The following is a 70,969-nucleotide window of genomic DNA, read 5'->3' on the forward strand; positions in this document are numbered from 1 at the left end:
TTATTATACAAAACGTAATTATAGACCTCAATTCATTATTTTTTAAAGGCAAAATTTCAATACCCTAACAATGATAGACGTCAGCATGGTCAGCACAACAACATCTGCAGCTAGCACAGCACGAAAAGGCCGGCTCGCCCGGTGCAATAACACGACTACATAGAAGACAGTCGCGAAGTGGAAGCAATTCCGCGTTTCGCCTGATGAGTGCTCTTCCCCTTCCCGCCCTTTTCTTATAAGTAGAGGATGGGAAAGAAAAGTGGATTTTACGGAGGAGAAAACGCATAAGAAGGGGAAATATACTCAAATAATCCTATCCCAATCTAATGAATGAACAATGAGCTGTGCAAATTATCGGATGTAAGTCGTGGTCTAACCTAACCTTGGGCTGACCTTGAGCATTCGGACGTTCGACAGTAACCTGGCGCGCTGGATGTTTAACCTCTCGGCCTCAGGCCAACGGCCTGTGTTACAGTTCCAGGAAGATGTGACGGTAGTCGGAAAATGTATGAACTCACAATTTCGTCTTGATTTTAACTAATATGTCTAAAAAAAAAAACTTTGTGAGATTATAGCATTGATATAAATAAACGGATGGATAGAAAGGCCTACGGCCCACCGTTGCTCTTCTTCCATACCATAGATTTAGATGCTAAGTCTATGTTCCATACAAACACGGCTTTTTTACACAATTAAACGGCCGGGCAAACATTTTCATACTAAACTATAAGGCGTTCTCATGACAGGTATGACATATTTTTGGTTAGGAATTAGGATTGAAAATAATTAATATCACATTTTAAATTATTATTTTTTTCTATTAAGAAGTTAAATTAAAAATCAGAAAAATAAAACATATATGAATCTAAAAAATGGCAATTCAAACAATTAATGTCACTGTCGTACGTTACGTTTTTTTGACAGTTTGTGGTCGTCAAAACAATTTCACAACTTGTTTATAATAATGATTATTCTATCCCTATTACATATTATAACTTACGATTGAGCATGCGAAATAGTTAAGTTGAGTGTAAACTATTTATATAGATCTAATTACAGAAGGAAAATGGTGAGTGATATAGAACGCAGTAGCCATCGCAGTACAGAGGAACATGGTGGCAGAAGTCGCGAAAGGCATCGCAGCGGCAGTCGCAGCAGACACAGCGGGCTCCGCAGTGGCAGCCGCGGCCGGCCACGTAGTCGGAGCCGTGAAAGGCGGCATAGCCGAGACAGAATAAAGCGAGACCGCAGCAGGGAGCGGCATAGGAACCGCAGCAAAGATCGTCACGCGAGCGATGACGCTGTCTCCCCGCGGCCTAATTCCAGAAACAGGGAGAAGTCAAGAGCGCCACAAAATCGCCGAAACGACTTTGATCGTGGCAAGAGTTCATTGAGAGATTGTAACAGTGGTGGGCTTGGCTCAGGTAATCCTTTCTAAGTTAACTATTGTAGATAAATATTATCATTCAAGATATATCAGTGTCCGCTGATCTAATCAACTAGACCCATTTTAGGAAATGGTCAATTCTCCTTGAAACACATCTTTTCTCAAGGTTTTCTTCCTTGTCCTCCCCTCCTAACTAGAAAATCGGCAATTGGTACCATTGAATGATATAATGATTTGTTGGTAACTACTGATACAGTCACAAGGCCATTGATCTGCAGTATGCCATATTTCTTCTCATTTCATCTACACTAATGATTTCTGATAGTATTAAATGAGAGCATATTTAGATGCTTGTTTAGAACTTATCAATAAGAGAGGAAACACAAGTCATAATAAAACAGCAATACAGTGTTTTTCAAAAGGAATTTACGAAGTTTACGTAAACCGAAAATCATCTTTGAAGTAGTCAATAGAGATGTATAAATATTTAGCTGTCATCAGCGACTCCGTCTGCACAGAATTAAAAAAAACTTAATAAGTAGCCTATGTGTTCTTTCAGGCTATGTTCTACATCTGTACCAAATTTCATCAAGGTCCGGAGATACATTCTAACAAACATTCATGTATTCTAAACATTTGCATTTATAATAGTTAGATAACTACAACCATCAAATTTTAGCAATTTTTTAAAAATAGAGCTAGAATTAAAAAAAGTAGTGTATCCTGCCAGTGTTATGAAAATAATTAATTCTTCCTTTTTTTGTGATGTGTTAATTCCTCCAGTGTGTGTATTTGTTCCCAATTAGTTTGGATAGTCAGGCTCTACTGTAATTACGATTGAATAAGTTTGAGTGTTCCAGTCCGAGTATGATTTGGGTGCAATCGAAAATAGGGTGATTAAGTATTTAATTAATTAAGCTGTCTCATACCATCTATCATTACCACTTAACATCAAGTTTAGTCAATATAAAACAGTACATTTAAAATTTGCTTTAGTACAGATATGATTGGAGTAATATGTTTTGTAATTGTAGGGCTGGGTTTGGCGGGGCCGGGGCCAGGGCCGGGAGCGCGGGGCAGGCACAAGCCACAGGAGGAAGAGTTCCTGGACGCGCGGCGCGAGGAGCGGGAGCGCATCGGACAAACCGGGGTGTCATCTGTGTGGGGCAAGTCACCGCTCAGGCCAGAGTAAGTACCTATGTTGTATAAGACGGCGACTTACCATCTTGGTGAATATTTCATCTATTGTATTGTCCCTGTCAGTTGAATTCTAGTGCAATAATCTCCACCAGTAGCAAATAATTAAATGACTACTTCTAGTGGGGAACTTACATCAACAATGGTATTGAACTATTGCTATCAAGAAATATACATATAAGGTATTGTTAGGTAATTATTGCTTTCATTACATAGTTAAACTATTTGCTATACAAACGGTAGTTATTAAGATATTGAGGGCTTCTACGAATAAGGGCCAATGTGCAAATTGCCAACTATTCAGGAGAGGCTCTTAAAGTTTCAACCATAAAGGAAAATTGCCTTTTTACTTCAGCAAAAAATAATATTTAACTCTGTAAATGTGTATTTTTTTAACTAAATTAAGAGATAGCTTTTAACACAAAAAAGTAAAAATCATCAATTTGTTACTTTGGCCTTTTATAATAATTATTAGCTCTGATGAGGAGACTTCACAGCCGAGTCATGGTGACAAAAGTAAAGAAAAGAAAAAATCTAAAAAGTCTAAAGACAAAGAGGATACAAAAACTAAACTGAAGAAATTGAAAAAGAAACTTAAGAAGGTGAAAAAGGCGCGTAAGAAAGCAAAAAAGAAAAAGTCGAAGAGTTCGAGCAGCGACTCCAGCTCAGAGTCCGGCTCCAGCGAAGACGTCTGGGTGGAGAAGGGACGTGAGTTCTCTCTATTACTTGGCTACTTTCTCATTTAACATTGTTGTATATGTTTATATTGAAGATATTCAGTACCTGTGGAAAATTGCAAATATGCAATGTATCAGGATTCCTTTAGCCGCTCGACGGTGACTTAGATAACGATGAAAATACAGTTGAACCTGGTTCCGACGTACGATTTACATCACACTACATCAAATTCGAGTTAAAAAGAACGTATAAAAATATTATATATATTTTAATAAATACAACTGTATACATTCCGCTATTCTGATATCATTATCATCAGCTCCTATAAGTCCCCACTGAGGGGCTCGGAGCCTACCTTAAGTGGGCTAAGTGCTAAGCCACAGTCAACTACGGAGGTCCAGTGGGGGTTGACTTCACACATTTTTTAATTTCTCTGCAGATATTTGCAGGTTGCATCACGATATTTTCCTTAATAACATCACATAAACGTACATATGTAAATCGTAAAACACATTGGTACATGGCGGGATTCGAATTTATTAACAGGACCTGCAGATTGCAAGTCAAGTCTGAATCCGCGACATTTTAATATTGAAATATCCCGTGTTTTCCAATTTTCACAGAGGCACAACAAATCGAGAGTGTGTCGAAATCGTCAAAAGCGAACAGGAAAGATTCGACGGAGGAGACGGTGGGCCCGGCGGCGCGCGAGGCGGGGGGCGCTGTGGGCGCGGGGGGCGCGCTGGGCCCGCGGGACTTTGGGCGCGCGCTGCTGCCGGGCGAAGGCGCCGCCATGGCCGCCTTCGTGGCGGAGGGCAAGCGCATCCCGCGCCGCGGAGAGATCGGCCTCACCTCCGACGAGATCGCCTCCTATGAGGCAGTCGGCTACGTGATGAGCGGCAGCAGGTACGTGTTGCGTGCTACGTGCTACGTGCCGCGTGTTGCGTGCTACGTGCCTTGATTGATTTTGAAGGGACGTTGACACTTCATTTATAATGTTTTATTTTCATATATTTTGTATGAAAAACAAAAGATTCTTTCCCTCAACTGTTTCACTTCATTTTTATTATATAATAGTATGTATGTTAAACAAGTTTATCATTTTTGTATGTAAAAAAAATTTGCCTCACGAAAATACAATTTTTAGATTTAATTTCTTAGACACGGGCGCAGTTTGAAAGCATATCAGTGTAATATCTGTTTAGTTATTCAAAAAGTGAAATAACTCTTCAAGATTATGATCCGTCCTTCAACAATCAACGTCAATATATAGATGTGGATTTATAACATAAATAAGTATAGTTGTAATATAACGGAGGATGTTGTCTGTGTCCAGACACCGGCGCATGGAGGCTGTGCGCATCCGCAAGGAGAACCAGATCTACTCCGCGGACGAGAAGCGCGCCCTCGCCGCCTTCAGCAAGGAGGAGCGCGCCAAGCGGGAGAACGCCATCCTCGCACAGTTCCGCGACGTGCTGCAGGCGCGCGCCCAGCGCCGCGACCACACCTAGCGCCCACGCCCACTCCCGCGCCCAGCGCCGCGACCACACCTAGCGCCCGCGCCCTGCGCCGCGACCACACCTAGCGCCCACACCCACACCGCGCCCAGCGCCGCGACCACACCTAGCGCCCGCGCCCACGCCCACTCCCGCGCCCAGCGCCGCGACCACACCTAGCGCCCACGCCGCGCCCACTCCCGCGCCCACACCTAGCGCCCGCGCCCAGCGCCGCGACCACACCTAGCGCCCACACCCACACCGCGCCCACACCTAGCGCCCACACCCACACCGCGCCCACACCTAGCGCCCACACCCACACCGCGCCCAGCGCCGCGACCACACCTAGCGCCCGCGCCCACTCCCGCGACCACACCTAGCGCCCACGCCCACGCTCGCGCCCGCGCCCACAATACACGCCGCCACACGATACCTTGCTCTTTTATTTACCTCGATAATCAAACTTTGCGGCGATCTGCCGCTCCAGAGAAGGATCATTTTTTCTTTTAAGATGAAAAATGATAAGGTGTTCTTAAGATTGTTATAAGTGCTGCGAACTCTACGCGATCTGGAGGCGACCGAAAATAAAACCATACGGCGTCGATTATGCAAATACATTTTACGAAATCCCAATCTTTTACTATGTACAAAATGAACAAAAACATATTTTGTAAGTCGACAATTGTTCCCCGAGATAACTGTGTCCGGGTTGTCTCAGCCCGGCTGCGGCTCGTACGCCGCCAGACGAGCGCGCGCCACGCGCAGCTCCCCCGCCAGCACCAGCAGCGCGCGCTGCGCCGCCGCCAGACGCGCGCTGCACGAGCACGTGCCGCCGCACGCCGCGCCCCCCGCACCCGCCGCGCCCGCCGCACCCACCGCGCCCGCCGCGCCCGCCGCGCCCCCCTCGCCCGCCGCACCCTCCGCCGACACTGCCGCCACGCCGCCCTCGAATCATACTTGTTATATTAATGTACATAATATATAGAATAAGTAACAAATAAAGTATACTACTTAGAGATTAAACAATTTTTTTATTTATTTTTAAAATCAATCCTCGAAATTCATTCATTAAAACTAATGTATAAAACATTGAACACACTATTTCTTTAAGTTTAAAATTTGATATTTAAATGTAATAAAAACCCTTATATGTAGTAAAGTGCGACATTAATTCGATACTTCATAGGCGTCAGTGGTCAAAGTAATCATACACATAAATATATATAAGCAGTGCCCGGCGGCGACTCACCTCCGCGTCGCTAGCGCCGTCGAGCGCGCTCCTGTTGGCGGTCGCGATCAGCCTCTCGAAGTTGCTCTTCTTCATGAGAATCTTGACCGGCGGGCGCTGCGCCGGCCGCCGCCCCCCACGCGCCGCCGCGCCCCCCGAGCCCACCGCGCCCCCCACGCCCGCCGGCACCAGCCGCGCGTCCGCCGGCAGCTGCACGATCTTCACTTGCTGAAAGTATCACGCGCCGCGTGAGCCGACAACATTTGTAGACCGACGAATATATAAACAAACATACAAAATAGTCGAAACGTAGGTTTAAATATAATTTGACCGACTTGTAGGTCCTTCGGGTTTATGATCCGCTTGCGCGGCGCGCCCGGCGCACCCGGCAGGCTGTTGAGCGTGAACACCTTGAGGCCGGTGCCGGCGGCCGCCTTGACGGCCTTCGCGGACAGCATCACGCCGCCTCCCGCGCCCCCCGTACCCACCGCGCCCCCCGCACCCCCCGTGCCCGTAACATTTCCGACGCCGCTCTCTTTAAGCATTAGTTTCCCAGCATCTGTAAGCAGATTGACTCGTCATATTTTTATACAAATGAGCTCAGCCACGTTTGACCTGCTCTAAGCAAACTCAAATAGCAATGGAACGTGAATCGTGTGTAATGTGTAGGACAATTGGTAGCAGACAGGGGAGGGGAGTGCAGCAACAGACAAGGGAAGATACCGGACAACACGACGGTGCGGCCGCTCTGCAGCGCGTTTAGCACGGTGCTGCCCTCGTCGGCCGGCAGCAGCGCGATGCCGTGCCGTCGAAGCAGCGCCTCAGCCGCGCCCGCGGTGCCCCCCGCGCTCGTCGTGCCCCCCGCGCTCGTAGTGCCCCCCACACCCGGCGTGCCCCCGGCGCCCCCTGCTCGCACCTAACGCATTTGCAAATTAATTCTATTGTGGGAGTTTTTTTTGTGAAAATCTGTTACGATTCGAACTTTGAAATCCATTTCCAATGTATTATTGATGTGAAACATCTATAGGATCACTTGTAAACCGAACCGTTGGCGTGGCGACGCTTGCCGTGGCGACGGGTCGCTAAGCTATACTAAGGTATATATATTTTATGTGCAGTAGAGTGTACGCTACATACATACATTATTATTATTATCATTATTATCACTATTATCACTATCATTATCATCATTATTATTATTATTTATTTAATTATAATATTTAATATTTCATGCATATTACTTGTACACACACGATGTTTCACATCTGCCAGGCGTCACATGACGGCTCACAAGTTTTTTTTATGAAAATAAACTGACCCTTTTTGTATAAAATGGCGCAATGTTGTCATTTACGTTTCCACATTTACTAAATAAAATAAATCCATAAAAAAAACCTTTTTCTTATCTTATTTTTCTTTATTAATTTGCGGCATTTTTAAACGAATTATACAATAAAATAACAAGGCACATACCTCGGATTTAGTTTCTGCTCTAACATTATTTTCTTGTATGTTCTTAAGTTTGTTCGCGTCGGCCCCGAGCAGACCTGCAGACAACACCACACGCGCAGTGAGACATTTTAAAAAGTTGGAAAGAATATTTTAAATTAAATTTTACATTTTTTATGGGGGAACGTTAAACATCAGCATTTTCCGAAAAGTAAAATACCTCTGAACGTCTTCTGACACTGTACGTTTTGTTTTACAAATATGAATGACGTCATACTCACGTGTTACAGTTTCCAAATTTTTCTGACTTGCGCTTTCCTCTGCCAAAGTATCGTCTGAAAAGAAACATAGTGTGAGCTTTGTGCAGGCCCGTGTCCAATAGGGCGTGGGGGCGTGGGGGCATGTCGGCGTGGGGGCATGGGGGCTTGGGGGCGTGCGGACCGTGTGCGATGGGGTGTGGGGGCGGGGGGGCTTGGGGGCGTGCAGACCGTGTGCGATGGGGCGCAGCGAGGCGGCGAGCTCCTGCTGCGCCAGCGCGTCGTCCAGCAGGCGGACGAGGCGCGAGGCGCGCGCACGCAGCGCCAGACAGCGCGGCGTCTTGCGGAACTTGCAGCGAGCGCGCGGGTCCGCGCCGGCCGCCAGCAGCGCGCGCGCGGCCGCCTCGTGCCCGCGCGCCGCCGCCCAGTGCAGTGGCGTCATCTGCAGCATGTCCCTGCAATGCAATGCAACGCTCGCACTCTGCAACTGCCTGCAACTGCGGCGCCAATCGAGCCGGCGGCGGCGTACCGGTGCTTTTATTTCTTAAAAAATCTAAAGGTTTTTTCAAAATGATTATGTAATTTCTTTTAGACAATTGAATTAATAAATATGGAGAAAGTGTGGCACACGCGCAACCGTACTTTGGTATCATATTTATTGTATAAATGCGAAAGTTTAGAAAGATGGATGTTTGTTACTTTGTATCTCCAGAACGGCTAAACTGATCTCGCTGGTATTCGGAATAGAAGTAGATCGTAGTCTGGAAGAACACATGATATACTAAGTTTTTTAAAGCCCCGCGGACGGAGTCGCGGGCGATAGCTGGTGGTAAATAAATAAATGTCTTGATTTTTCACTCTTGTGGCGAATTTAACACATGGAAGTATAATAATATTCGGCGAGAAAGAAAAAGACTGCACCTGCAGTCGACGTTGGCGCCGTGTCGCAGCAGCAGACGCACGACGCGCGCGTGTCCGGCGTGCGCGGCGAGGTGCAGCGGCGTGCGCTCCACCTTGGTGCGCGCGTCACGCGACACGCCGGCACGCAGCAGCACGGCGCACGTCTCCTCGTGCGCGTTGGCCGCCGCCAGGTGCAGCGGCGACGTGCCCAGCTGACGTCACGTTACATTACACCAGATATACTCTAACACCACTAGTGTAGTGTAGTGCGGGCGGACCACGTCCTCCTGATGAGGCGGTTTGGGGTGTTTCGTATTCATTGAGGACATTCAAGATGTAAGATGATCAGAGATTGTAATCACTACAATTCGTCAACTATCAATAACTAATATTTTAAGACTTAGATGTGATCTTGTTTGGCGATTCGTGATGTCGATAATAATACAAGAAATTTATATAAAAAAAATGTATTTGAAAGTAGTTTTCGCATCCGCATAGATTAAAAAATAAATATAAAATACATAATCATCACAGGTGGGCACAGTTAATCGAAAAGTTAACTTCGTTAATCGTTAATTCGTTAATTAAAAATTTAACTTCGTTAATCGTTAAAGCGTTAAATTCTGGAAAATTTAACGCAAGTTAAAGTTAATCGTTAACAGTTAACCATACCAAAATTATACATACTAATTTCATACTTATAGTGGCGACACTTGTTTAAAATATTAATTTGATTATTTTAATTATGAAAATTAATTTTCATTAATATAAAATTAATTTTTATGAATATAAAAATTTATCTTAATTCTATAAAACATTAGTATTAGAGACAAGTATGAATGCATTATAGTATATTTCATTACGAGTGCGGAAAGCCTGTCATTGCAAAGAGTTCCGACAAATGTCTACCCGAGCCGAGGCGCAGCCGAAGGTGAGGGTTGACAGTTGGAACAAGTTGTAATGGCAGTTCCGCCCATGTACTAAACAACTATTCTAAATACGGTTGCGAAAAAATGAAGCAATTTAATATTATAATAAAAACACAAACAACTCAACTAACTAAAATGTTTGGAAAATGTCGCCAACCGTAAAAGAATACAAACAGAGTTTTTTTTTTTGTTTTCTTCACCCACTCTGGGTAGGCAACGGGAACTATGCCAAACAGCGAAGTCTTCGGTAGATTATTTTTATTTATATGAAATGAAAATGAAATTTAATGAGATAAGATAAAATGAAACCAACCTAATTCATTGAATCAAATCATTAACTCTGATATTGTAACAAATTAGGAGCTTCTTTTTAGAAATATTTGCATGAATCATAAAAACTTAAATATTTTTTTTTTTGTTTTTGTTTTTTTTTTTATAGACATTATTTTGACAGTTGTGAAAGAGAACGCACGAGTTTGGAAAAGCTAAAGAAAAAGCACGATTAAAAAAGTGTTTTAATACAGTTGCTCAAAAAGTGGCGTATTGCAGGGACGAAGAGCGTTCAGAATGTGGGCTATTACAAACTCGTGCTTTTATATACTCGTAATGAAATATACTATTTCGAACCTTCTTTTGATTTTGTCCACGTCTTTCACAGACGTTCTGATGCATCACACTTGCACGTGAACCTCACATATCAATTATCAGTTCACCATTCGAGTCGCCGACAGTCTCCTAACATAGCTGAATTTACGAGCGTGGCTTGGCGCGTAATTTAAACAAAATGACAGCACGTCTCCAAGTTTCTAATTTAACGATTAACGGACTTTTATTAACGGAAGTTGAGTTTAACGGAAGTTAACAAAAGCGTTAACACTTTTTGAAGTTAACTTAAAAGTTAATCCGTTAAGCAAAATGTTAACTTCGTTAATTAACGATTAACGGATTAACGAGTTAATGCCCAGCTCTGATAATCATAATAATTTCACTTTTTACTGTATTCAGTAGAAGACGCTGCTACTGATTTTTATAATTTCAGGTTTTGTAGAATTTTTTTCTATGTCGGTGGCATTGATTTTTTTATAATCTTTTGGCCTTCAATTGGTTGAATATATGGGTCGTTCAGAAAGTCATTTCGTTTTTATTTCTATTTCATATGTTTAATAATGCCTTTATCAGCTCCAACCGATCTTCCAAGACGTGGTACATCTCCGTCGAAAATACACCAATCCTAAGTCGAGCAAAAACGAAATGACTCCGAACGACCTAATACATCTACGGCCAAATAGGAATATTCAAAAAAGTATAAATATGTACGACAATTTACTGTTGTAATACGAAGGAACGACATTGATCGGCGGACTCGATATGTAAATGCTGATGATATGGTAACATAAAATAAAAAGTAAACTGTAGGAACGCACCCAGTCTGTTGTAAAGGGCGCGCCCTTGACCATGAGGTCGAGCACGGCCGGCGTGTCGCCCACGCGCGCCGCCAGCAGCAGCCGCCGGCCCAGCTCCGCGCCCCCCGCGCCCCCCACGCCCGCCGCACCCCCTGCGCCCCCCGCGCCCCCCGCCATCTCCGCCTGCACAGTACAATTCGTATGCTGACTTTGGCAGATTAATCAATCTTAGCTGTGATACTTCCTCATTGACTCCTGTAAGTCAAAAAAGTCCACCTAAGTATTCTGATAATATAGTAACAATATTAAACACAAGCAATCTAGAGGGGACCAAAAGAGCTCTATTTTCTTACCGATATAACTTGTGGTGCAGTGATTTGCACGACCAGATCATCCGTGCACAAATTTGATGTCATCTTGGCACACCTGCAAATTTTTTTTCATTAAATTTAAATATAAGTTTCTTGCCTTGTCTGGTATAAGCATAATACAATTGTTATATTCTAAATAAGTATTATAATATTGCTCAAATGATCACACTAATCAGTCACATTGGTGGCATGTGCAATCTTGTTCTAAAAAAAAACCATAAATAAATTGAATGGTTCAGAATTAATTTGTATTCAAAGGTAGGTAATACAAATATAAGAAATGCTTTACCGCGTTTTATCTGGTAAAGGTATTAAGCAAATAAAAACCCAGAAGTTACGCTGACTTCACCCAATAGCCAACTGTAGCCTGTTCTTTAGCGGTTTACATTTCAGTTGAATACAGACTATGGAGACACAAACATACATTCAAATCTGTGACATAAACCCTACTCTCTTGTCAGTTAGGTCAAGTCAAAAGGTAGCAATATGCATTGCACAGACAAAAATTGAAGTTGGGCTTGACTTAGAAATGATAAACTCTGATAATGATTGCACCCATATTTGTTCTAGAAACAAGTAAACAAAATAATTCTTAGCAGCATCATCTTACTTATATGCAAATGTTTGGATGGATGGATGTTTGTTACAAGGTATCTCCAGAACGGCTCAACGGATATCAATTACATTTAGAACAGATGTACAACATAGTTTGGAAGAACACATGGGCTATTAATTATGTTTTTTTAATTATTCCCACGAGGACAGAGTCCCGGGCGACGGCTAGTTATTTCATAAACTATTTATGGTCATTTATTTTTGTATATTGTATACTTATTTCCACGTTCAAAGGCAATAATTTTTGTAAATAATCTTAAGCTGTACCAATATAATTAAAAAAATTAAATAATAATAATGATAAAGAAGTTCAGTAGTAATAATAATAAATTTTATTTGAGACCTCTATAGGGTTAGTGTGCACTAAGGAACTAGGGTTAGGTTTAGTACCAGAATTATAAATTATATGATAACTTAATGAATGTAGAATTTTTTTAATTGATGATGTATAACAATTGCTTAAGCTCTTGCAAACTTATTGAATATTTTATAATAAATCTATGTCTTAAAACAAAATGCCATTGTTCGCAATAAAACATTCAACTCTATAGTTATTTTCTAAATGTCATCATCGGCCCATGCAATTTGAATGTTTTAGTAAAGTTTTATTTCGCGCTTTCAAAATATTCATTACACTCGAAAGTTATAGACAGGATAAGGATGTAGAGAAACAGCACCATCTTTTTGATCACGAACCATACTTCCTTTTCCTGTCTTGACGGAAGTTGATAATAGACAGAATTAGACAACTTTGTATAGAAAAAATATCGCACGAGTAACTTACCCTTCTAAAATCTAAACGAAACGTTGGATACAGCAGCGTTTCATGTTTTAATATAAATTAATCAGCTAAAAGTGTAAACGTCAACACAATAGCAAAATTCAGTCTGATACTTTTTATTATACCGCGAAACCAACTGTCAATTGAACACAACAATGTAACACTTGATTAGCATAAGCAATTTTAAAAATATTTTTATAATTAAATTTGAGGTAAAACATTATAAATACAAAAAGATATATTGTTTTAAGTGTTAATATAAATTTATTTTACAGATTTTAGGTTATTTAACTCATTCTTTTAAATCATTTTTGTTTTAGTATTGGTAGCACGTAGCATTGAAAATATAGGATGTTGGCAATAAAACTATGAAAGGTGTCTCTGTGGTCTGTGGATATTAATTATTGCAAGTCTATGACACGGTAATAATAATACCGTGAGTGAGAGAGATACAGTTATACCCAATTCCTGTGACGTGACAAAGACAGGGATAACTATCTTCCGTCCCTTTCTGCGTACCAGGGTTTGGGCTTTGTTTGGAACAAAGGTTGTCCCCTACAAACAACCTTGGTTGTCCCTAACAAAGTTTGACATTCGTGCTATTTTTCGAAAATTGTGAGTACTTAGTGGCTGTAATTGTGCAAAAATATTTTGATATTACAGTTTTAGTAAGGTAAAGTTTATAAAACATGGTATACTGCTGTATCGTCGGTTGTAAAAGCCGTAGTGAGCGAAAAGAGAAAAACATAACCTTTCACTCGTAAGTACTGAAACTACGCACTTATTCACATGTATTCATACAAAATAAGGAAGAAAATACAAACTAGTTGTTCTTTACAGTCTTTGTAATAACTAATATGTTAAAATACGGGTAAAATCAGCTAAAATAAAATAGTATTTTTCGAACATTATGCGCCCAAACGCAGATGTCATTTGTGTCAAATAATATACTGTGGATCTGGGAAACAAGCGGCCATATTAAACTTCTTTTCAAATTGGTTGGTTATTACCCGTAAAAATAATACCACCATCTTGTTGTAAAAATTACCCTGAATTTAGGGGAAATAAATTATAGTATGTATAATGTATATAAATGAAACAATTCACATTTTTTATACTATTTTCAACAGATTTCAAAAGGAGTTTTTAATTCTGGTATATGCTGTGTTTTTAAATATTTGATACTTTCTTATCCCGTTGATTTTAAAGAGTATGCTTTTTAATTTGTCCCATGTAAATTTTGTTTCTTAGAAATTACAATCAAAATAGTTTAATATTAAGTAGTTTTACATGTAGTGTTCACTGTAATGATATACAGAGTAATTTAAAATTATATGACTATAATATTGGTATGTTTTTTGTAGCTTTTTATGAAGACTTAGGGCTTCGTGCATATCGAAGAAAAATAGGACATCGTTTGAATGCTCGTCTAATGGACCTAAGACTGAAGAGATGCCGCGCTTTGTTGAAGCAGTACGCGGGAAAAAAATATCGGGAAATTCTTTTTTTGGAGTCACTCAAGACATCCTTGATTAAGGCAGCCGCCGATATTGACATGGACCTCGTTCGTGCTGTGATAGACGACTGGCCGAGCAGATTGAAGGCCTGTATTCAAAATCACGGATGTCATTTTGAATAAACTTTAGTGTCATAAGAATCTATGTTTTGTTAAGTTCATTTTGGTATATAAATGGTCACATAATGAATAAACTTGTTTCAATTATTTTATATTAAACATGTAACAGAATTTATGACCTGACTAAGTATTACTAAAAAAATCTGTTTATGTAATCTTAGTCACATAAACAAAAATTACGCATTGTTTTTTATATTTATTACGTTTATTAATTACAATTTAATTGGGAATATATAAATTGGTCTATATTAAATTATATCGTAATTATTCATTTTCGGGACAAAACAAATAACTGGTAACCCCAATCCTTTTACATATATATAGGTATAGTCTATAGTACTCTCTATCTGTCCCTTACTGGTGAACGCGCATGCCATATCTATATAATTCTTCATCTGAGAATTATTGATATTGACAATCCTTTTTCGTAGGATCCAGTTCATTTTTCTTATAATTCGTAGATTTCAGTTTAATATAATATGGAACAATAATAGGAAAGATTTGCGGTCGCCCGCGATTTCGTTAGTACAGAATTAGTATAAAAGAAAAAACATAGCCCGCGTTCATTAGCTATCTTCCCGTCCAAGTCCCGTCAAAATCGGTCCAGCCGTTCCGGAGATTATCCGGAACAAACGTGACCTTGCGGACAGACGTACATATAGACAGGCAAAAAATAAATTGTTTTTCGTTATCAGCTACACAATCAAATCATGTGTACGAAATATGTTTTTACCATATTATTTACATACATACACTCCAAATTTATTAATATGTATAGACTCAATGTCGCCTGTGACTCCGTCCATGCAGGATTACAAAAAAACTTAATTAGTAGTCTATCTGCTATGAGATACTGGGAGAGACATATGGATGAATGGGTGGATGTTTGTTAAACGGATGATAACGGATCTCGATGAAATTTAGTCTAGACGTAGAATAGAACAATAACTTGGTTTGGAAGAACACATAGGCTACCTATGATCCCGAAATTGTATACGGATCCCGTGGGATACATTTGATTCCCACATTTGCTGATAACGTCTTTATTCCGCGCGAACGAAGTCGCGGGTAAAAGCTTTTACTATATATTCTGGTACTATAATGACAATGCCCAATTAATGTTAATTTTAAAAAGTCTATGAAGTATGTATTCATGCATACTCTTTGAGTATCATGTCAGATGTCTGTGTTCTGATCTGGAATTTGTAATCTGGTTGATCTGATGTCAGTGTCAGTGTTGACATGCTTGGTCTTAGTTATGTACAACATAGTCCGATCATTCTATTCTAAAATTAATAAATAATTAACGATGTAAGCCGGGGTTATGATCCGGGGTTAATTAGATAAGATAATATTCAATTGAAGTTAATTTTTTAAATACTTGAAGTCATGAAATTGTCGACACCACGATACACCTTTTGTTTATTAAGTCAACTTACTTTTATGTTCTGTGATCTTATATTTAATTGTATTAGTTTGTTTCCAAAGAGCCGCGATGGATTACTTGTGTTATTTATGTATGTATAGTATCTCTCAGTTTTATTAAAAAAAAAAAATCGGGGCAGGTTAGTTTCCTGCTATTTACAGTAGCAGATGCCAGCAACAACATCTGTTGCAAAAATAACCCGGCTCGAGCTGTGAAATACCACGACCATACAGAAGTGGAAGCAACTCCGCGTTTCATCTGACGAGTGTACGTACCGGAGGCTAATTTTGGTCCTCTTTCCCTTTTCACCCTTTTCTTACAAGGAAAGGATGGGAATGCATGTGTGGACTCATACAAAGGGGAAATACCCCCCCTATCCCATCGATTAAAGATAAACAATGTAATTCCGGATGTCTATGGGCAGCAGTTGCAGTAAACAATTTTTTAATTTTCCTTGATTTATTAAGGTCCATGTTATTACATTTTCTTGCAGATTTCAAGATCTATTTTTAGTTCTCTCCATCACTATAATGCTGATAACATTTTTCTCCACATATTTATTTCAAGTAAGTATTGTTTGTTAATGCTAATCTGCTTTTATTGTTAATTAAAGAAATAATTTTAAATAGGAAAAAATTAAATCAACTTTGTCGTTATTAAAAAAACAATGTACGGTTGAGGCGGGCCTAGTGGAGGTGTTGGTGCGCAAGTTCCGTGCGGCGGGCGCCGTGGTCGTGGCGTACGTGCTGGCCAGCGTCGCGCTGCACGCCGTCTGGCTGCTGGAGAAGTGGGCCGACCCCCGGGCGGTCTCCACCCCACTTCTCATTGTTTTGTTCACCTTGCAAAGATGTTGTAAGTATTGCTTCTTAGACAAATTTATAGATTAAAACTGAGTGACAATAATAAGTGGTATATTGTTGTGTCAGTGTCCCCGTGGTACTACTTCTGGTACAAGCGCGCGGCGCTGCGTGTCGCCGACCCGCGCCTCTACGAGGACGTCGACTGGATCAGTTCGCAGCCGCCGCCGCGCTAGTCGCCTCCTCAATTACATAACTTGTTCACAATCAAGTTTTTCCTTTGTATTGTTGTTGTCCATTGTCTGATGCTATGTAGATATTGTCTTATGTCAAAATTGCAAAAGTGTTACTTGTGTTCTCGACTTGCATCTCAATCTTGATCTCAATTAAAATTAAAAAACTTATTAATATGACAAATCGATTTAGAAAATGGAGCTTGTTGCACAACGTAGTGATCTGTGTCCACTTTGTCTGATGCAATAAGTAATACTTTGATCTCATTAATATTATAGTTGTTATTGTCAATATCTATTATTTACAAGTGATGTGAATTAATAAAACTGATTACTCTTACAAATTTTTATTTATTTTCAATGTTATAAACGACCCAATTCTTTCAATATTCATATTATGATTTAAAATTAGCGATTACTGTACAAATATTACAAATAAATTGAACATCTGTAGTTGTCATAAAGCGAGCAAACAGCGCGTGTGTGTGGTCGTCGGCGACTCCCGGCGACTCCCGGCGCCTAGAACTCGCTGCGGCAGAGCGGACACGTGGGCGCGCCGTGCGTCTTGAACCACTTGCGCTGCAACAGAGGGCGGGGGGCGGTGAGCGGGTGGTGGGCGCGGCGGCGGGTCGTGGGCGCGGCGGCGGGCCGGGGGCGCGGCGGGAGGCCGGGGGCGCGGCGGGAGGCAGTCGGGAGGTACTCACGAGGCAGACGCCGTGGAACTTGTTGCGGCACCGGGGGCAGAGCGCGGCGGGCAGGCGGCCGGTGGTGGGGTGCAGCCTGTAGTAGCAGACGCAGCACTGGCGCGTGCTCTCGATGCGGCCGTTCATTGCGCGCACCCACATCTTGAACGTGTTGTACAGCGACCCGTTCTGCAACACTCGCACGTTCTCTGCGCGTTCCGGCGACACGCGAAGCGAAGGTTAGAAGAAGGGGGAGAAGGTACCTGGTAGGCGAGGTAGACGGTGAGCCAGTGCGCGTCCGCGGCGGCGGGGCGCAGCAGAGCGGCGGCGGCGGCGGCGCACACGCGCGGCGGCACCAGCGGGTGCGCCTCCGAGAACTGCACGCTCAGCTCCAGCGTGCGCTCGTCCAGCTCCAGCCGGCAGCGCGCCGAGCCGTCGCTCAGCACCGCCACCTCCGCGTCCCGCAGCGTGTGTGCGCGCGCGCGCAGCTCGGCGAGGTGCGCGTCGCGCAGCAGCGGCGACACGCACAACGCGACCAGGCGGCGCACGGCGCGCGACTCCCGCGCCCCCAGCGCGCCCCACCACCCGCGCGCCTCCGCCGCCCCCGCGCCCCCCAGCGCGCACCACACCCCGCGACACGCGAGCGCGCCCACACCGCGCAAGGAGCACACCTCTGTCACATACCATTACTTTGTGTAGTTCATTTACTTATACTTACTATGGCAGACTTACAACTAGAAAGCAACAATATCATAACAAGATAGTTAACATGCAGCTAATTACAAGTCTACATTTATAGCATCGACTTCATCATCGACCTGCCCTTATCCCTATGTAGTGTCGGCACAGTATGTACTGCTCCTCCATACATCTCTATCGGCCGTCATATCTGAATATTATAGCATTGACTTAACTAATCTAATTCTTTGTGGTAGTGTTCGGATTTTCGAAGTATCCGCGTATAAAATGATTACAAGTGGGAACGGTGGTCACCTCTGAGAGTGGGGTCGGGCGTGTGGAGGAACATGTGGTTGTGGCGGGCGAGGACGGCGAGCGCGGCGGGTCCCGGCGGCGCGGCGTCGTGCGCCAGCGCGGCCAGCGGGCCCGGCACCAGCCGCAAGCTGGCCGCCATCAGCCGCTCCGCGAACTTGCCCTCCCTGTCTCGTTGCGTTAATATCCGTCAAGCCAAGATACAGAACGACGATCGCGTCACACCCTTCCATATCAATACTACACTATACATATATACGAAAACGTTTGCATTGAATAAAGCAAAAAGTGGTGTACACGTGTAGCGAGAAACAAAGAGATGTGTCGCCGACCTGAAGGCGTCGACGTAATGTACGGCGAGGTCCTGTCTCGCCAGTCGGGTGAGCTGGTGCACGGCGCTGTGCAGCAGCAGGAAGGCCACGACAACGCGACCCTCGCCCGAGTGCGGCCTCGGACCCTCGCTGCAGCACAACAAGCTGCGGGAACATACATATTGTACTCACTGACACTCGCCAAGTCACACATTCTGGTAGACCACTGAACAGGTGCGCGGCCCGCTGACTATATTGCACATTAAATCTTTAAAATTAATAATATCGGAATGTCTGTGTAATATCACACAAAAAAAAAGACATTTTACAGTGTATTAGCGTTGCTTTTGTTATAACGAACACTGCGTGATAAAAAAAACTAGATGTAGTTTAAAGTATAGGATCGTAAGAGTATTATTGTATATGTCGGAACACCTGCGTCCAGCGAGTGCGGGGACCAGCTGCTCCTCCAGCCGGCGCAGCGCCGCCTCGTACTGCGTGCCCGCCAGCGCCGGCCGCGTGCGCCCCCCCGCGCCCTCCCCCGACTCCTCCTCCCCCGCGCCCTCACCCGCACCCTCCGCCGCGCCCTCCCCCGCCGCGCTCCACTCCGCCAGCAGCGCGGCTGCAACTCACAAACATCTCGTATCATTATCATCCCAGATACACTTTTTACATGTCGATTTACCTCACACCCTGTATGTACAAAACGAATAATAATAAAAATATTCGGCACCGTCAGTTAAGACGAGCGGCTCCGCGAGCACCCGCAGCAGGTTGTAGGCGAGCAGCAGATATGCGGGGTGTGCCGCCGCCGCCAGCGCCCGCTCCGCCGCCCGCGACACCGCCGCCGCGCTCAGCGGGCCCGCGCGCGACTCCGCCCCCAGCGCCCCCCACTGCAGCGCCCCCGACACGCGCCGCAGCGCGCACAGCACGCTCGTCTGCGCCACGTCCACCTCCTCCCCCGCCTCGCCTGCACCCAAACAATGCAAGACGAACATTTTTGGAGAACAAAAAACTATTTTTTTATTTTAGAACTTAGATTATTCTATCAAAGTTTGATCACGATCTCAGTGCGATGCGACTCACGGAGGACGTGCAGTATGAGGCGGAAGAGGTGCGCGTTGAGTGCGGGCGCGAACACGTCCGCCCACTCGCCCGCCAGCGCCAGCACGTGCGCCCCCGGCCGCCGCCGCTCGCTCTCTGACCGCACGCGCGCCGCGAACTGCTGCACCGTCCTGAACAGGCGCAGCGCCGACACGCACACCAGCGCCACCTGCACAACACACCGCAACACTCGCCATACTCGCCACTGCGGCACACGGCACCGCCACACCGCACCGCCACACCGCACCGCACCTTGGTGCAGCCCCAGGCGGCGGCGCTGAGGTGCAGCGACTCCAGCAGGCCGGCCAGCGTGAGCGTCACGAAGTCCCAGTGGTGCGCGGGCAGGTGCCAGCCGCGCGCGCGCACCGCCGCCTCCAGCAGGTCCGCCGCCGCCGCGCTGCTCACCGCGCACGACCACCCCGCCGAACTTATCTCTCTGCATACATCGACATCCGGGATTACCGTTAGAAAAGAACGATTCGAGAACGTTCTTCTTTTCGATCGAGAGGCGGATACCTGTCGGTGAGCAGTATGTCGGGGTGCGTGCAGTGCAGCTCGAGCAGCGGGTCCAGCGAGCAGTCGTGCAGGGCGGCGGCGGCGCGCTCCGCGAACTGCTCGGCCGCGCCCGCCTCGCCCAGCGCCGCCAGCGCGCTGCGCACCGCCACCAGGTACAGCGCGCGCAGCCGCTCCTCCCCCACCCCCTCCACCTCATCCTCCGCCCCGTCCCAGGCGCGTCTCGAGTCCGCCTGTATCGTATTCATCAGTTTACCAACACTTGCACATTTCCCCACAAGGCGACATTTTAGGTGGTTTATGAGAATGAAATATAATTGAAAAACCTGCAAGGTGTGGAAAAATCCCCCGCCCGTGACGATTTGCGTGAAGTCGTCGAGGTCGATGTGGTGGTGGGCGGGGTTGAGCCAGCCGGGGGCGGGGGCGGGGGCGGGCGGACGCAGCGCGAGCTCGCAGCGGCGCCGCGCATACGCCCAGTAGTAGCCGCGGCGCGCCGCCCGCTCCGACAGCGCCGACATCAACTGCTGCGTCGTTTCACTCGAACTCTCCGCTAATATGTCGTCGACGACTTGCTCGAGACGTTGTTTAGTTTCCTCGATCACCTCGTGGCCGGACCACTGGAACATAATACATAGTACTCATATTTTATTACTTTAATAAAGTAGTAGAAGTATCTAGAAGTTAGATTTTCATCTTTTTGTTCGAGTCAATCGGCAACAGCATTTAAACACAATTTTATGACAATCAAATATGTGACAAAACATGACATGACAATAAAGAGCGAGATACGACATGACTCACAAAGACGTAGCCGTCCTCGAGCGCAGTGAGGAGCGCGAGGTCGTGCAGCGCCGCCAGCAGCTGCTCCAGCAACAAGCGTCCCTGCAGCAGCACGTGCCCCGGCGCCGCGCGCGCCCGCAGTGCCCGCAGCAGCGCCCGCAGACACAGCGCGCGCAGCAGAGCACGACGCGCGCGCAGCCGCACCTCGCCCGCCTGCAGCGGCTCGGCGCGCCGCGAGCTCGACTCCGCGATCAACTTCTTAACGAGGGCGCTGTCGTCGTCGAATGGGCAGTTGATGTTGCCCAGGATGCAGTCGATCTTCAACGCGCAGTACTCCAGGGAGTTGTCCGGCGGCGCCTCGCACGGCGCGAACAGGAGCCGCGCGAGAACTACCACGGCGGGCTCGGCGGTCGCGGTGGGCTCAGGGGTCGCGGCGGTCACGGTGGGCTCGGCGGTCACGGTGGGCTCGGCGGTCACGGTGGGCTCGGCGGTCGCGGTGGGCTCAGGAGTCGCGGCGGTCACGGTGGGCTCAGGGGTCGCGGCGGTCGCGGCGGGTGCGCTCGACTCGTCGTCCGGGACGAGCAGGTCGGCCGCCATGTTTGCGATGTTCTCGATCTCGTTTACATCTACATTTTCTAGTCTGAAATAAAAAAATCAGATAAAATATGATTTTTTATTTTGTTCAATTCCAACAATTCGTTTTTATGAAATTCATTTCCTTAATGTTTAAATGAGTGTTTGAGTTAAACTTAGATCCGTTTGTAACAGTATCAGAGACGTCAGCGACAACAACATCTGTTATTCTTGAATAATGTTTTAATATTAATGTTTTGGAGCCCCCCCCCCATGTTTGATGATTATGTAACAAAGGTATGTTCTATAAAGATGTGTATGTAAACAAATGGAAACCACTAGTTCATAATGAGTAATATCTATGAATGATTTTTCTACATCTTACTTCCTACTAATATTATAAATGTTTAGATGGATGTTTGTTCGAAGTTATTTCCGGAACTGCTCAACGGATCTTGATGAAATTTGTCACAGACTTAGAATATAGTCTGGAAGAACACATAGGCTACTTATTATGTTTTTTTTTAATTTCGAGCGTACTAAAGTTTACGGAGTCAAAAATGACGTCAGGATTGCAATAACATTTGTGTTGCTAAAAAACATATATATTTGACGTTGGCCGTCGGTTACCCATTTTCTTTCGTATTTCTTAATAATTTGTTCTTTATTAAAATATAGTAATTTGCAGATTAATTGGTTTGTTCAGTTCAATATGTGTTGGAGTATTGTGCGTCCTCGGAGCCGACGTCGAATTCCCGGTGAAGTGTACGTACCGCCGGTCCAGGTGAGCGTGCAGCACACCCACCAGGCGCGCCCGCACGCGCTCGCCGGCGCCCGCCCCCTGCGCCCCCTGCGCCCCCAGCGCGTCCTGCCACGCGCAGCGCGCCTCCGCCCACGTGTCCCGCGACAGCCGCACGTCGCCAAGCTGTCACACACACGCACGCTCATATCTTGTCTTGTTTCATTTCACTAGATTAGGTGACGTCATAGGACCTACGGGCACGTGCAGCTGCAGCGCGAAGAGCGCCTGCGCCAGCTGCGCGCAGTGCGCGTTGCGGGCGGCGGCCAGAGCGCCGCACAGCTGCGCGGCGGTGCGCACGCGCCGCTCCGCCGCCTCCTGCTCCGGCCCCTCCTCCCCCTCCCCCACCACCAGCGACACGGCCTCGCAAACTTGTTCCACAATCAGTCCTATTGTTTCGTCGCTAGTTATACTTTCTGAAAAAGTAGGTTCAATATTTAAGAAACAAAATAGTGTTACAATTAAAACACCTTTCATAGTTGTGAAGACGTGCCGTGTCATGTACAGTCAGGGCTCCTTGCATTCACCAAGGAATCGGATAAATAATTAAGTTGCAGTAACATTAGTTCTCCGCCATCTCACGATTATTTTTAAAATGTTTGTCTTCCGTCCGCGATGAAACGAAACGATTGAATAGAGATTGACATGATTTATCGTCGATGAATTTAAAAACCGAGAGCTCACCTCCCTGAGGGTCGTGACCGACGCACTGCAGCAGCAGCTGTGCGGCGGCGGCGTCGGGCGCGTGCAGGCGGAGCGCGCGCGTCGCCAGCGCGAGGAGCGCGCGCTGCACGCGGGCGCTGCGCAGCCAGCGCCGGGCGGCGGGCGCTGCGCAGTGCGGGTGCGACACGCTCAGATACAGGCACCACTCCATCGCGTCCGGCGACAGCTGGCGGAGACACATACATCACTCGCCGCCGGACACCTTACAATAATCAATTAAATCATCCGGAACGAGATTAAAGTGGATAATTACCCGGTCGAAGGACTCGAACACCTCGTCCTGCTCCTCGTCGCTGAGGTGTTTCAACAGTAGAAACACTATGTCGAGGAGCGGCCGGCCGAGCTCGGGGTCGTCCGTCAGCCGGTCGCGCAGCACCCTCTGGTACAGGAGGTGCACGGAGGTCGCGCCGAGGCGGGCGGCCAGCGCCCCCAGCAGCGGTCCGCTCTCGAACTCCGCCAGCAGCGCGTGCAGCGGTCGCAGGAGACCCCCCGCCGCCGGGCGCAGGAACAGCGCGCAGGTCCGCTCCACCGTCTCCTCCAGGTGGCGGCGGTACCTCTCGGCGGCGGCCGCGTCGCACCCGGGAGCGGGGGCCTCTTCCCCCTTCGGCTCGATATCCGCGTCGCCGGCGAATTTGATGCCGTGCTTCTTTTTCTCGTCCTGACCGAACGCCGTCTTGAGGCACCTCAGGAACAGGACTTGGTCGTCGGCCACCCTCTCGAGGTCGGCGGGGTCGGCGCCGGCCGCGGCCAGGGCGAGGACCTGCGCGGCCAGGGCCTCGCCGACGTTCCGCCAGCAGGCGACCAGCAGGCGGTCGCTCGCGTCGTCTCCGCGCCGGAGCCAGAAGGCGGTGAGCGCGGCGAAGTCTGCGGCCGAGGTGCGCAGGAGGGCGGCGCGCGCGAGGCGGTCGGGCGCGGCCAGCACGCGCGCCAGCCACGCGCGGTGCGCGCGAGGCACCACCTCCTCCGCCACCTCCGGCTCGTGCTCGGACACGTGCCGGAGGAGGTCGGCCAGCGTCCGGATCCACGCTCGTCGCTCGCTCTTCGAACTCATTATACTTTTCTTTTCTAATCTGAAAATAAGACAACATGAGTGGCGTTCGATCGACTCCGGCGCTGACTCCGGCGCGTTGCTCACCCGATGAACATGGAGTTGAAGAGGTCGGTGTAGAAGCGTGCGGAGCGCGTGTCGGCCGGCAGCGCGGGCAGCAGCGCGGGCAGCAGCGCGGGCAGCAGCGCGGGCAGCAGCGCGCGCAGCAGCTCGCTCAGCCGCGCCGCCTCGCCCCACCCGCCTGCGCACATTCATCTTATTGTAATCGCTGAATAAAACAGATTTATAATCGATACAAGAGGAAGGACGCGATGGAACGGTAACCGATATGGAATCGACGTATGACATTTCCTCCTCCGGCGAGGCGGCTAACGTTGAATAATCGACGTCGACGGTAAATTTGAACGATGACGTCGCTCACCATTTTGGAGAAGTTCGTGCATCCTTTTGACGAGGAGTGTGACGTCCTTGTCGTCCGCCCACACGCGCCAGTCCTGTCGACAGACATACAAACACACGTGTCAGAGAAAGACCGACATAAAAATAATTAAAAGGAGTGAGGCCGACTGAGGAAGTGAAGCCGCGCCTCTCAATCTATACGTCACTTATGATTATTGTTGCACTGACCTGCGCGTTGTGTACCACCAGCAGCAGTGCGGCCCAGCGGTGTGGCGCGTCGGCAGCGAGTGTAGTCGGCACGGCAGTTACGGCGGGCGCGGCGGGTGTGGCAGGTGCGGCGGGCGCGGCGGGTGCGGCGGGCGCGGCGGGCGCGGCGGGCGCGGCGGGTGCGGCGGGTGCGGCGGGTGCGGCGGGCGCTGCGGGTGCGACGGACGTAGGGGCCGTGGGCGGTGGCGTTAGCATCGCGCGCCACGCCCGTCGACTGCAGTCGACGTCCACGCGCGCCCCGAACCGCGCCCACACACTGCCCACGAGCCCGTACCACGCCGCGCTGCATACAAATACTCTATCACCGCACAGCCCAAACTACTGACGGGAGGGTTGACATTTTGCATAGATATTTGTGTACGTGCGTGGGCGAGCACTAAGAAACTTGTAAAGCGCTGACCGCACGCGGTGGTCGCCGGAGTGGGCGAGGGCCCAGAAGACGCGCGCACGCAGCAGCGGCTGCAGCGCCTCCCACAGCCAGTCGGAGCGCGCGGGCGGCAGCGCGGCGCCCAGCAGCGCCAGCGCGCCCAGGCTGCTCGTCACTATAAACCTCCCATGCGCCTTCCTCTCCTCCTCCTCCTCCGTCCTGTCGTTTTGTTTCTCGATTATTAACTCGTAGATGATTCAACTGAGGCGTGCGACGGCGCCACTACAGATATTGTCACCTACTTAACATTAGGCGCATAAATAAATAGAAAATTATTTACTTGGGATGACTTCTATGCTTATGTACGAACAACTCAAATATCCAGAAGGATAAAACTTTAGTCTCGTCACCGCGTTTTCTTAGATTTTTCTTTGAGAAGCCAGCGGCCGCTCAAAAAGTTTGTAAGAAACATAAATGCAGTGTTACAGCCTCACTTGAGAAGCAGGCGGGTCTCGCCGCCGCTGCCGATGTTGTCTCGCAGCACGCAGATGATCTCCTCTCTGCAGAACGACATCGCCTCCCCCAACTTCTCCTCCGGAAACGTATTCTGTTTTCGCAAAATTGTTATTATTGTTACATGAGAATGCTCATTTACAATTACCGAGGGCAGCGCCAGTGCTTAGACAACGAGCGGGGTGTGGGCGTGGTGTTACCATGAGCGGGGTGTGGGCGTGGGGTTACCATGAGCGCGGTGTGGGCGTGGGGTTACCATGAGCGCGGTGTGGGCGTGGTGTTACCATGAGCGCGGCGTGGGCGTGGTGTTACCATGAGCGCGGTGTGGGCGTGGTGTTACCATGAGCGCGGTGTGGGCGTGGTGTTACCATGAGCGCGGTGTGGGCGTGGTGTTACCATGAGCGCGGCGTGGGCGTGGTGTTACCATGAGCGCGGTGTGGGCGTGGTGTTACCATGAGCGCGGTGTGGGCGTGGTGTTACCATGAGCGCGGTGTGGGCGTGGGGTTACCATGAGCGCGGTGTGGGCGTGGTGTTACCATGAGCGCGGCGTGGGCGTGGTGCCTGGCGGGGCCGTGGTCGTCGCAGGCGGCGAGCAGCCAGGCAGGCAGCAGACGGCGCAGGTGTGGCGCCAGCTGGCGGCCGGCGCGCGCCGCGAGCGCAGCCTGACACACCTGTATACATACATTTGTAAACTACCTAGATTTAGCTTGTTCTTAATATCTTCAATAATAATACCATTATGTTAAGACGTAAACCGAAAACATTTTAGACTCTTTTAAAAGAAATTGCTCGAACTCACAATCTTCAGGTGGATCGTAAGTTCGTATGGGGAGCTAGCTTAATTTTTTTTTTTCATATTTTGAATGATTGTAAAATTTCGACCAATGGTTAGTCACTAGTCGTATTTATGCAGGGTTATTTTTAGGTCTCCGGCATGTACACCGGTCAGACGATTTCACTTCACCCCAGTCTTCTTTAACTATCAGAACTATCCAGATATAATAATACTACCTGTCGCCCGCGACTCCGTCTGCGCGGTTTAAAAAAAAACTTAGTAGCCTATGTGTTCTACCAAACTATGATCTACATCAATGCCAAATTTCATCAAGATCCATAGAGGCATTCTGGAGATCCCTTCAAACAAACATCCATCCATCTTAACATTAGTATGATAAATGACCTGTGTATACTCTCGAACTTTACGATCCACATCCACACTTAGTATAGGATAAAAGTGAGCCCAGGCGGGCAGAGCGGCCACCGCTTCCTCCGTGCCCCTTTGCCTGGTCAGCTCCAGCAGCTCCTGCAGCGCCTGCGCATAATATGATAGACAAGTATGTAGTGATGAGAGATTTAGATAGGAGCTGCAATTTCCTATTGTGTAGTCTCAGATTGGGGTTGACAAAAGCTTTCAATATCAAAAAGACACAATTCTGTGCCATTATCGCAAAAAAACAACCCTTTGTTGTAGATATAAATTTTGAGGGCTCTCCCCTGGTTGGTATTGGTATTCTCGGCATTGACATATCAATTGACATTCAGTTTCTCAGTCACTTAGAAGACAAGGTCAAGCTAACCTACAATCAGTGTGCACTGAATCCTCTCAGGTATATTAATGCTTTCTTATGAGTTACATTCTAATTATCTCTCATCTCTTATTTAGCCTTCATTTCAATAAGTTAAATAATTCTTGCTGCCTTTAAATACTTTTGCTATATTTAAACATACCTTAGTTTTAGTTATGGGGTCTTTTTTATTGAATTTTTTGAAACATAAAGCATATTCTGTGTTAAGGCCATGCTCAATATTAACAGCAGCCAGTGTAGGAAAGATGGGTGTCAACGGATTGCCAGTTATTCCAAATATTGCTGAATCCTTTGTGGAGCTAATGAGGAGTTCTGCACTCCGCCCACTGCTAGATGGCTGAAATTAACAATTTGAACATTTATATATATATATTTTGATATAAACATATAGGTTAGGATACATATAAATATTTTGTCTGTGTAAATTTAAACATGACAATAACTTAACTATTGATAACATAAATAACTCTTTTTAAAATTCCAACACTTTGTTGACCAAATGGCAGGTGGGAAACTGTGAATCTCAAATATTGTAACACTTGTATTATTATGTCTGTTCTTTTTAAAGATAACGAGTGCAGTGTGGTGTGGTTCTGTGCAGTGTGGTGTGGTTCTGTGCAGTGTGGTGTGGTTCTGTGCAGTGTGGTGTGGTTCTGTGCAGTGTGGTGTGGTTCTGTGCAGTGTGGTGTGGTTCTGTGCGGTGTTTTGACTACACACTAGGAGAAAACCGACCATATAGCAACAGGAACCAGCAGGGGCCGCTTGTTCAAATAAATGTAATAGTGATATTGGCAACCATCAGCCATCAATAGCAATCCATGGGATGATATGCCAGCTGTTTAGACTTGACATTTATTTGTATAAGAATTTAGTATGATCTTTATGTTATACTAACCCGTGCATTATTTTTAGTTCTGTCTTTTTTCGATTTTCCACCCATCGTAAAATTGTTGTGAAATTAGGAAACAGTTTGTAGATGTTATCTATATTATCTTGTTCAGTTTCATTAGTTATAATTGTAGTTGATAAAATATAGGTTCAGAAGCAATTTTTTATTACAGGTTTCAAGAGCAAGACAAGAGATTACCTACAAGAAATAAAATAGAAATAAAAATCACTAAAACACGAAACACAAAATGATATTATGACAGACACGTGACATTGACAAATGACAATTCACAAGACGTAGTACGATATAGTGTTTTATTTTTAATTTTTTAAGGCATTGGATATCGGTGTCCTTTAGCCTGTCTTGAATACGATATAGTTCGTTGTAGAATGTTGCTTTATTGCTACAAAAACTGTAAGAAAATTATTTGCAACTTCATGACCTTAGTAATTTCTTAATATTTAAATTGATAATCCATTATACATATCATATATATATATAGCGTCTGGTCCGAAATGTCCTGAAAAGTAGAACGCCATCCCAGTTATCGGTCAGACTCGCTTATTGGCTTCCATGAGTGTCCACATTAGGCCAGTTGTATTTCAGCGCTGATTTTGAGCACGACTGGCCTACTGTGAACGGGGTATAAATGACAAAATTTCCGCTTCGCCTTCCTTCGATAATTGAGTCATTTTATTGCCTCAATTCATCTTTGCGTAGTTCGGCTGCAAGACCAACAATTTCTGAACCATGCTTAATTTAATGCATTCATTCAATTAAGTTTTTATTCATACTTTTCGTGTCAAACTGTTTAGCAGCTCGAGGTTATATTTCATGCTTTTTCTCTCAAAAATTGAGAGTTTTTCTACTCGTCGTCTCTGTTTGAATATGTTTAAAAGTTTAAGGAAACTACACGGGGTAAATAAATAAATACTCACAGGTTTTTGCATTGAAATGTCGATATATATATATTTTTAATATTCATAAATTCAATATACATTATAATATCAAGTAAAATGAATTACTATAATTTATATAGGCAATATTTTAACACGTTTTAATCTATATGTAAGTTTAACAATCTAGAGTGCTCAGTGTAACAAGTTTGGGGGCGCGGGGCGCGGGGCGCGCAACGTCCTCTCCTCTCTCTCTCTATATATATATATATATATGGCATTAGGAATTCACGTTTGCTTAAAGTTATCACTTAATCTATGCATTTACGAGGAAGAAATACTCTGCAATATTACAAGTATGTATAACTAAACATTGCCATAGTACATAATGCCGTTAAATTTAAAAATATTTTTTCCTTGTACCTAATATAATTAATTTGAACGTTTTAAACTATTTTTGGCACAGAACTTAAAACCTTAACGATACTGACGACGCGGACGGGATGACTATATTATACAAAAGTCCACGTCCTTTTTACATAATTATTCTTTGGTTTGTCTAGCCCACCGGTAATTTAGAATAGCTTACAATAAAATTATAATAAAATATGAAATAGTTCAAACAGATCTAATATTATGATATAAAATGAATTACATGTATAAATATATTGTAGTTGTAGAGCGTTTGGTTTGGCCACAGTGTGGAATAGTGACGCGCAGCGCCGTACGTTGCGCAAGCGCACGCCGACCTCGCTTCACCGTCTCAAACAGAACCTACTAACTATACCATTATACAATATCTGCTATATGTTACGTAATTCGTTGCGTAGAAACCTTTAAAATTAACTTTATCTACTTAAAATTACACAATACAAATAATCGTTAAGTGGATCTTAAATGTATTCGCTTAGGAACTTTATGTTCTGCCATACTGGTGGAGTGTTCGCGTGTCTCGATACGTGCAACTAGGTATTTCTACTGTATATACTCGATATTGCTTTTTGTTCATAAACATTGATCGAAAAGCAACAAAAGTATCAACTTTTATGAATTTGCACAATAAATTGAATTGGTAAGACGGAGATGTTTTGTATATATGAATGAGAAGAGAGATCTGTATGGAAACGTGGTGGGGCGCGGGGGCGCGGGGTGCGGGGGCGCGGAGTCTCGTAGCAAAGGTGCAGTATGATCAGTCAGGGTCAGAAGATGACATGAGAGTAAAATTAAGTACATCTTTCATTATAATGAAAAATTGTCTCGTACATTCCGCTCCGATGTACAGATAGTATATAAACGTATAGAGAAATCACGAACTACGATGAATCCTACAATTTATCAGTAAAACCATGGATTTATTAACTGGGTAAGATAAGTAAGTACCACAAGTATTTGGTAAATCTTAGGTTTTACTAAAAAATCCTAAGATCTCAGGATTTATTTAGGACAGTATGTATTCTACAAATACCGGTAATACCTAACATTAGTTTAGATATATGTACCTATATTATCCATAACGTTTTTTTATACATAGGTATATAATATAATAAAGTATGTAGGCACGATCACAAAAATTTAAATTATAATTTTCATTATATTAGTTAAAATTGAAAAATGTTATTGTATTGATGAGACGGCCCTTATTGTCACACTTTGTCTGTCGTCCTCCGGGGGGCGCGGGCGGTCGCGGGGGGCGCGGGCGGTCGCGGGGGGCGCGGCGGTCGCGGGGGGCGCGGCGGTCGCGGGGGGCGCAGTGCACACCACGTGACATGCACAACGTACACACGGAGACGTTACAAGCGATTCTATTTACACATAAAGTAGTTTATATACAATAATAATGTAATATGTACAAGAAACGAGAACTAATCTTTGGACTAAGCGAGAGTCTGTAACACAGCAGAGATCCCACACGAGTATTATGGTCTGTAACACAGCAGAGATCCCACACGAGTATTATGGTCTGTAACACAGCAGAGATCCCACACGAGTATTATGGAATGCTTTCAACTTAAGTAAGATTGTATCTAGCTAACACTTATATCTGCTACTTTATTTTAAGTTAAGACAAGCCTAAGTTTACTTCTTAATCATTTTTAACAACAAAATATAAATTTCTAACCCCTTGCCAACATACAAGAAACATTTAATATATTCTTATACATTTTCAAATACTGATTTCAAGATAAAAGTACCATGTCAATATATCTATATCTAGTTTGTAGATCAAAATCCGTGGACTTTGTGTACTTGTGTAGTACGTATATAGTATATCGTAGTTAAGATGAGTAGTGAGTAGCACACACAACGAAACAGTTATTGTTTACATACACATTAAATACCGACACGATTGGACCAACAAAATATTTGTTCGTAAGTTCTCTTATGTATGTACATACAGTACAAAACAGAACATATTGTACTTACTTAGTGATGAAATAAAAGTTGAGGAGAATTATGTACAGGTACTGGTCTTTGGCCTCTTCGCTCGCAGCGACAGCTACAGCGAGTCTAACTACCTATATATTACATCTATATGACGTTTTATATTAACATAGTAAACATAATTTGGTAGTAGCACGTTGTCTTTGGCTCAGTTACGCAGACGCGGCGTGACATGACAACACGCTCGCTGACCATCCACTTTACTTACACAACGAAATACCGAGCGAAGAATACTTATTTATTTATTTATCGCTTGGTCACCCGTTGGCTGCGTGCGCAGGGGGCGCGACGGGCGCGACGGGCGCGGGGGGTGCGGGGGGCGCGGAGCTAATCCCTGTAGGGCTTGCAGATGGCGAAGCGGTGGTTCATGTGCTGGCTGTAGGAGCCGGAGTGCGAGAACTTTTTGAGGCACTTGCAGCACTGAAAGGGCTTCTCGCCCGTGTGCAGCCGCTTGTGCTCCGTCAGGTGGTGCTTGTGCTTGAACGCCTTCGGGCACTCCTCGCACTTGTACGGCCGCTGACCTGCAACACGCACGCCTTGCGTTACACATCACACACGACTCTTAAATTAGCGGAAAGAACATTAACTCGTCTATGCAAATTAAACTGAAATCTTTTATCGTAAACTAGTAACAAAGCGAAATATTACCGACCTGAGTGCTCGTACTTGTGCCGCGCCAGAGAACTTTGCTTGACGAAGGTCTTATCGCACTGGTTGCACACGAATTGTCCCTCCCCTTCTTTCAGTTCGGTTTTCATTTTTTTCTTGAGTAACGCGGCGTCGTCGTCGAAGTCGGCCGACAGCGGCGCCTCGTCCCAGGCGGGGCGGTCGGCGCGCTCGGGCCGCTCGTAGCCCGGGCTCGGCGCGGGGACTCGCACCATGTCGTTGTATTGCAGGAGAGTGCCCATCGGTATAATAGGATTTACGGACATCTTCTTGGGGTAGATTCGTTTGTGTCCGAGCACTATTTCTGTCGGCGAGGGCGACACCATAAAATCTGAGAAGGAGGAGGAAGAGCAGTTGGAATGCGGGTAGCCGGGGGCGGGGGCGGGCGCGACGAGGCCTGGCTGCACGCGCAGGGGCGTCGTGCTGCGGGAAGACTTCTGGCTCAGGTTGACCGCCTCCTCGCAGTCGGAGAGCGCGCACGTGCCGGGCGTGCCGGGCGTGCCGGGCGTGGCGGGCGCGCTGCCCGGCGACGACGGGCTCGGGCTCGACGCCAGGGACGGACTCGACTTCTTGGTCGACAAGTCGAGCGGTTGATCGGAGTGGGCGACCGGTTGAGTCATTCTTCGCACCCTGGCTCTGTTGTTCTGGAACCACACCTGAACCACTCGGTTATCCAGACCTATTTGCTGAGCGATTTTCTTAAATTCCTCCCGATTGGGTCGAGAGTTCACCGCATAGTATTCTTTTAAAACTTGTTGCTGCTCCTCGCTCAACGCGGTTCGCACTCTGATCTTTCTATCCGTATCGTGTATGGACATTTTGTCGTCGCGATCCTCCCGCGTCGTTGTCGTGTCGTCGTCGTCGCTGGCGCCGGCGCCGCGCGTGCTCGCCTGCAGCTCGGCCTCCAGTCTGTTGAGCGCCACCGTCTCGGCCACTTGAGCGGCGAGACCTTCGTGTTTTCTGAAGAGATTTCCGCACACTAACCTCTCGTGCTCTACTAAGTCATTTTTGTCTTTAAAAGACAGACTACATTTATAGCATACGAAGTCGTCGACGATCTCATGTTTTACCGTAGGCCCGGGTGAAAACGGTGGCTCGAGGAACGTTCCATCCGCAGGAGATCCGCTCTTCATTCTCTCCGTAAAAATATTTTCAGTTTTTCGTATTCTTGGCGACGTTGTGAGATCGTGTTCACTATTATCTAAAATATTTTTGGAGTCACAAATCGAATCGCGGGATCGCGGCCTATATTCATTTTCCGCACTTTCATTTTCTCTCTTAATAGCTACCGATTCCTCGTCCTCTATATCCATGACGAGCTCCGCGCTGCCCTCGGATCGTTTATCATCTTCCTCTGTGATTTCTTCTATCATGTCCTCGGGGTTCGCCGCGAGAGGACTGCTTAATTTTGGATCAATAACATTCTCTATTTTTCTCTGATGGTACTGCGTCGAGGCTATTCGCTCGAACAGTTGGCTGAGGGTTGAAGGAAAGCTGTAGGGCGCAATGCCGGCCGCAGGGCTGAGGGGCACGCCGCCTGGCAGGTAGAAGGGATTGAGCGCCGGCTGGGGGAGGGGCGCGCGCGGAAAGTTTTCTTGCGCTGACATCGAAGCGAAGAAGGCGGTCGCGTCGTTGTACTTTGGCAGCATATGCAGGAACGAGCCGCCGTTGGGCAGCAGGTTGTTGTTGAGGTGAGAGGCGACTAACGCACTCGCCGAGGCGCGCTTCCGCGCGGGGCTCCGGTTGGGGTTGAGCGCCGGGTTGTTGGGTTTGATTCTACCCATCTTCAGGTTCATAACGAGGCACTTCTTGGAGGTGGTGTGGCTGGAGTAGGAACCGGAGTGGGAGAACTTCTTGCCGCAGTTGGCGCATTCGAAGGGTTTCTCTCCGCTATGTATGCGGAGGTGCTCCTTCAGGTGGTGCTTGAACTTGAACGCCTTGTCACAGTCGTTGCACTTGTACTTGCGCAGTAGGGCGCTCTCGTCGTGGCTCAGCATGTGCCGCTGCAGCCGGTACACGTTCTGGAAGCTTTTGTGGCAGATCTTGCAGGTCTGTACAACAACAAATACCATTATTATTTTGTAAAATTCTCTAAAGTACATGAACCGGAAATCTAAATAAATCAGAACAGTATCAAATTAGATAGATGTTTTGTATTATATAATTCAAAAGCGTTACGAGCAACTCAGCAGAGCTGGTTATGTCTGTTACTCTCCCTTACATATAATATTTTGATATATTTATTGCTGATCTAACACTTTTATACTCAATAATGAAGCTAAAAATAAATTGTGAGGCCTTCTAGATAAACTAAGTTTCAATCGTTCATAAGATATCGGGGAATGACAAGGGCGGGGACTGGGTAGAGGATGGGGCAGCAAGTAGCAGTGGGTCGGCTTGAGCAGGCGAGTGAAAATGACAAGGGCACTGACATATTGCAGGGTATCCACCTGAGTGCTGGGCGCGTGCAGCGTCTCGTGGCGCTCGAGCTGCGCGCGTGACGGGTAGGCGCCACGGCACTGCGTGCAGCGGTGCGGCCCGCCGGGGCCTAGTGGCGAGCTCCCGCGTTCCTCCTCTTCCTCTTCGCCCTCCGCGCCACCGCGCGCTCCCACGCCCGAGCCCACGCCCGCGCCCACATCACCGCCTCCCAGCGGCCGGACTGTGGACAATAAATACTTATATTATTCTATCTCTACTGAACCATCTCTTTCTCCTACACCAGTTTATTAAAGAAGTTGTTGTTAAACAAGATTTGATCACAGAGCATGTCGTTCAATAGATGACATTCGACAGGTATTTAAAATTAATTAAAACGAGTTCGATTAACAGCGGTACAATAATCAATAAATTGCAATAACCATTTGCCGGTTTTAACAGAGTCCTGTAACACACGAGGCAATACTGATTGCCACGGAAAATGTAAACCGGTTCCCCTCCGCGTCACTGTAACGTGACGGAGGGCACTACAATTATTTTGTGGATAAACCTTCCAAATGATCGAGTTCGTTATAATTTTTGGAATTATGCTGATCCTTACTTGTTTTTTGTCGTAGCTATCTTTGCCATATTGGTTGCCATGGTAACGTTATCCTATTTAATTTGACAATGACATCTATTATTGATGGTATAAATCGACAAGCGGGAAAAAAACAAAAATCTTTAAGTGAGTAAAAAACCTAATAATAATGTATTTTTGAGTATATATTTTTATTGCAAAATAATGATTACAAGATTAATAAATGTGACGAGTCCTGCACAACAAACTAGAGAGCTATGCGTTACCCGCTGGGTAGGTAACATCAGCTCCCGCTTGCTGCAGACGGCCGCGGCGCGGCGTCGGGACTCGCTTTCGCGTAATAACGGTAACTCTCGTAAAATCGTAAAATCGAGCCGCGCTGTAAATCATACGTAATAAAGAGCAAAACAACGCCGCGACGTATTAATTAGTGCGGCCGCGTCCGCCGAATCCTCTGCGTATTGAATTTTAGGAAATATGAGGTCGTAAAGTGCGTGCTGCTGCCGTGCGTATGGCGGAGACAACGCGGCACATAATGCGCGCTTGCTCTAGCTCTAAGGACTTTTAGAGAATTTTTAGCCGTAACTTCAAACTGTATGGCGGACGTGAAGTGCTGATCAACGCCGACCGCTTCAAGGGTACCTTCACCTGTTTGTAGCAATAAATATTAGGTAAAACTTGTTGTGGTAGTGTTTTTTGTGAAGAAAAAGGTTCGCAACTAGTCGTTGTCGTCATCGAATAATTGTACGTGAGTATCAGACGTTGTTAATTGGTTTAAAATTCTCTTATATATATATTAATAAATCAATGCATAAAAGTAATTTAATCATTTATTTACTAAACAACAAACATAAGTGTAAACTTTAATTTAAAATCATTATCAAAGTAATATCAGTAAAGCCTGTCGCCGTTTATCAGGAATTTGCCTGATTTTTCAACAAATGTTATTGAAATGCTTTATTAAAACTTCAAGATTGTAGGCGTTATTTCTTTTTTCATACATCATTTTTTTTCCAAGAAATTAATTTTCATAATTTAATAAAACTGCAATAAGATAATAATCGGATAGATTAACACTGTCATTTACTGAGCTGAACGTTAGTAAGATTATGAGATTGAATAATTACATTGAACTTTGTCATGCTACTCGACAACAGATGGCGCCACCAGTCTCATGCAACGTCATAGAATCTGTATATTTTCTACAAATGTAAAACTTTTTGAAAATAATCTGATGATTTGTATTGCAGCTTGTTTGGGTCAAAACTTATAATTGTGGTGTGCTGTGTGGCACTCCCATGACAGTATGTAGGCAATGAGTTTGTATAGAACATAGGGATATTCTAACACGATATGAAATGTGACAGTAAAAGTAATACCTACGTATTAATAAATATGGAAACAAAGGTACAAGTGGTGATACTGAAATGTTGATATAGTATTTACCTTTACCATTATAAGTGACTAGACTCCAGTCTGACAATTCATTTGATAATTCAGAAGAGTTGGGTTGGGTTATAATAGTAAAAAATGTCGCGATTTTTGCTTTTGAATTACAATACAAATAAAATTGTTTCTTTCTATTCTTCTATCATTCTTCAAAATCAAATATTACTAATATTATAAATGCGAATGTTTGGATGGATGGATGTTTGTTACAAGGTATCTCCCTAACGGTTCAACGGATCTGGATGAAATTTGGCATAAATATATGAAACAGTCTGGAAGAACACATAGGTTACTAATGAAGTTTTTTGTTAAATTTCGCGCGGACGAAGTTGCGGATGACAAATAGTAAACAATAAAATTCAAACCGAAAATAAAAGTGTTGACAAAAAATAACTAAGTTAAGTGGAATGACTTTTTTTACAATTAAGTTTGCGATAAACAAATGTCGATTAAGTTCAGTATTAACTGTGATAGAAAAACAATTTAGATACATCATAGGCGTGAGTTGTTAAACTAATTAGCTCAAAATGCACAACGTAATAGGTATAAAATATTACTTATAGTTTACGAAACTATTATTGCCTGCCACTTTCGTTGTTATGTTTCATTTGTACTAAGTTATTAAAGAAATGAAAATGAACGATCAGAATACACATGGTACATTACAATTAGGATGTAGAGTCGGCAGAAGGCGCTGCAATCGGACTTTAGACATAGTTTTGTTACGTCCACATATGTTCACCTTATAGCCTTTTTATACGTAATAACAAATATTAATGTAATATAATTCATAGTGATAATAAGCGTATAAAGGCAGACATGTAGCTAGGGCCAGCGCACACGGTCGCGTGTGTAGGCGGGGCGGACGGCGCGGCTCTCGGCCAGCGGTGAGCGGCCCGAGCGTGTCCGCTCACCGCTGACAGCACACGGCGAGCCCCGGGGACTGCGGGCTGCGACCATCGCAGTTCCCACACAGCCCTCTACTTTAAAAACATATACTTTCAATCGTTTCTTATCTCTAGTATCAATGAAATACTTGCGCTTACTTATGAAAAAGAAGATATTTTAAAATTCAGTGTAACTAGCTCTTCTTGCGTTCAGCGCAATGTATCTGATGTAAATGATAAAGCTTGTAGATCTCAGTGGAAACGTAAACTAAAATAATATTGAAACTTCCAATAGCCACATGGCCGCATGCCACACGTATGCCACACGCATGCCACACACGGCCACGTCGCATCGTCTGCAATAACTTTTGTTGCATTAGCACATGATCTTTATTTTCGCGTCGTAAAATGCGCCGAATTTGTCATGTTTAATGTCCGCTTTCAAAAACAATTTAAAGATGTAGTCGTGGGATATAACACGACTGCTGACATTTACTTATCCTCCACGGAATTTTTATTTTTCAATAACATACCTACTATTCTGGTTCTATAAAAAGACATGATTGAATTAAGAGTAATACCTTGTTTTTCGTACATTAGGTATGTGAACCAGCATTACATATTGAAAAAAAAAACAAAACCCTAAATCTTACTAATATTCTATAAAATTATTTAAATCTTACTAAGTGCGAATGATGAATGGATGGATGGATGGATGTTTGTTTGAAGGTATCTCCGGAATGACTGAATGAACCTTGATGAAATTTGGCACACGTGTAGAACATAGTCTGGAAGAACACATAGGCTACTTATTACGAGTTTTTTTTAAATTCCGTTCGGACAGAGTCGCAAGCGACAGCTAGTTATTTATAAAGTTGGTATCAATATTATAAGTAGGTTTATACCAAAATTAACTATTTTTGCACGTAGATGAAGTATGAAAATAGGACGAGATATTAATATAAATTAATTTTTCCGTACGAATTAAATAAGAGTCATTTAATCAGAATAAAATTGTAGCATTTTAAACCAACGTCGGTGATGTCCGCTGCTGGGCAATTGTATTTACTACATTATTTGCGTGCAGGAGAACACATATACATTTGAAGAACACTTCCTTGTTTTATGAGAATGAAATGCTATGAGCTGTGAGCTAGGTAGGTCAAAGTTGTTCAAACATCGATTAAGGAGTTATTAGACTTGTATTTGTCCACGTTAATGAATCCGTTAATTTTGTTGACACGAAGCAAATGCTCAGTGAGGTGGCAGCGGCGGCGATAGCGGCAGTGATTAGGATTCAGCAAATGTTTAGACAAACAGATGATAATTGTAACGAGCGTCGCGTCGCTAATTAGTTTGATTTTTATAACGTGTCGAGGAATGTCATGTCGTGTCGTAGCGGCGATCTTTCAGCATGTTTAGGTCCGTTTCCAAAAGTTTTGTAAGTTACGATATATTGTAATTAAACACTTTTCATAAAAGAAATAGCGCTTAGTTTACGACAACATCTTAAATATAAATAAGTGAAGCTCATAACTACACCGTCTTTGTAACAAACGTACGTGTTCCGATTGAAGTAAACATTTGAATCCTCCGTGTAATATTATAAAATGTATGTTAACTTTCGTCCTCTAATCTTGATTGATTTTATCTATTAGTAAACTGCAAAACAACGAGATCTATCAAACAAGATATTCTACATGTCACAGTCTCTGTACGGGAAGAAAATCAAAAGCACAGGCCGGTGGTGGCCGCTGGTGCGGCACCGGCTCGTCGCCACCTCATCACCACCTCGGCACCACCGCGGGCAAGCGGCGCTCACACGCGAATAAAAAAGCGAAGGAAGAAAAAGCAAATTAATTAAAATAACATAATAATGTTGGATTTAAGACGGCAAAAGCAGCGCAGTCCCCCCTCGACGTCGCAACTTTGATTCAAGTGTGCGCGTACCTGTGTCGAACTATGCCGTGCCGCTTCCCTCACAAGTGCACGACTCTCATCTCGGAGGAAGCGTGTGTTTAATGAAGAGTTACTACACTTCTGTATCTGATATTAAAGATGTGGGACAATTTACAACTGAGCTGATTCAATTTGATGTACTCAACACAATGGCGAGCTTACTTCGTTTTTTTTTAAAATTCGAAAATTTGATGTTTTTAAGGAAAAGTTAAACGTAAAAATAAAGTTCTATACAGGAAAAGAGGGGGTGGTCGCGGCCGAACAAAAAATAAAAATAGGTATATAAAATTGCAAATAAAAAGGAAAGGAAAAGAAGCTTACTGAATGCGGCGAGCCTGGCCGAGGTGGTCGAGGTGGGGACCTGCTTACTCCGCATGTCGGCCAGCCAGCCGGCCGCCAGGCGCTCGCACCAGCCGCCCACTCCCATAAGCGAGCTGTGCACTTTCATCAGCACGTCACGTCACTGCGCCTCCCGCGCCACTCACTCCGGCGCGCTACTCACGTCGGCAGGCGCCCCACACGTTGGCCAGGCTCCACAGGCGGTACGAGTAGCTGTCACCATAGCACCCGAACATCTCATCGGTTCTCGCGACCATGGCCCGCGCGCGCGGTTACGTGCGACGATCAGCGCGGCGCGCGGCGGAATGAGCGCGGCCCGCCTCTCGCCCCGCCCTGCGCGCGGCCGCTGCCCCGCCGCCCGCCGCCCGCCGCCCGCACTCGCCTGTCCCCGCGCCCCGCGCCCGTCCTTCAGCCCTTACACCTCTACTTAATTAGTGGCGACCGTCGACCGTCGGTCGCCGCCGTCCCCGAGAGCTGATCTTAGCGCCATCGCTGGCCGCGTGAACGACGGACGGTCAGCGAGCGCTCGCCACAGAACACCTCGACGTTGTTTGTTTACGCGCTACGCTCCACCTTCCCGCGCTACCTGTCTCTATCTAGCGACATGCTTCATGATAATCAAACTCGCGACCGCGGCCAAAACCTATTCTATATGACGGTGTTAATCGAATCAAACTTTTTCTTTTTCTTACGATACTGTTAGGCTGAAGTTTGCTTTGTATGTAATTTGTTTCCAAACAAACTTAATTCAATCATGACAAGTATTGTTTTATCGAGTTATACAGTAATCAATATAAAATCAACAATTTTTACATGAGTTCTACAATCAATGAAATCATATGATAAACCTGTAGATCGCTGCCAACACTAGAATAGTTTAGTTTAGCTTTTTGACACTAGATGGCAGTAGATGTATTTGGAGCGGCAAAACTCGCTTGTGTTTGTATTTCAAGGAATTGTTGTGCATATTGATGTTTTTTTTTTTCGTATTACTTTTTGAATGAAAATATATATATATATATATAAATCATGTTTTCCTATAGTGCCATGCCATGGACCCGGACTTATATACCTGTAATAAATATACCAAAGTAAATATGATTGTCAAAACACAATACAACACAAAGGCCACGTCTGATCTTTTACTAATGGCGATGTAATGACTGCGGTTAAATTTAACAAAACTATTAGTATTATTTGTTTGTTTGCTTTAAAATCAAAACATTAAACTAAATTAAAACAAAATTAACTAAATTAAAACATTTGAAGCAGTATGCTGTCAATTATGTAAAATAGCTAATTAAATTGAAGGATAAAGTTAAATCAAAATACTCTAAGTCAAATGATAAGGTTTTCAATGACATATCGGGCGCGGTGACGTGCACTTGAGTTAGTCCTGTGGTGTGCCAATGCTCTGCCAATCCTCTGCTAACCCTCATGTGATAGTCGGGGACGTGAAAGCTAGTATTCTGTACAGGTTTGACCATTCGCCCTGGATCAATCTTTCACCACACACTTTGAAATAGCTTATAAAACTTTAAAAATGTAGATTTTCACTTATCGACAAATTGAGGTAACACGTCGCAGCTTCACATGACATGAGTTTTTTGGGTTTGGTTAGAACTGGCATAATGTAATAAATGTGTTGGTTTATTATTTATTTAAAAAAAATAATGAATAAGCGGCTGGTTATCGTAATATCCGTCCACCAATACTTTTGTAAATTTTTGCAATCGAATATCCTTCCTTCGCAACTCACAGCAGTTTATTAAATTGTTCACAACTGTACCTATGTATGTATATTAAAACATTACGTGTAACATCAAACATTAAGGAAAACGTAGTGCGTGCGGGAATTATCTGCAGGTGTACCGAACTGCCACCTAGCGGCTGCTGTGTGCGGGGGCAAGTGCGGCGAGGAGCGCCAAGGTATCGCCACTTACTTTAATCTACGAAAAGTATTATTGCAAGTATTAATATACCTTAAATAGATTATTTCATCGTCAAAAGCATAAATTATATTATGTCAGTGTCAGGGTGTGAGACTGTCGCTGCGACCTGACACACATGAGATAGCGAAGCGGAAACATAATCAGCGTTGTTTTAAACATGTCCCTTTCTGTTATCTGCTGTAGTCGGTCTAAACTTTCGGTTAGTTGAGATAACCGCTACTAGAAAAAACAGTACTTAATCTGTTTGGTTTCGGAGGTTATCTGCCGCCCTCCCCCCCGGCCTCCGGCCCCCGGCGACTCCCCGGGACCTGCAACCCTTTACAAAAAATTAAAAATGTTCACATTTGAAATACTTCGCCTGCCACAGATTAGAGAAAATTTATTCGTAAGTTTTTTATACAGTGGCCCATAGTTTATTTGATATGTATGAATGTATGTGCATGTCACATGTGTTATGTGCTCATTTGAATAAATTTAATGAAAATGAAAGGTAACTTATTCAAATGCTTCTAACATAAATGTTTGTAATGCTCCACTGACAAAACGTATGACCAATTGGTAATTGCAAGATCTTTAGTAGAGGAGCAATAAATCAAAATGCTTCACTTGTCCTCGGAAGGAGTGATGGTTGCGCTTGGAGGCTGGAAGGTTGCGTGGCCATGTGGCAGCCAACTGTCCGCGCCCCCCGCGCCCCCCGCCGCCAGACCGCGGGCAACACTAATTGTTCCGGTATTATCATCGCAATCGCAAGTGACACCTTCCCCCGTGGACCGTATGTCCGGCGGCGCAGGGCCCACAACGGCGTGCAGGTGCGGCGGCCACACGCCGGTGCCAGATGGTCTCCGGTCTCCGGGATGCCTATTGTGTTGCGAAGTGTCAAAGTCGTCTTTATTAGGCCTGTGCCACACCGGCGCGGCGCTGGACGTCGCTGGACGTCTAGCTATTGTTTGCTAGATAAAACAAAAACAAGGTACACAAGGTGGCGCACATCTGCGGCGCTGCCATTGTCCCCGGCCCCGGCCACGGCTACACAATCATAATTGTATTAAGATAAGTTCAAATAAAACAAATATTTGTAAAACTTCTTTACTAAAAATACGACATTATAGCAAGCGGAGTAATCAGTGATAACAATTGTTGTTCGCGTTCATAAATAAACCTTTCAGAGACAGATTACATTTTGTTGTTTATTTTTTGTGAGGAAAGGGCAATAAGTTGTGATCTTTCGCTTATCTTACACATAAATGCAGTGCTTTTCCTTTGTCCATGTATTGGCCGCACTCCAAACAAATCAATAAAACTACAAAGGTACAATTCACCTAATAGAGGCAACAAGTTGTTGACAAATTATTTCCACTCTTTGTGACATTTACTTACAGCTAATTAGTAAGATTAATAAAGACTTTACACATTGTTTGCTAAAGTAATTCAATGAAGAAATTTATATCACACACGCATTAATCAATTTTTAAAAGTTAGATTTTACAATAAAAGTGTTTATTCTATAGAAGTGCCGAAGATATACCGAAGTGTACAGATTATTTTAATGAATCATTGTTTTTATAATTCTATGACAAAATTATTGGTACAAATACGTATACTTTTTGTCGTGACGGTCATTCATAAAACATTTGGAACTCGTTACAAACAATAAAACAAACTGTACATGAGGGGTCTTACCTCGAAACATGTGCTAGTGTTTACCAGGAGAATAAAGTATAAAAAAACACCAAAAAAACTATTGTGTCAGTATATGAGAGTTACAGATGCCTAATACTGAACAGTTCTGCAGTGTTTGCCCGCGCAATGCGTCATGTGGTTACTCCCAGACACCTCCGGCGGTCTGAACGGCCGACCTGCGGAGCACGCATTCTTCTAACCAAATAATTCAACTTAGATAACTGTGTATTTCGATTGCAGTTACATTTCTATGGATAAATATTCTAGTATCTACTGTTGTCGAAGAGACTGAACGGGAGGACAATATATATCGATACCAGTGTTACTGCAGTGGAGTTGTAGGCTTAGATTTAGATAGTAATTAAAGTAATCGAATTTGCTTTCAAAACAAAGGTGCCGTGCAATTGCATGCAAATAATTTACAAAGGTAAATGTTTCTCTTAGTTACCGGTTCTCCTCGTTTGCTCTGTGTGAAGTGACCACTGAGCTCCTTAAGATCTTTACTAAGCGGGACAAGTTGTGCGGCAACTGAATTCATCAGATACATTTTCTTATACTATACCATACGAGTGTTCCTGCCATCAAATTTGTACCTACCTAAATTAATTTATGATATCGAATCATAAATTGTGTGAAATATGTGTTTTAATTATTTGACATCGCGGAGGTACCTTTTAATTTCGCAATATCAATATATTCATCAATATGTTAAGTGGCAGGTAATTAAAGTGACGACTGTGATTGTTGGCAGAGAACAAAGAGCGATCAATCATTGTGATCTTCCGAGAACACGTCGATACGATATGATCTGCGGCGGTAGCGGCGGCGACACGTGAGCGTTGCGTCGGCGATCCTTCGCCCCCGCCCTTATCTTATCGGCGACGCACACACGCACACGGCGCTCATTGACGTCAGCCACGTTCGTAGGCCGCAGCTCGCAACACCTCGAGCGGCCGAACGCGTCGCGCTTAGCGCGCAGTCATAGCGCCTACATTGGCGTGGCGGCGGTGGCGGCGGCAGCGCACCTCGCCGACCCGACCTCGGCCCGCGGCCCGCGCCCTCATTTCTACGAGGTTCACTTCTACGACGCAGTATCATTAAAAATAACAGAGCCAATAACCTTACGTCCGTGCGGCGAAAACACATACGTATGTATGTGGCGTTGCCGGAGTTTGTTATTATTTTAATCGTTATTTTTGTGCCGGTGTCGCGGTTATCAAAGGTCAATCGACAGCCGAGATATTAACCTATTTATTCGACACGCAAAAATCTCCTACATTGCATATCTAAAGTTAAGCTACGACATTTTATGAAACAAGCGATTACGAACTGCGTCACGTGCCGTGAGATTTACAACATCCTTCTTTTGACACCAGATCTTGTCATCTCTGATAGTTTTGACTTCTTTCATTTCAATCGTTCACTCTATTCTTAATGTCGTCACTCACACACAATGTTTAAATCGAATACTTAAGTAAATACATAAATTAGACTAAGTTTTTCATGATTCCATGTTTAGTTATATGACATAGATAACCTTGTGATTAAATAAATAAAATTAGTTAAAACCGGGGTATTAACGAGGAAAAGAGCTGAACAAGGGCAGCATCTTCAGGATGAAACTTATTAGAACTAATTTCTGATAATAATTTCCTGCTTCGTGTTTTTTGTATTTCCTTTGACGCGTATAAAATTTTATGAGGTTGTTCATGAGGAATGTCCAAGGCAGGAGAGCAGATAATGTCTAATTCGCATTATAAATGTGTGTAAATATGTTGTTTGGTTTTGTGCGATTGTTTCACAATGTTGTCGAGCAGCGCGCAGTAGGTGCAAGCGGCGCGGGCGCTGTTATCGCGGGGCTTCACCTCCGCCCCCGCCGTGCGACGCCGACGTACCAGGAAAAACATCTCGCAATACTCGCGCCATTTTTATTTTATAAATATAGGTACATAGGTACGTAGCTTAAAAATACACATATATTTTTGTTTTGGTTTCGTGTCCTTGCGTGCATGTTATTAATTTTGACAACATTTAACTATTCTGTTTAAAACTTGTCAAAATAATTTTAGACATATTTTATTAATAATTGATAATTTAAATTAGTTGTGACTTATCGTTGTCAACAAGGTAGAAGTCGTCGTACAATGGATACGTGTAGGCGGCGCTGGTGTGCGTTATCTACGCACACGCCGACATGTTGTGTGTGTGTGTGTGTGTGTGTGTGTGTCATTCATGCTGCGACTATTTCCTGCACTATCTGCTAAATAACATATTCACCTTATCCGGTAACTGTTGCAATAATTATTGTGACGTTAACTTTATATTCTGACACTATATATATTATATGTGAACTATTACACTTTCCAGGAATTGATAAGAAATGTGCACTCAAAATATTTTGATGGTCATGTAACTGCCTATTGTAAGATCTTGCCGCAAGGTCTTTACAGTTGAATGTCAGTGTTTGAGTCTAGGGGATGACGAAAATTGTCACTCAACAAAAAATCGCAAAAAATTATACATTCATTAACTCGTTAAACTTGCTCTTTATTGTGTTTTGTCTTAGATCAGCGAGACTTATTCAGGGAATTTCAATTTCCAGTTTAATATATTCACCCCTGGCATATGGTTCAGTTGTAGAACCTTGTGTGTTATAACAAAATAAAATTGAATAGATAACACGTAACTTTTTGAAAATGTATACTTCTTGATACTTTTAAAATGTTTTGATTAATTCATAGTAAGATGTCACAATTCAATATCTTATAGATTAGAAAAAAATAGATAATAATATTATAAACAGCACAGAATTTAAAGCAAAACCTAAGTGAGACTGAATGTCGTAATAATAAAGTGTCACCATTAATAAAACACTTCTCTTCACATTGTTTATACGTTACACCTGGGCACCTGACTAATTACTTGAAGTTCAAGAAATGGAAGACATTTAATGTCCTCGCCAGTACATGGCGGACGCCGTGTCGTTCGCCGTCGCGTCGCCGGCACCGGTCACTGTGCTGACCTCTGGCTTGCGCGTGCGCCTGTGTGCGCTGCATCTGTGTGCACTTCCTACAACACACACACTTGCTCCGCTCGCATCGATTATTATAAAATTTTCTGTAAAATACATATTTCGATACTGTATAAAAATCTGCTTTTATTTTGTTTAATTGGTAATGGTTAATTACCAAAAATCCAATTAGAGTGACCAGGTACCAGGTGGTAGCGACAGCAACATCTGTCACCGCCTGGGTCCCCTCGGTCAGTGCAACAACACCACCTCACTGAATGTAGACGTCACGAAGAGTATTCAACATTTTGCTGGATCAATGAGGTGCCGAAAGTTCTGTTTCTGTTCCCACACTTCCGATAGGGGACGGTAACAAGAGGCGAGGATTTGGCTGGGAAGGAGATGAATTGGATTTATTTAATTTTCCTGGGTTTATTAAATGTTATGTATAGTTATGTAATAATAAGAAACGCAATAGCTTCGTTTTTTTAGTAATAACAATTAGTATACTATAAACAGCCGGCAGTAGGCAGACGGCGTGTGAGGCGTCAGGCCGCCGGCGCTGTGCATCGCTCAGCGGTCAGCTACACCAGCATTTACGTGTACAATAAAGCATCGGTACATAATTGGTACAATATGAACAATTTATTTTGTTGCGAGGGCTTTAAAGTGGATTTACGATCGTGTAATATCCTCGCCGGCAGTAGATCACGGCGCGCGCTGACGCGTGTCGCCGCCCGTCGCCGCCCGTCGCTGCCGCTCGCCGCTGCCGCCTGCCTCGCCGCTCCGCCCGCCGCCCAGCGCAACTCTGATGCTGATCTATGTTACGCTCTGCAAGACTATTTTGCTCCGGCTATATTGTGCTAGCCTCAAGCATAGATTTGTTTGATATACTCGTAGGTTAAAAATTTAAGCAGCACCTCGTACGAACATTACCGGTAAAACATTTTTCTGTCAGCACTTTTGCGTGCTGTATGTAAAGATCCTGTCTGCGATTTTTTCCAATCTGTGCTACGTCTGGTGATATGCACTCCACTGATTTTCATACATTTGCATAAGAATAATAAGGAGGATTATTGGTACCCCACGCACCCCGAGCATTCCGTGGACGTTCTTACGGTTCCAAGTGACGCGTGGTCAAAGGACTAAAGATCAGTTTAATTTAATAAGGAAAAAAAAACATATTACCTGCAAGTCCAAAATTTTTTTATGTTTCTTATGTGTTTTATGTACATATATAAGGACTGTTTGTTACAATTTGAATATAACACTCGGAGAAAATGCAAAAATTTTTTACAAACATATAATACCTAATTAGCAGTATTAAAATTAACTTTTTTCAACGTAACGCTTGTTTGTGTCTTTCATTTCATTGTCTTTGACAATAACAGAGACTGCAATATGTATTAATACCAGTATCACTGTTGACGAAAAGCACAAAGCAGCAAGCTGAAAGCGCAAAGGCTGAAGAAATGGTGAGTTGCATGTTGGGTGAGCGTATCGCGTTCGACTTGTTACTTGCGGCGTAATGGAAGGCTTCATTTTGGTCTCTTTATTCATTAGCTCTATAACTCTTTATATCTTTGAACTAAAATTAGGTAATAATTGAAGGAAGCAGCGCGGTGGGTCGATTTATAGTGTTCTGGTGCTGCCTTATACAAATCTCTCCCACTTCGGGCAACAAGTTATGTATTATTTTTATATAGCGAGTGTTCCGATAGAGTGCGTGTTCTCTCTGAATGATAATGACGTGATTGCCACCAATCCGAGTGATGTAAAGAACTAAAGTTATGTTCGCGACGCGACGCAGGTACTTTCACGCTCTCGAGTCAATTGTCTGAAAGGGAAATTACTGTTATAAACAATTTACTTAAATACAATCTCTGACTTGGAGCAGAAAAAAGACTGATACAATAATTGTATATATGTAAGGAAGTAATACTAACTATACGTAATTGTATGCAAACTGCATGAAATGCAAAATGCTAGGAACTATTTAGGTGCATACATATAACACGTGGAAAAGCAAAAATAAATCATGCTATTTAACAGTGGTAGAGCAAGCAACGATAAAATCAGTTGCACGGATGAATCGGCTCGACCGGTGAAATACCACGACCACACAGTAGACAGGCGTGAAATGGAAGCGATTCCGCGTTTCTTCGAATGAGGACTTTCGGATATCGATGAACAGCGGTCACTACGCAATTTTGGCGAATTAAGGCGACCGCTAGCTTGTTTACCATCTTATACTATATTACAAAACAAGACAACTTACACCGCTTATCCACTCTCAATATGATTATTATAGTTTCAGTTTAGTTGCATATTTCAGATAAACATAAATATTGCATTTATCTATATTATGTTTCAATATAAACAGTAAACGTTTGGTACAGTTTAAGCGAGGGTCAAACGCAAACTTAGAGTTGCTTAAGTGAAAAGTTGAGCGGTGGAGTACAAAGTTAAAGCACCTTCCATCGCCATTCTAATTCAATTAACAACCTTCGTAGCGCGCGGCTACGGCGCACCGTTACGTGCTACGATCGCTACGTGACTTGCGCCCTCGGGCTACGGATTAAAATTCTCGTTTACATTCCTATATTGTAATTGCATAAAAACTTAAAATATTATTTAAGTTCAGCAATAAAAAGAATGTATCGGTAAAAGGATATTTTTAATTTGAAACAAGAATTTTCAAGTCATTAATTTACCATTCGCATTTTTAAAGATTGTTTGACTGAAAAAGGAATGGTTCAATTCAAAGACAAAGTTTACAATTGAAAATATGTGAAAAAATACATAAAAAGCAAAGGAACATCGAGTGACACGGCATCTATTAAATATATAGTTTTGGGCTGGAGTAATTCCGTTTAGATTTTTTACTGAACATTTTTTATTAGTTCAGAAAAACTAAAACTAGAAACGTAGCGTATTTAGCAGTTACACTCCAACGATCTGAGTAATATCTAGTTTAAAACAAAGTTGATTGAAGGAAAGTTTTCCATTCTGACTGGCTGTAGTGAATTAAATAGACTCCCAGTCGTCCGTTAAAGGGTATATTCATGATGAAGTGACCGAGTCGAATCAATGTTTTCTATCGAACCCCAATTCTGACCTCAATCGTAACTCCAAGTTGAAAATTAATGTTAAATAAACCGGCGAAGAGGGACCGCGTCGCAGCCGCACATTCTCACCATTAAAATTCCGGATTCCCTTTTTGCCGGCGAAATGTTGAACGGTAAAGGTGTCCGACCCGGATGACGCCGGACAATGGCCAGTGCCGCTAAATCACCGGGGACCCGCGCGGGTGCAATGCCGGACTTACTTAATTCACTCATGATAACTGCGGTCCCGACCAGGCACAAGAAATAAATTGACCAATGACCGCCCCAGCAACAAGGCGCAGCACATACAGGGTGCTCCTTGCATACTGTAATGATATTTAAATATGTTAAATATGTTTCCTTGTGTGTTTCTTGCAATACCGGAGAGTACCGAGTAATGTTCGGTTCTGACCTATCACTGCGCGGTTACTAGCTTAAAGGTCGTTCAAAAGTCTATTAAAAAGTCTACCTGTACTGTTTGCGGGATTATCATGAAAGATATTTGATTTGCAATTGAAGTAGAACAATTCCAAATTGTTGAACAGAAATAATTACCGTAGAAGTAAATGACAAGAAATTCTCTTATAGGAAAAAAGTTTTTATTTCCAACTTTAAAGCTTAACTTATTTTCACAAGCTTGTAGCAGTCAACCCTAATACAAAAGAAAGGGTTGTACCTGTTGGGGTGCGAGCGGGGTACAGGAGGGAGGGGGGGACGGCCTTGCTGCGCCAGATAACAATTGAGACTCGCCACTCTGCAAATTCAATATTTGGAGGTGTCGTCTCTATGACCACCTCCCCCCTGCTCCTACACCCCCTGCGACCAACGTCCACACCGTCGACACTTTCGAAGGGGATATGACCACTTAACGCTAACTGAAGTCTAGCTGCAATTGAATTTGGGAACTGTCTCCTGTGATATAAACATAATTGAATAACCTGGCGCGAACGAATAGTTTCGGACACGGCAGGTGACAACGCATCACATATGCATGTATTAGTAATTTTTGTCAATGTGTGCATTTGGAAATAAATACCTATATAGAAACGGTCCTTCTTTGGACGCCAAAGACGAGGAAAGCGAAAGTAAATTTGTAAGAAAACAAACACAAATGTGAACCTTCCGGATCACGTATCGCCAAGTCCTATCGGTTCGTGGAGGGCAATATATTTATGTATTTGCGGCGGATAGTCGACCGGCCGGCATATTAAACGGCGATTACCCACCGGCTCGCGCCGCTCTGATTTATGCCAACTATTAAAATCTGCGAAGGCGCAGAATTAATTGCACTACTTCAGTGCCGGCCGCTTTATTAATTGGGACTGAGGCGGCCGTTGTTTATGGACATCTCCCTCTCCTCGGCGCCGGCCCTTATCTCGCCCCGGCCGCGGCCCTGCAATTTGTCCACTCACGTTTCTCTTCAGTTTCGACTGCCGTTAGGGGTCTACCTTCACTTCCGATTACACCGAAGTATAATTATATCGGATCGACTCGATTGTGATTCTAATTTCCGAGAGCGGAAGGAGACGTTTAAAATTCAAATGCGACGGTTTGGAGTCACGGATCACGGGGCGGCCGAAGAGAGTTCGAAACTCGGACAAACGAAAGTGATGTGCGGCGGTAGCGGGCACTCTCACAAGAGGGTCGGAAAGTTTGCGCATTTGCATTTAAATGTGGAAACGTTAAATATCACCTCGCGGGTGCGGCGGCGTCGCGGTGTGACGGAGGTCGCGCGAACAAGTCGCAACAACAATTAGCGCGGGACGCGAGTGCGGCGACCACGCAACGGAAATACATATATATACATATATCACTTCAGAAACTGTTTACCGCGCCGCGTTGCCCGCCGCCGTGCGGACCGATTTGTGATTTTCACAATAAAGACGTGTTCTAATGTTAAGTTGGATAATTGATTTTTTTGAGGATAAATTCGAAAAAAGAAATGTAACGTTAGATAACGAGCGCACAAGTTTATAGAACTATTAACATGTTACGAACTTCATTGAGCTTACGTCACCATCCTTATCGCCCAGAGTGCTCTACTTGAAACCTGCCTGTGAAGTTCTCACAGGCCCTGCTGGTCGTTTCCTATTGAAGAGCAGGTTCTTGTTGCGCCGTTCGGGAGAGATCAAGTCGTAGCTAGTTGTTGTTATTAGACACATTGATCTCACATAGATTTAAGAGTAATGATCGAAGTCGCGCTGTCACATTAATCTGAATAGATCAGGTGTGATAACAACCGTCATTCTACACCACTGATCGCCTTACACTTTAGGGTTACGGTACGCCGATGTCATCCTCAAAGTGCTTCCGCAAGGGTGACTGGCGTGAGGTGACAAGGCAGGTGCGGCGCCGTGGTCAGGTGTGTTGCTCCCCGCACCCTCGCATCTACATATCTTGTCTTTAAATTATGTATAACATGTCGCTGTTTTCTTTTCATCTAGTTCGCGGGGAATATAAAAAAAATCAAGAACCGTTAGGCAGTTTTAGGCATTTGGCTGGAGACTATGTAAGGCTTTTATGGTCGCGGTAACAGTGTTTAGATAAGAAACTATATTTTTACAATCGTCTTAAAAATCTCATATTGAATTTACATGGTTTTTGTCATACAAATTAAGTAGTAAGTAATAAGTGACAACTAACAACATTATTGCCAGATAAAGACTTTAAGTATATTAAATGTAAAAGTTGCAACAGATAATTATTTCTTACGCGGAAACGTAAAAATGCAATGAACACACACGTATGAAAATGTTTTGATACACGAGTTGTTTTGTTGTATTGTATCGGTATGAAGATGTGCGGGGCGCGGGGGGCGCGGGGGGCGCGGGGGGCGCGGGGGGCGAGGGATTGCGCGGGGTCACGGGCGCAAATATGTTTGCGATGAGCGCGCTCACCGCACCGCCACTCACTCATATTATCATTAATACGCAGTTATTATAAATGTAGGAGTAATTGCATCGCAAATAAAATTATTTTAATAACATCAGCGCCAATACCGCGACAGAGACGATCAGTATATTTATGTCCTCACATGGACTTGTTTCAGATGTGGCCTCCGATGCTACAGTAAAAATAACTACTCGCCTTTCATTCACCTATGAAATGCTTGAGTTGAAAATTTTTACAATTTTTCACTTATGGCGAGCCAACACTTTTTTAGCCGACTTCAAAAAGAAGGAGGTTATCAATTCGACTGTATTTTTTTTAATTCAAATTAGATTAATATTTTTATTTATGCAAAGGCCACGGTTACAAATTTAGTCGATGTACCTACAGACATTCTGCTTATAGAGTAATTTGTCTTTATTGGTCGTTTGATTTGAAGATGAGTGCGCGATGTGGGAAAACCCTTGGCACTGTAATCATACGCGCGAGGTCCGCCTGGGGCGTCCGGGGCTTCTGAGACGCCCGGGGCGTGTGCCCTATCGACATTATCGACGCGCAACGTATCTGATGGACCTCAGAGTTCTTCAACGCAGCAGAACTAATATGAAATATATAAAATCACTAGACTAATTTGAGTATAGTGTCGAAATTAAACAACACTTAAATATTAGATGAGTAGTCGTTAGCTTGTTAACGAGGCTTGAGTTTACCTTATGTTATGGGGTACTACGCCTCAGTCAAACACGCACGTTCAATGTGTATTAGTTGAATTCATACACATCTTTGTATATTTCCCTTTTGATATTGATAGTGTTTTAATATGTGCAGGAGGTTTCGCAATATTACCGTAAGTTGTATAATCTCCAGCGTTTCTATAAAATGAAACATGAATTAACTTTATAACTTTGCGTTAATATTTATAGATCGTTAGTACTATATCGAATAATTAAAGAGGATCGTTTGTAGAGACGTCTTGTATTATCAAATTATGATCTCCTTTGTGCAGGCGGCCGCTCCCGCTCTCGCTCTGCGCGTTGGTAAAGCCGGCCGCCCGACAGCGCCCCCGCTCGGCCGCCCGCTCGTTCGCGACTTTCTCTCGTTTTTTTTTTTTTGTAAACATTCTTTCTATCCCGAGTTTGCGAGCGCTCAAAGGCGGAGAGTTATGAAATTGTTCAAGCGTTAATTGTAGACGTCCAGTGGCGAATATTAAACGGCCGTGTGCAGTGAAGCGTCGATAACTAGTTAACCTCGACGTAGGCGCCCGTCGCTGCCGTCGTCGCCACCGCCGCCGCCTTCCACCACTTCGCCGCCACGACGTCCACTTCAGCGTAATCGAAAGAAATAATATTTAAATTAGCCTAGTAACATATCGCCGATACAAGTAGCGACTGGAACTTTGCTCTACTCTCTTATTTATTTATTTATTTATTTACAAGGTAGATTTACAGGCAATAAGTAACAAAAATAGATATATGATAATTAAAGTACAGCCACATATACTGCTACTACTACGCTTATAGCTAACTAATATTATTTACTGGTAGTAGAGTACAAACTCGTATGACATCAGGAATAATGAGACTCTGTTAATTGCGTGAAATATTTTAACAGTATAAACATTAATGCGCGTATGACGCGGTATGAAAAAATTATCCTTATGACGCGATACGTGCGATGCAACCGGTACCGATCTGTGGACGCTTAGCATTAAGGTGCAGTGCGATGCGACTGTGGTCCGCTAACGACATTTTTCGCGCCATTAACCCGACGGACGAAAAAGAAACAAAGCATTCTCAGTTCTCACTAATGACTTCAGCGATTACCAATCATTGGAAAAAATCGTTCGATAGAAACGTCTCCGGAAAATGTTCGCTCGCGATTGTCTTCTGACTGACACGTTAGCACTTAGCTAAGCATTTGCCGACAGTGAAACGTTGTAGTAAAGTTCACAAATTAATTTGTATATTGGTAAAGTTGCTGTTAGCAGAAAATACACTTTTCGCTCTAAGGTTAGAGTTTAAATGAAAATTAATCAGTTTTTGGGTTTTTTCTTATTTTATTGTTTTTGAATGATATATGTTGAAGTGCAAAAGGTCCGGACACCTCTCACCCCACAGATTTGACTTTTAGGGTCTCTAACTAAACAAATATCTACTTCAATAGCTATCGAAGTAGTTATTAAGATTAAGGTTTGGTATCAGAAAGGTTAAGGCAATAAACGCGGGCTGCGCCGCCACCGCCGCTCGGCCGGGCTGAAGCCGCTCGCCACCGGCTCCGCCATTATTTCATTACTGGGCCCCATAAAACGAATTAAAACCTAATTAGACGCCATGATTTTTGAACATTAAAAGAGGGGCTGAATTTAATTAGTGCGGGTATAGGCTATGATTCCAGCTCGACGAGACGTCGTCTGCTGGCCGCGGTGTCGCACGCGCTGCTCGCTGCTGGTGCAAAAGGTACTTACAACCCAGAGAATGCCCGTCCGTCGGTACAAGTTTGCGCTGGTCGAGCCAGCGTCGCCTATATATAATATAATCATTTAAAGTTACAGTAAAGCGATAGAAATTTGTGATCGCCCCGCTCCGCCCTTCGCGCTGCCCCGCTCCTCGCTTATTTCGTGCTCGCGGCCTAAAATCATAAGAAAATATGAAGTAAACATTCAAAATTTGTTCAAATCCAATCGGCACAAGTAAATCTTTAACGTGACTTCATTCAACTACAATATCGTAAAGTAATAAACGGCAGCAGAGCGGCGCCCCTCGATTCCCCCACCCCACCCCCCCACCCCCTCGCCATCCAAATCAAATTTCCGTTATTATCGGCCGTTTCCATAAACACCTTAATTCTCATTAAGACGGTCATTGGGAGCAAAACAAATTAACTGGCGTCGGCTTCTGGCCGCCATTTGTATAATTGCTCCTCGCACTTTGACAGCTCCGATGAAATGTCGCTCGATTTTTACTAATTAAAGCGAGGGCCCGATTGCATCAACCCTTCCCCCGCCGTCTCCGAGTACAGACCTTAATTCACCACGTATTTGGAGAGCGCCATTTTGACAGTTTTGCTGCACAAAAAAAAATCTTTTTTTATTTTCATATTTTAAAATTTCATCATATGTATTTAAAATCAATAAAAAGTTGTAATTTTCCATGTTTATTCAAAACTTTAGAATACATTTAAATAAATCACAGTCATCATTTTAATTTGTCTAATTATTTCCACACCCACAATACTAAGGTGTTACCAAATTAAAAATAACAATAAGTAAATAAGTGAATGTAGCACAGATGTCAATAATCTTGGAGCGTCGGTAAACATCCCCGAATTTTTCACCCCGCGGGGTGGCGGGTGCCGGGCGCCGGTTGCTGAAGAATGCTCACCTAATTCGGGGCCACAATCAAACTGCGCCACTCTCCACAAATTAGTTCTGATATTTAAATTAGACCTGCCGTCGGCGATCTCTGGAGAGCCTTTACAGATTACGATTTCGTATATTTCTTTTGCTACTTTTTTCAGCGGCGGCGCAACGGCGGTCAGCTTCGGTTGTCAAGCATCAAGTGGTGACAATATAACCTTTAATTATCACGGCGTGCTAAGCCGCCGGTGCTTTTTGTATTTATTTATTTTGTTCTAATATCAATATATTATTAAAGATGGGATATTGCAACAAAAACGTATTATTCTTCTTTGAAGGAAAGCATCTAAAGTCTAAAGGGTAGTGTCTCATCCTACAAACCTCCATAAAGCTAATCCTCACATAAAATACACCTCTTAATAAAAATCGTACTCAACATCATATTGTCTAAATGTCTCTACAGTCCGCCAGGTTCAGTTCAAAGATTGATTTCCCTTTCTCGACCGCTTCTAACTACAACTTCTTCCGAGGCTCCCCCGGTGCCCCTAGTGCCCCCATTCCCTCTTGTGATCCGGCATGCCTCCTTCTGTCCTATTGCTTTGTCCTGTTTGATCGCGTTATTTCACAAGATAGTCAAGTTAATTGCCCTCACAGGTTGGTCCGCTATCGATCACGAACTTTTTGTATGTCTTCCGATGTCGATAAGGGCCGCAACCCTTTGTGCGCCGCGCCGCACAACTTTTGCTTTAATCGCTTTATTGTCGCTCGCATTTGTACCTATAAACTTATTACTGCAAAGCTTTAATCAACGCTTCCTTGTTCATTGTTGAAGCTTCTCCGGTTCTTTGTAAGGATAATACTTATGCGTTCCGCGAGGAGCACTCCCTTACTACAGTAACAATGTTAACTAGTTGACTAATGCAGTTATTTTTTTTAAATACATGGGACGTGCGAAAAATTTTATAAGAGCAAATAAAAATTGCTTCCTTTTTTATGACTTTTCTTTGTGCGGCGGGCGGCGGCGAGAGGCTATGCTCGGTGCGGGCGGCGTGTCTCACAGCCCGCAGCCCCTTTTGTCTCAGGCTAACTAATTTTTTAACCCGCAGCTTGTGAATGCTAATGTTGTATAAACTGCGCTAAGCTGGTTTTTGTGTTGGATTTTATAGGAGTTGCGTTTGTCGTGGCGAAACGTGCACTGACATCGCCGTCGTCGCCCCATAGGTACTGTTATCATCCACTTTGGCTATAGAGTTAAAAGTTTCACTTTACCTAATATCTGTCAATTAGAATTCTAACTTTTTAATTTTGGTGAAATTCAATGTGAGTTGTTAATATATACATTAGCCTCATTACATTGTCGAGCTACTTATCGAACAGTTTGCTTATTTCTTGCTTGAATACACAGTATGTATGTCATACTTTTATGTCACAGTTTGTATGGTTGACTTAAACAATTAAGGCCCATTGTACATAAGGAACCTTAAATCTTCGATTCGTCGATTGTAGATCCTGCACTAACAATAACCTATTCTAATTAAATTCAGTACAAATCTAGTTTTATAACGAGAGGTATTGTATGGAGATTGGAAAAGTTTGTAGGCCGGCGCCGGGCGCTCGGCCGCGGCGCAGAGCTTAAATCTTTCTCCAAATATTTATAGAGAGGCCGCGACACTCAATTTGAGAATCGAATTCGAATGCAACAATGTCGTCTCTTTCGTTCCCGAGGCTTTCGAAGGGGACAGATCCAACCGGAAAGAAAGTGGAAAGTCGGGAGGCCTGCGTTGTTTTTAATTAATTAATTTTATTATTTTCCGAGCGGCAGCCGTCTCGGCTTTATTGGCGAAATTTCTCGAGTAATTAGTCTTTTATTATTATATAATTTTTGCGGGAAGGGTTGAGGTGGGCGCCAGATGCCGGCGTAACGACGCCCGCAGCTCGCAGCTCGCCGCCCGCCGCACCCCGCCGCACCCCGCCGCACCCTGCCGCACCCCGCCGCACCCCGCAGTCACTGTACTGCACTTTTAGCGAAGTTTAAATACCATTGTACTATGATATTTGTAAGTTTTTAATAGATCACAGTGAATTGACCTGAACAATATCCTTTATAACAGAGAAGCAAGTGGTATAAAAGGTCTCTTACATAGTGGAAATTTGTATTGGTATAGTAACAAGGAACTCAATTACAACAAAATGTACAAATGTAAGCTTTTTTTGAAATTATATTCTGATTACGGATCAAGATGTCGATCATAGTTATATTACAAATGACTGATAACTTAAACTTAGTGATACTGACGCCTTCGCCGCGTGGTTTGCATCCCCCGCGCCCCCCCCCCGCCCTCCGCGCTCTCCGCGTACCCCCGCCATTAAGGTAAATTACTTTTGTTAATGCCATCATATAATCTAATTAGACGCCTGTTTATAAAACTTGTCCGCCGGAGTGGCGGAGTGGTGGCTCGTTAGAGCAAGTGGTCGCGCGACGGTCACCAAGACCCGCGCTCACCTATACAGGAAACACATAGAAAATAAAACAAACAAAACACTTTATCTTTGACAAGATTGAACTACACAATTTCTTAACTCATATGATACAATCATCGCTCGATCTGGATAAAAACTTAGCTTATATATGCTTCGTTAAAATGTCAAAGAAAAGCTTCAATTGCTTTTTAAAAATTTTTAATCATTAAATATGTTGTAGTAACATTTTTGTATAAGATTAGTATTGAGTGTAAATGACACGGATCATGTATCGGATCATTACATAAACATGATATGTGTTAGAAGCGCGTGTTGGGAATCATTACACAACAAGTAGTGAATATGTATTGTTGTGTAAGTAGTAGGTACAGAGAGTTGGCAAGGTGGGCGTGCAGGTGCGGCAGGTGGGCGGCAGGTGGGCGGCAGGTGCGCAGGTAAGCAGGTAGCGCCGCCCCTGGGCGTGGCGTCCGCCTATTGCGCCACCTGCCGCCCACCTGCGCCACCTGCGCTACCTGACAGGTAACTGCTTTATCTATGTACCTCTTATTATACTTACTATACCTTTATACATATTTACGCTGAATGCCCTTACGTTTATGTTGCTATTCTAAAAATTCTTTAATTTCTGACTTCACTATCTCCATATAAACAAAAGCAAGGAATTTTTTATGTTACTTTGGAAGTTATTCGCGATTTATTGCATCATATAAAAATGCAAATAAAAACGTCAGCTTAGAATATTTTTTCATGTTTAGAACCTCTGTAAAAATGGCCAAACAAGTGTATTCGTGTTAATTGCGTCAAGTGTTGTCAGCCGCCGCACGGCCGCTGGAAGGCGACAGATGACAGGCAGAGGCAGAGGAGGGCGTGAACCATGTATCTATTAATGAAAACTGAACCCACAAACACTCGGTCAAACAGATAAAATTCTTACAACTGTATTTATTTTATTTCTTTCTTACAACTGTTATTGTATTCAGACAATTAGCATCGTATTCAAAAAGGAGCGACTGTAACTACGAAGCTTAGGTCGGCCATATCTTTGATAAGGCAGCTCTACTTTACAAACGAGAAAATTTAACTGAAAAAAGGTCGCTCACCATTGAGGCCTCAGCTTGGCCATATTGAATTTAGCTCATGCTCCGCTACTGGAGACAGATCTCGGCGACATAGGTGGAGGCGGAGACAACGCATAAATTTTTTGCGTGCACTTAACCCGACCTCCGCCGCGACACGGAAGAGGAGGGCCGTCTTGTCGCGCAAGGGTTGACCCTCAGCTGACCTCACGCCAGCCACGGTGCTCTCTCGTACATACTTACGCTCTACGAAAACAAGCTGAATGTTTGCCTATATCTAGTATAATTAGAAAGGGCAGCAATCATAGTTAACTACTTAAGTAAGTATAGTATAAACAAAAACCTTTACCAATGTCATATGTTCAGACATACATACCGTAATAAATATATGTTGAATGCCTTGTTTCTTTGGGTACTTTCTGCACGTACTTTGTATGTTTGTTTGTAGCTGACGCAGGTTTGACTTTACTGTGTATTGCTGTCGCAATGCAATTTGCTTTTTAATTTTTATCACATTCTCATTGAACGACAGAGACAGAGAGAGAAATATACGATACGAGACAATACAAGTGTCGCTGCAGATGAAGCTTACAGTCAGATATCTAAATTAACATGTATATTGAAATACAACCTATATTTATTAATATGTATTTAAGAATAATAACATGAATGCTCAGGCCGGTGTCTGGGATCCTTTTCAGCAATCATAATGATTGCTTCGTGTTTTCCAACTAGTCAAATTGTCAACTTTAGTTTTAGATGAAAAAACAATTTGTCCATAAATAACCCTTTCCCTTTAGCGGGGCCTAATGTAGAAGTAGTGAGTAGGGTCGCGGGTGGGCTCATGTTTTGCGCCGCACTTTTTCCCTGCTATCGCGGCTATTCAATAATCTTGTTTTTGCAGCGTGCGTGTCCGTCGCCCCTTGCGTGGCCGCCTCTCGTATTGAAAGTACAAATAAATAAAAAATAATTTCAAACCGTAGTTGCTAACATTATAACACGATTGTACCTTGTCGGTGTGTATTTGAAATAGACAGGGATAATTGAAACTTAACTAAGAATAACACAAAGTTAGTGTGTGCATAGGGTATGGGGAGGGGAGATCTTCGCCACAAGCGTCAAGCAAACAAAACATCTTTACTAGGAACAGGTGCAACACTGCATGAGGCAAGATGTATGGTTTTATAAATTCTTAAACCGTTTGCCTTTCAGTATTTCTCACTTATGAAATAGCAGCGAACAAAAGCAAAAGCTACGCTGTATCTCTGACAACGCTAAGTGGCTCGATTCCATTAAATTATTGGTTGTGTTCGCATCGCCGTAACAAGCCGCTCATTGTTGAGGGAAAAATGGCCGCGAGGCAAGAACCTGGATTGAAGTGCAAATGGAGTAATTTCGCGACGTAGGTTGGGTGAGGGGGGATCTCAAGACGAACAAACATAAATTTGATTAGGGCAGGTTCGCTGTGCGCAATCAACAATGCGAGCGATATTTTGTTTGCACGTGGGAACGGCTGATTGAAATACAAGTGTCGGGGGGTGCGGGGAATGCGGGGGACGTCGGGCGTCTTGTAAGACACCGAGCCTACAGACTGTGCGATTCGCGACGTACGCTCGCGCTCGTCTGCATGTTGTTTCCTCGTGTTTTTTTAATAGTGATCAATATAATGTAATGAGAGCGTAAAATATTTGCGTTTTTTGAAGAAAGACCGCTTATATGACTTCGTAAATAAATAATTCATGCACTTCATGATATTGATAATACCAAAAATATTATAGTTTATTAACTTAATTGTTTGGCCTGGTCAGATATAAATCTATGTTATTTGTTTAGTTAGTGGTTGTTACTATTGCTTATTGATTATTATTAATGTTATAACTTATGTTTACGTATTTCTCGCATGACTGTCGATGCAAGTAACAAAGTCAGTCACGTCGGCGAGGTGCCAGGTAACGCGACTGTACCGGGAGGGGGGGGGGAGAGATAGAGGGGGCGGTGTTTACAGAGCTATCGTGGCGCTCGTCAATTTGTTTGTTGCAATATGTTTCATTTGTACAACATTTGTACAAGGTTCCTACGTTGTATTATGTGTTGTGATACATCTCGATATCTTAATACAACCTACTCGTAGTTGATGACAATGTCACAACTGCATCCGTCCTTGTTGTTCTTGACTACAATTTGAGGCCGTAATTATTTACAAGATTATAGTTTCAAAAAACTTTGTTTCGCTCATGGCTTACATTACTTGATCCCCTCTTTGGAAACTTCTTAGTTTTGCGTTCCGCCGCGTATTTATCGCTTTACAGCCGAGACTATTTGTTTGTTTGTTTATCTACAATATCCCCCCGGACCCCTGCAATACTCGCCTTTATATAATCCCGGTATTTATAAAAATGTAAAACTAGTCTCGTAATTGGTCGCTCATAATAATAGACATGTACATGAGAAATTCGAACTTGAAATCGATAGAAACATCTTAAGCAAGATTGACGTGACCTGCGGGCCGAGGTACTTCGCTGGACAGATTAACCCATTGACTGCCAGACATATTTTAGAGCGTCTTGCCCTGGGTGCCAAGGTTTTATTTTGAAGAATACATGAAATTTTACAAAATATATATAAGACGTTTTTATTGTAATTCGGAATTAAAGCACAATTGTGTTGCTAAAAAGTGAAGAAACGACAATTAAAGTTAATTCCGCTTACTTTTCTTAACCTTCTTTTTAAAGTTTTAACTATTTTACATTAAAATTCTCTTAACTGTCAACGTCAAAAATGATGCCAGATAATAAAATGAAGAAAAGTAAGCGAGATACAATTTCTTTACAGAAAAAATAAATGTAATTAATAAATTAATATTTTTCTTAAAGAAATACAATTTCTTTACATCTCCCCTACCAAAAAAAAAAAAAATTTATGCACAAAAAAAATGTGAACTTAAAATGTGAATTACTTAAACTAAATTACAATCAATTATTTTATTAATACAGTTTCAGGAGTTGGTATGAGTTTTGTAATGTGAAATAGATTCGATTCTGATTTTTTATGATTAGTACCTATTCTATATATGGAATTTGAGACCTTTTCAATAATCTTAAACGGGCCAATCTTTATCTCATCTAATTTATTTCTGTTCAGTCTGTTTCCATTCTCCACATATACTAAATCCCCTACATTGAAATTAAATTGAGCTCTATTTTTATCAAATATTTGTTTATTGTATTTATGTGATTTTACTGAGTTTTTAAATGCTATGTCTCTGTCTTGTTGCCATTCCAATTCTGATTTATTTTTCTTTAATTCTGTGGGCAAAAAGGAAACATCTGTTCCATACAACAAGTATTTGGGTGCAAATCCAGTAACTGTATGTTCTGTATTATTATATTTATCTATACAGTCATGAGCTACGGTAGTCCACGCCTTTCTAATATTATTCTCGTTTATTTTACACCTGATTTTATTTACAAGAGTTTGATTAAGTCTTATATATATAAGTCTTATATATGTATAAGTTACTAATACAATATTGTAATAGCATTTATAGTAATTTTATTGAAAAAAAAAACACTACGAGATAACTCGTAGCTGGCGTCACTGAATAAAATTCCTGTGCTGGTTGCCACTTACGAGTTATCTCGTAGTGCTCTTTTTTCAATAAAAATTGCAGTAAATGCCGTTACAATATTGCAGACAGAAGACAGGCGTGAAGTGGAAGTAATTCCGCATTTCGTCTGATGAGTGTGGTGCTGAAGGCCTAATTTTAGTGTTCCTACCCTTCACATTCTTTTCTTATTAGGAAAGTATGAGAAGGGGAAGTGGATTAGGCGGAAGAGGGGACGCATAGGAAGGTGAAACGTCCTCTTTCTGTGCGTCCCCTTCTCCGTTGATAAAAGGTAGGTAACGCATCTGCATTTGCGGATGTTCATGAGCAACGGTCGCGTCGCTATTTCGGCGAATTCAGGTGACTGTTTACTCGTTTGCCACCTTTTCATATATAAAAAAAAATATGTATGTGGCTCGCTAAGATTCGACCGAAAGGGAAATCCAGAAAATTTTGTCAAAAAGAAACTGAATCAAGGAGACTCTAAGTGGCTCAGATCAGGATCCAGTATGGTCAACTAATAGAAAGATAAACTACAAACTGGGTGTGCTCGGCACAGTGAAGCAGTATTTCCTATCGGGCCATCGCCTTCAGCTGTATAAGGCGCAAGTTCGGCCCCACATGGCATACTGTTCGCATGTCTGGGCGGGAGCACCCCAGTACCACCTTCTTCCATTTGACCACATACAACGGAGAGCGGTTCGAATCGGCAACGACCGAGTTCTTACTGATCGGCTCGACACTCTGGCGTCGCGGAGAGACGTTAGTTCCCTCTGCATTTTTTACCGCATCTACCACGGGGAGTTCTCGGAAGAATTGTTTGGAACAATTTCTGCCGCCGAGTTCTGTCATCGGACGACACGACAGACCGCCAAGTTCCATCCACACCATCTCGATGGCTGGCAATCCACAGCCGTGCGGTGTATGCGTACCACCGCGTTGTGGAATGGTCTGTCCTCGGCGGTATTTCTAAACCGCTACGAGTTTGGGTCCTTCAAGAAGCGACTTCACCATCTCAAAGGCCGGCAACGCATCTGCGATTGCTCTGGTATTGCAGATGTCCATTGGCGTCGATGAACACCTTGGTGTTTCCGCTGCTAGTTTGCCCCCTTCTCTTATAAAAAAAACTACATTACTTGGAAATGTTCCTGCACAATGCACACATGTTTCACAACCAAAGAAATCGTCGGAATAAAAGGATGACGATAATTCAATTTAGTTAGTTTAGTTTAGTTTTAGAATCAGTTATTATGCATTTACTTGGTGACGACAGCAATGCAAGAGAAAGCAGGGTCTGTAATGCATTTCATTATTTAGGACATCTTCCACCCACAGAAAAAACAGGAATGCCTACAAAGTCATGTCGAATGTGCACAAAGGAAAAAAAACGAAAGGGAACACTTTGTGTTGATCCTTGTTTTAGAGTTTACCATATTCAGCAACATAAATATTTTTTTTTTAATTTTATTAATAAATTCATATATATGAATATAACTATTATAATCTAATCTTCTAAGTTATAATTTTTATACTAAAAACTGATAATTAATGTTTTTTGCACTATCTAAATTTTTAATTCATACATTATATATGTGTAAAATTTTATGTAAAAATCTAATAGTCTAATAGTAAATCTAGTTCTTGTTTATAACAAAAATTGAAAATTAACTCGTTTTTTTTACTCTGTATAAATTTTTCATTCACCTTTTTAAAATATTTTTAACTGAAATGGCCATTTGTAATTAATCTAAAATTACAGCACGCACTACGAGATATCTCGTAGCTGGCACTTTTGATACACACGCTTACTACGAGATATCTCGTACCTGGCAGCCAATGGGTTAAAAATTTGTCGGACATCCGCGTGACTTCCCGCACCCCTGCCTCCCGCCCGGCCCACGGCCCGCGGTACACTCTGGTTTTTCCATCGCCTTTTCACTGTTGCGGATTATGCGTCAAGCAAGCGTATTGTATTGCGTCACTTTGCAACTTTTATTTTCGTGACATCTCGCAATGCCCTCGCAATATCCAATCTGAACGAATTAAACCGTTAAGACTATCGTTATTTACAGATTTATTCAGTGACATTGTATCTGCTTTGTGAATATTAACATATCCTTAAGCTCTAATCGATTTAGGTACCTACTTAACATACATGAAAGCACATTTAGGTTTTATAAATATGGAAATGTACCATATATTAAGCTTGCAATTATGTTATGTTAAAATGATGGCTCACATTCGTGCAGTATTTGCAAGGCATTATGCATTTAATTAATAAACTAGCAGGTCCCGTGTCACAGAGGCGTGCAAAGAGCGGGCCGTCGGCAGTGGTAGTTAGTGCCGCTGTCCGGTGTCCGTCCAGTTCCATACATACATATGTATGAGGAAAGTTTGATTGGAGCGCAACGTTACGGACGAGTACGGCGACTGACCACGGGGACGGCGCGGGGGCGGCGCGGGGACGAAGACAGGCACGTTACAGGTTAGATCAGCATGATATAATATTTGCACTTTTTCGAAGACATTATCTACTTTCTTTATTTCGAGAGGGTAACAACAGTTTAGAGTTGCCGAATCTAGGCCTGATGAATGACAATTATCTATCTCATAATTGGCTACGTCAATTTATCTAAAAATCTAAATATATTTTAGACTTGGAATATTTAAATCAGATCACAGCCTCAAACAATTTCAAAGAGCATGTAACAATTTGAATAGTTGAGAAAAAGGTTTGCAAATGAAGGTCAACGCGGCGAATAAATCAGGTCCCGTGGGCACCGGCCCGCCCCCGTCTCGCCCCTGACGCCCTAAGCTCTCCCGCTCGACAACATTATTTAACAAACGTTTTTGATTTCACGTGAAATTATAATTTGATTATGACTATGAGTAAAGCAGCGCGCGGCAGCAGTTCATTGTTATAGATCGTTCGCTGGCTTTCCACGTCAGCCGCGATCGCAAGCGCTACCACCGACTACGCTGCATTACTGAAGCCTTTGTTACTCTGCGGTACAACTCTCTATCCGAACATTTCTATTTTAGGTATTTATAAGTATGTACTTGTTTTACAATAGAATAAGACAACAACTTCCATTTGTTCGATACACACACATGGGTTCCGGGTGCTCTTAAAATCGTCTTTCTACAAATTTGGAATCATTCGTCCCAAGTACTTATATCCATAAGTACTTCTGAAACGAATATAATAAACACTTTTCTTCACTTAAGAAATGAATAACTTAACTTAATAAATAATAAATTAATGAGAATTCGTAAGAATAAATTCATTGCAGCCACGAGGCGTCTAAATTCACTACAACAAAATGGAAGGACAGGTAAACTTTAGACTAATATAATTGTATCAGGGAGCGATCTTTGGATGTTGTTCCTATAATGCACCCCGCATTATAGGAACATGGGAAGTTTCAGTCAAAGAACATGAATTTCAATATATAGTTATTATCTTTCTGAAAACAACTGAAATTATTTAAGATATATTTACATAGAGGTAAGTGGATAGGCCCAGGGCTTACAACTTGCTATTTTCAAAAGCGCGGTAGAGCGCCAATGCGGGCGGGGCAGGCAGAAGCGCGGGCGCGGGCGCGGGCGCGGGTGATGAGGCACGCGATTTATATCCACGCTTATTTATGAGCCGGACCTTGAAGTCTGTACGATTAATGGAAACACTTGCGCAAACTTTAAATATGTTTTATTTTAATTTATTATTATTGTTAGTGTTGTTTAATGCATGTGCCCGGTAAAAAAAAAAGTATAGAAAGGGTTAAAAACAAAGTAAGAATATGACTTTGTTTATGGGAAAAATAATGCAGAAAATATAAAAAATTTTTAACAGAGCTGTTAGTTAAATTCAAGTAATAAAAAAATGTGTTAACATTGTTTTATCTTGAACCTTCTATAAATGATTATTTACTAAAGAATAAACTGCAGATCATTTATTATTTTTCGTTAATTTTGGTGTTTTATACATAACTACAACAGTGGGAAAACTCCAGCTGGGGGCTGGAGGGCAGCAAAGCGCGCTGCCCACTGCTCACTGCCCACTGTCGGCCGGCCGCCACGAGCGCCGCTCGAGACTGTCGTACACTACAATATACAATATTTATTTGATTTAGGAGTGAATAAAACAAATTGTTTTACGAATTCTTTTGTTTACGACATCTCGACTACTTTATGGGTGATCATGCGCAGGCTCATACATTTTGATGGAGAGCCACATCCGCAGTGAGCCCACTCAACCCTTGGCTTTTTGCGACTTTACCAGAAAACACGATTCTTTTATTGTATTGTTTTATAGCTCGTACCTATTAACATATGCCATGCCCTCGGACTCATACGATAACTAAGAAAAAATGAATACGTGCTTTTTCCATGGAGTACGGCTAGCAAAAAAAAAATTTTTGATATGGCCTTTAATAAGTTTAGTCGATAAACCTAGTACATACTTTGACAATGATTGTCTTGAGATCTTTGAAATGGTGTCCAGTTTGTCGACATCTCAAACAGGTATTAATTAGGTATGTAAACCTAAAGCAACTTAACATATAGCCTGTACAGGTACTAATTACTAATATATAAATGATGTCTAGAACCATACTCGTAATCTAATTAAGTATAAAATTGAAAAATATATGTGTACCATTGCTAATAAAGCGTAATCTAACAGTATTGGACCCCTACCACGTCCAAGGAGCTGTGAACGTGATTCGGCCAAAGGTGGGATTGTTTTAGTCAGTCGGTACAGGCACGATGCTGGCCACTCGGCCGGCAGCGGCAGCTGATACGGCCTATTATATTTGCATAGAGACGCAAAGCTTACGGCGGCCGCTCCATTTATTCTCGTGTTTGTCTGCATACGTCCGCGTCTCCGCGCACCCCCCGACATTCCCGCACACCCCGCGAACCCCGCGACCTCTCAATATCTATGCTAACGGCATTATTATACACTGGCAGTCTTGTATATCTCCGGAGCTCTTTTATTGTATTGTTCTATTTAGTCGCAACGGGACGACGGCGACGGCGACGCTACCTTGAGATTGTACAATCAACTCGAATGTACTTTAATCAGCTTTGTTTATGTTATGTTCCAGCGTTTCATCTCTGCCAAACGTCCTCTAGTTATAAAGTCGAGAGAATATAAGACAAAAACAATGTCCACTCACAAACATAACCGTCTTTTTATTTATGTATGCATATTATATTGATAAGTGTATCAGTACTCGAATATCTTGTACTTCTTATTCCACAGGCGTGTGTTTAGTGATTGTTCTGCTGCCACATTAGTTCTGCGGCCTCCAATGAGTTGTCAGCTTGAGCTCCTGCTCTTTCTTTTTTTGATCAAGCTTGTTTTTAAGCTTTATTTACCATTTTAGAGCGAATTATAAAAATGATATCCATCCAATCTTAAGTAAGTAGGTACATAATAGTAACTTTTGTATGAATTCTATTCTTTTACGAAGTAATCATATCTGTGCGGGTTGAACGCAGCCGCGGGCGAAAGCTATCTCCCGATAAAAATGAATGTCCTCGGCGCCGCAATCAGACGAAATCAGGTGCCGTGCCTGACGCACACATGCTCGCACTCACATACACACACAAACACACTGCGCGATCGGAATCGGCCCATGAAAAAAGCGAATTTTCTTCGTTACCGTATAAGTTATACGCTTGGTCGCTGAAAACTTTTTTGACTGATTAATTTGTAAGAAAATCAAGGACAGGTAGAGCGATTAAATCAATTCATCAAATTTAAATAACTTTGTTTGTTAATCTAACAATTTGCGTGGATGCATAAATAATACAGAAGAAAGCTGTACCAAGTAGCGGCGGCGGCGACGTGGCCACGTGTGTCGCCAGACGTCAGTATCGCGTCACGCGCGCCACTCCCTCGGCAATATTGTCTAAAGCAATTTGTATGTAAATCAATTGTTGTTAATACTATTTATGTGGATGCTTATTGAGCGTCACTACTCACTGTTAGCGCTCGCAGCGGCGGCCGAGCCTCGCCCCTGGCGCGCTCGCCACAAGGAGCACAATCCGCTCCTCAGCTCCCGCACTTAAGTCGAATCAACAAAAAATGTGAGACGAGACGCGCCCGTTAGGGAATTGTTAATAAGGGATTGTCTTGAGTTCGCCTTTTCGCCGCCGGGAGTTACGGCGGTTGTAAATTTTATTATATTATAAATACGAAATTTATGAATGCGCTTTATAGGTGTGTTCATATGCAGGGAGATAGAGGGACTTTCGTATTTACCTTCTGCTTGTAGTATCGTTTGTACATTTATTGTCTGCCATTCAATATATGTCATTGTATAAATCAAGCGGCGTTCTTTAGGAAGTGAACGACTCTGCTTGTGTTCTAGATACTTCAGTTTCATTGTTTGATATTCTTGCAATGAAAAGTTGAATTTTATAGGAATTATGTAGCGGAATATTGTTAAATGTAGGACTAACATATTACTCGAACATATTGGCTTCTGTATGAATTCATCTAGTACCTTATAATCATTGAGAACTATCATAGCTAAGAAGCTAAGTGAGAGCAAATGGAATTCTCAACATCTAGTGCAAATGTAATTGCTTGTTGCTATTCTTGTTTGTTACACAACAAAGTTTACCAAAACCCGTATGTAACACGTTGCGGCATTTGTTTAGTTGTAGTATTAGTGTTATATGATCTTCTATATATACTTTTACATATATTTCTACACGAGGTTCAGAATTGTACATCTATTACATAGTATGTTCCTTATAATTATGATAAATATAAGAAAGTACAAACGCTCGTATCCCAGCTGTTTTTGTATAGTGTATATTACAGTGGTCCGACAAATGCACATTTATCTGCTTAAGTGCGCTGCAATGTCGGGAAACAAGCTGCATGGTGACATAGTTGTATATATTCCAGTGGCGAGGCAAGTGGCGGCGCGCTGTGTGTCTGCGAGACGCGGACACTCTTTGCGAAGCCACAACACTCTTCAATTGCAACATTTTACAATTTGGGTTCGTATTAGAATTGCTGCTTTAAATTAAACTAACCACGCACATGTATTTTCTTTCCAATAAGCATTGTATAGAATTTAAAATAACTAAATACGTGACATCCTCCTGATTTCGTAGTTGTCTGCTACGTACCTATTTCAATCTATTACTATATGCAGACAATAATATTTAAGTACCTATGTATATTGCAGTTGAAAAACTTTTTTCCTTTATGAAAAACAAAATTAAAATTGTGTAGTGTGTATACGTCGCACATGATTTGAAATAAAAATTTAAATAAAACCGTTATTTTGTCTTCGCAAAAGTCGTAATGTCGAAATGCAAAGTTCACAAAATAAGTGTCGCGCTGTACGATATTGGAGTTGGTGTTTCTAAATCGCCGGCTGCACATCAAACGGCCATTTCGCAGCGAAACCGATATCGTTTTAAAGGAAAAAGAAAGCGATTCGGGCAGTAAAGGCGCAGGTTTGTTATGTTCGGGATTCAATCGCACCGCCCGCCGCCCGCCGCTCGCCGCACGCCACCGCATAAACAAACTGTTTGCCATTTTTACACTTTACAGCGGCCCTCGTAAACGCGGACAACATGCCACACCGCATCAGCGATTTGCAGCCAGTGAGAGGACGCGCCGATATCGACATGTCAGCTGTTTTTTTTTTTCATAAATATCAGTTACACAGAATGAGGCAACAAGTTCTTTGGCAGATATGTTTTGGTTGGTAGTGTTAAAAGCTTTCTGATCAGGCGTTATTGCTGAAATTTAAGAAAACTCTTAAATAAATTTGATTTGCTCTTAGAAGTCGTAAGTCTTAC

General features: G+C 43.3%; 5 protein-coding genes and 2 long non-coding RNA genes across 8 annotated transcripts; 2 read left to right on the plus strand and 5 right to left on the minus strand.

Moving 5' to 3' along the window:
- Window positions 1-905: 905 nt before the first annotated feature.
- On the plus strand, window positions 906-4,791 carry LOC106721264 (NKAP family protein CG6066). The gene is made up of 5 exons (XM_045678946.1): window positions 906-1,424; window positions 2,422-2,575; window positions 3,060-3,292; window positions 3,886-4,168; window positions 4,599-4,791. Exons 1-5 carry the CDS (start codon window positions 1,067-1,069, stop codon window positions 4,771-4,773), a joined length of 1,203 nt encoding a protein of 400 aa, XP_045534902.1. The 5' UTR covers window positions 906-1,066; the 3' UTR covers window positions 4,774-4,791.
- A 1,085-nt stretch (window positions 4,792-5,876) lies between these two features.
- LOC106721263 (poly [ADP-ribose] polymerase tankyrase) lies at window positions 5,877-11,077 on the minus strand (the record flags this gene model as incomplete). Its single annotated transcript, XM_045679036.1, has 8 exons — window positions 5,877-6,214; window positions 6,322-6,545; window positions 6,710-6,902; window positions 7,418-7,533; window positions 7,717-7,770; window positions 7,924-8,147; window positions 8,614-8,804; window positions 10,946-11,077. Coding segments are annotated over 8 exons (1,401 nt in total), but the record flags the coding sequence as incomplete, so codon positions are not given.
- Window positions 11,078-11,084: 7 nt separating this feature from the next.
- On the minus strand, window positions 11,085-12,848 carry LOC106721295. Its single transcript, XR_001357498.2, has 3 exons — window positions 12,695-12,848; window positions 11,278-11,350; window positions 11,085-11,179 (listed from the first exon to the last, which is right to left on the minus strand). It is a non-coding gene; the product is annotated as an uncharacterized LOC106721295 (long non-coding RNA).
- Window positions 12,849-15,552: 2,704 nt separating this feature from the next.
- LOC106721283 (transmembrane protein 138) lies at window positions 15,553-16,980 on the plus strand. 2 transcript variants are annotated; one of them, XM_014516195.2, is made up of 4 exons: window positions 15,553-15,844; window positions 16,247-16,319; window positions 16,434-16,605; window positions 16,680-16,980. In XM_014516195.2, the coding sequence occupies exons 1-4, from the start codon at window positions 15,717-15,719 to the stop codon at window positions 16,784-16,786; spliced, it is 480 nt and encodes a 159-aa protein (XP_014371681.1). In that variant the 5' UTR covers window positions 15,553-15,716; the 3' UTR covers window positions 16,787-16,980. The 2 variants fall into 2 exon arrangements, with proteins under 2 accessions (XP_014371681.1, XP_014371682.1); XM_014516196.2 differs by lacking the exon at window positions 15,553-15,844 and adding an exon at window positions 15,865-16,020.
- Window positions 16,981-17,114: 134 nt separating this feature from the next.
- Window positions 17,115-17,811, minus strand: LOC123721211. Its single transcript, XR_006756178.1, has 3 exons — window positions 17,730-17,811; window positions 17,488-17,655; window positions 17,115-17,362 (listed from the first exon to the last, which is right to left on the minus strand). It is a non-coding gene; the product is annotated as an uncharacterized LOC123721211 (long non-coding RNA).
- Window positions 17,812-18,436: 625 nt separating this feature from the next.
- LOC106721262 lies at window positions 18,437-28,567 on the minus strand. Its single transcript, XM_045679037.1, has 21 exons — window positions 28,335-28,567; window positions 27,582-27,776; window positions 27,034-27,165; window positions 26,390-26,524; window positions 25,835-25,947; window positions 25,374-25,559; window positions 25,148-25,256; window positions 24,729-24,801; window positions 24,395-24,548; window positions 23,513-24,329; window positions 23,221-23,425; window positions 22,735-22,952; window positions 22,511-22,662; window positions 21,186-21,804; window positions 20,388-21,001; window positions 20,124-20,307; window positions 19,854-20,040; window positions 19,501-19,737; window positions 19,203-19,389; window positions 18,789-18,932; window positions 18,437-18,623 (listed from the first exon to the last, which is right to left on the minus strand). The coding sequence occupies exons 1-21, from the start codon at window positions 28,377-28,379 to the stop codon at window positions 18,437-18,439; spliced, it is 4,893 nt and encodes a 1,630-aa protein (XP_045534993.1). The 5' UTR covers window positions 28,380-28,567.
- A 3,352-nt stretch (window positions 28,568-31,919) lies between these two features.
- On the minus strand, window positions 31,920-40,274 carry LOC106721298 (zinc finger protein 1). The gene is made up of 4 exons (XM_014516215.2): window positions 39,965-40,274; window positions 34,765-34,991; window positions 32,319-34,383; window positions 31,920-32,187 (listed from the first exon to the last, which is right to left on the minus strand). Exons 1-4 carry the CDS (start codon window positions 40,089-40,091, stop codon window positions 31,994-31,996), a joined length of 2,613 nt encoding a protein of 870 aa, XP_014371701.2. The 5' UTR covers window positions 40,092-40,274; the 3' UTR covers window positions 31,920-31,993.
- Between the last annotated feature and the right edge of the window lie 30,695 nt (window positions 40,275-70,969).

This window comes from Papilio machaon, chromosome 8 (assembly GCF_912999745.1).
Source record: "Papilio machaon chromosome 8, ilPapMach1.1, whole genome shotgun sequence".
Classification (NCBI taxonomy): Eukaryota; Metazoa; Arthropoda; class Insecta; order Lepidoptera; family Papilionidae; genus Papilio; species Papilio machaon.

Bases quoted from the DNA above. Each gene is read 5' to 3' on its own strand.
- LOC106721264 (XM_045678946.1), top strand. From the start codon at position 1,067: ATGGTGAGTGATATAGAACGCAGTAGCCATCGCAGTACAGAGGAACAT. The intron at 1,425-2,421 runs GTAATCCTTTCT...TTGTAATTGTAG, and splicing joins CAGTGGTGGGCTTGGCTCAG to GGCTGGGTTTGGCGGGGCCG. The intron at 2,576-3,059 runs GTAAGTACCTAT...AATAATTATTAG, and splicing joins AAGTCACCGCTCAGGCCAGA to CTCTGATGAGGAGACTTCAC.
- LOC106721283 (XM_014516195.2), top strand. From the start codon at position 15,717: ATGAAATTGTCGACACCACGATACACCTTTTGTTTATTAAGTCAACTT. The intron at 15,845-16,246 runs GTATGTATAGTA...ATTTTCTTGCAG, and splicing joins GGATTACTTGTGTTATTTAT to ATTTCAAGATCTATTTTTAG. The intron at 16,606-16,679 runs GTAAGTATTGCT...TTGTTGTGTCAG, and splicing joins GTTCACCTTGCAAAGATGTT to TGTCCCCGTGGTACTACTTC.
- LOC106721262 (XM_045679037.1), bottom strand. From the start codon at position 28,379: ATGGGTGGAAAATCGAAAAAAGACAGAACTAAAAATAATGCACGG. The intron at 25,257-25,373 runs GTCAGCGCTTTA...ATTTGTATGCAG, and splicing joins TCCGGCGACCACCGCGTGCG to CGCGGCGTGGTACGGGCTCG. The intron at 18,933-19,202 runs GTGTTCCGACAT...ATGTTCCCGCAG, and splicing joins CCCGCACTCGCTGGACGCAG to CTTGTTGTGCTGCAGCGAGG.
- LOC106721298 (XM_014516215.2), bottom strand. From the start codon at position 40,091: ATGAAAGTGCACAGCTCGCTTATGGGAGTGGGCGGCTGGTGCGAGCGC. The intron at 34,992-39,964 runs GTAAGCTTCTTT...TATTGTCCACAG, and splicing joins GGCCAGGCTCGCCGCATTCA to TCCGGCCGCTGGGAGGCGGT. The intron at 34,384-34,764 runs GTCAGTGCCCTT...GTTGTTGTACAG, and splicing joins AGGTGGATACCCTGCAATAT to ACCTGCAAGATCTGCCACAA.